Genomic DNA, 72089 nt, shown 5'->3' on the forward strand with positions numbered 1-72089 from the left:
AAAATACAGTAACATAAAACATTGTGTGGTGGGCTTTAAAGCATTTTGGCTAATATTGTCTCTGCAGTGTTTAACATGCAACTTACCACAGCAGTTGCTGTGGATTACCCAGAATTTGTTACTTTTAGTGCCGCGGCGCAATGTGAAAGTGGCGCCAGCAGACGGCGCTGTCCCCATTTATGCAAGAATTTAACAGAACCTATATATAACGCGTTGCATATATTCTAAAGATAGTTAAATGTTGGGATTAATGCTATTCAAAAATGCATGGAATTCTTTCAATTCAATTTTATTTATAGTGTCAAATCATAACGAGTTATCTTGAGACACTTTACAGATAGAGTAGGTCTAGACCACACTCTATAATTTATTAAGTTTCAAGTTTCAACAATTCCAGTAATTCCCCCAAGAGCAAGCATTTAGTGCGACAGTGGTGAAGAAAAACTCCCTTTTAGGGAGAAACCTGGGACAGACCCAGACTCTTGGTAGGCGGTGTCTGACGGGACAGACCCAGACTCTTGGTAGGTGGTGTCTGACGGGACAGACCCAGACTCTTGGTAGGTGGTGTCTGACGGTGCCGGTTGGGGATGTGATGAACAGTGGCAATAATGGTCACAATAAAGATAATGGAACAGTAGCTATGTTAACATCCACACGTTTTTATCCGAATTAAGTGATATCGAATGAAAAATGCCTTATGGAAACAGTAAAAGTCGATTGAATTTCATAAATATCGACTCAAAGGAAATACGTTCGGTCTCATCGGATTTTATCTTGATCGATATACGGCTTATGCGATAAACGCTGATGGAAACGTTATTTGCCGAATAAATATTGAATTGCGATTAAGTTTTAACATTTCATGGTTGCAACGTGCTACAAAACGAAGAAGAAGAAGTTTTAGTTCATTTCCACCCAGTATTTCCACTCTGGCGGGTGTCAACAAAGACAGATGTAAGTGGACGAACGAGGAGACGAGAGACTTTTTGAATTTAATTTACGAGCAAAAATATAACGGCTATTTTAGAAAGCAAAAATCTAAGAAATGCTATAATTTATCAGGAACTCGCGAAGGAAATGGCCAAGCCGTGGGACGTCCTCCGGAGTAAATGGAAGGCACCGCAAACAGCGATACATGTCTCAAAAAAGAGAGTTGTCTCACAACGGTGCCGGAGGGAAATCAGCTGGCACTTAAGCACTATTACAACTTGTGCAATATTGATCATTTGGTGGTAGATGGCACGATCCATTTTGTCTAGCAAAACTTTGTTTGCAAATGTTTGCTTGAATGTTGTGTGATTCAGTGCGAAAATGAATGAAAACACCTTAAAATGTCTCAAATCAATTCGATATACCAATTTGACCGCAAAACAGCATGTGACGTCATTACGCACAGGTTTTTATTCGCTTTATAGCCGTTGGATGGAAACATACTTTCACCAGCTTTATTCGCATGAGTTTTTTTACCGAACTTCAGATAATTCGATTGACAAGTGGATGGAAAGTTAGCTAGTGACTAGAAAATGGTAGTCGTAGTAGTTAATGTCATAGCAGGGCACTGCAGGGTGTTACAGTATGTAGCGTGGCACAGCAGAGCATAGCTGGACATAGCAAGTTCAGCAGGACACAGCAGGGCACTGTATAACGTAGCAGGGTGTAGTGAAGCAGGACCACGGCGATAGCTGCAACCAAGATCTTGGTGCCATCCTAATCCAACAAAATATGCTGGGAAAAAGAAACATAAGGACTCCGGGGAGTAAACTCCCCACAGCTAGGTTAGTAACAAGCATTTCTGGATCTTCTCTCTCCCTAACTATATGCTTCATCAAAGAGGAGGGTTTTCAGTTTATTTTTAAATGTGGTGACAGTGTCTGCCCCCCGAACCCAGACTGGGAGCTGGTTCCACAGGAACCTAAGAACTCTAAGAACCACAAGTAGCTCTGAATTTTGTGAGCGTGGTGCTCTAGTGGGACAATAAGGTACTAAGAGCTCTTCTAGATATGAAGGTGCTTGACCATTTAGAGCTTTGTAGGTCAGGAGAAGTATTTTAAATTCAATCCTGGATTTTACAGGAAGCCAATGCAGAGAAGCTAATACAGGAGAAATATGATCTCTTTTCATAGTTCTTGTCAGAACACGCGCTGCAGCATTCTGGATCAGCTGGAGAGTCTTAAGGGACTTATTTGAGCATCCTGATAGTAAGGAATTACAGTAGTCCAGCCTGGAAGTAACGAATGCATGGACTAGTTTTTCAGCATCATTTTGAAACAGGATGTTCCTAATTTTGGCAATGTTACGAAGATGAAAAAAAGCTGTTCTTGACGATTGTTTTAGATGGGCGTTGAAGGATATATCCTGATCAAAAATAACTCCCAGATTTCTGACAGTAGTGCTGGAAACCAGGGCAATACCATCCAGGGTAGCTATATCTTTAGATAATGAGGCTCAGAGGTGTTTAGGGCCCAGCACAGTAACTTAGTTTAACATCAGAAAATTATAGGTCATCCAGGATTTTATATCTTTAATGCATGCTTGAAGTTTAGGTAACTGACTGGTTTCGTCTGGCTTGATTGACAATTATAACTGGGTGTCATCCGCATAACAGTGAAAGTTAACTGAGTGTTTCCTAATAATATTGCCTAGAGGAAGCATATATAAGGAGAAAAGAATTGGTCCAAGCACTGAGCCTTGTGGAACGCCATGGCTAACTTTAGTGTACTTGGAGGATTTATCGTTAATATTAACAAAATGAGATCGATCAGAGAAATAGGACTTAAACCAGCTTTCACCAGTGCCGTCTCTGTGCTATGATGCTTTCTAAATCCTGACTGAAAGTCCTCACACAAACTATTGCTATGTAGAAAATCACATAACTGATTTGCGACTACTTTCTCAAGGATCTTGGAGAGAAAGGGAAGGTTAGATATAGGTCTATAGTTGGCTAAGACCTCAGGATCGAGGGTGGGTTTTTTCAGAAGAGGTTTTATCACAGCTACTTTAAATGACTGGAGTACATAACCTGTTAATGAAGACATATTGATCATATCTAGTAATGAAGTGTTAACCATGCGTAATGCATCTTTAAGTAGCCTCATTGGGATGGGGTCTAATAGACAGGTAGATGGCTTAACTGAAGAGACCTTTAGCATTAATTGTTGAAGGTCTATAGGAAAAAAGCAATCTAAGTATATGTCAGGTCTTGTCGTTCTTTCTAACACTCCTGCGTTTAATGGTTCAACTCTGCCTTTGACCCAGACTAAAACAAACATCAAACATCAATGTAACGTCCCCACCAGACAATGTATTTAAAGCATTCTTTTTAACTCTTCTTCCCATTTTCCCAGAAACAGACCTGCATATAATGGGCTGTAGCAGGCCCCCATGGCACAACCTTTTATGTGTTTGAAAGTCTTATCCTGTAAAATGAAGATATTATTATTCAATGTGCATTCAGTTAATGACAGTAAGAAATCAGTTGGTGGCATTTCTGACTCGGGTCTCTTACTCAAAAAATGTGTCAGAGCTGCAAGACCCTGTGTATGTTCAATGTTAGTGTACAATGATTCTACATCCATAGTGACTAGATATGTATCAGAGCCAATGATTTCTAGTTGTGTGATCTTATTCAGAACATCTGTGGTGTCTTAGACAAATGCTGGAAGTGAAGGTAAACAAGGTTTCGAGGGTTCTCAACACACTTGTGGATCTTGGGTAGCTTGTAGAAAGATGCCACTCTTGGGTTTTCATTCCACAGAAAACCAAGTTTAGATTAAGAGATCCAGTTGTTGTCTTTGGCCACATGTAGTAGTTGTCTCAGTTCCTCTTTAAAAGACTCAGTAGGGTTAAATGTCAGTGTTGTTTAACTAACGGAAGCCTCTTTAACATATATGTCCTTTCCCTAAATTACTATAGCACCACCTTTATCTGTATTTTAAAATTACTAGATTACTGTCTTCTAGCCTTCTTTTCAGTGTGAGACAGATTACTCTGTCTGGGTGCTCTTTCATGCTTAAATAGATTTTTAATATCATAGTTCACCTGTTTAGCAAATGCATTTAATGCAGTATTCTGAACCAGTGGGCAGAAGGTTGACTTAGGCTTAAAAAACCGCCTACGGGGATAAAAGTCTGTCTGACCTGTGTCTGTGGAGCTTGCAGGTGTGGCCTGTTGCTTGTACCAGGTCTTGAGGTGTAGATTCCTGTAGAAGCGGAAGAGGTCGATCTTTGTGTCGAACTCCTTTGCAGAGTAGATTGGTGCAAAAGACAACCCTTTTAAAAGGACTTGGATGCTCTCCTCCGACAGGGCTTTGCCAAGGATGTTGATCACAACTCGTGTCTATCCATCTGTGTTCCAAGTTTCTTTCTACCTCTCTGCTGTTAGGTGTGAAACTAAAGTTGAACCCAAGTGCAGACAACAACGCAGAGCCAAATGGAAGTTTAACAGGTTTATTGCAAATGTCCAAGATCAAGAATGCAACCAGGAAAAAGCAAAGTCCAAATCCAATGGATTTCAGATCTAGTGATGGGACGTTTGACACCGAGGCACCGAAGCTTGGTGCCTCAATACCATCCAGGGTAGCTATATCTTTAGATAATGAGGTTCGGAGGTGTTTAGGGCCCAGCACAGTAACTTCAGTTTTGTTTGAGTTTAACATCAGAAAATGATAGGTCATCCCTGATTTTATATCTTTAATGCATGCTTGAAGTTTAGCTAACTGACTGGTTTCGTCTGGCTTGATTGACAATTATAACTGGGTGTCATCCGCATAACAGTGAAAGTTAACTGAGCGTTTCCTAATAATATTGCCTAGAGGAAGCATATATAGGGAGAAAAGTGTGCCATATCACTTCCGCAAAGCACACTGGTTTCGAAGCAGTGTTGGAGCTTTGTATCAAATTGAAATAAGCACGTGACTGATGACGTCCAAAGCTTCGAATGTCACTGAAACTCCGGAAGGGTTTGCTGGATTCGAATTTTTGCCGCTGCACCGATACCCCGGGATATAAGAGACGCGCACACCCAGAGAAGTTTTGTTGTGTTTCATCGAGTAGACTTGCCTATTTCAGAGCCCGTTTATTCAAAATACAACATGGACAGTACAAACGTAAGGAAGCGTTCAAGGGTGTGGGAATATTTTGACCTACTATCCCCGAATAAGGTAAATGGCTACGTTTTATGGACTGTTGTATTATTAGGCCTATTTATTATTATTATTATTATAATTATTCCCGTCATTGTCATTCAGACAACATTATCTGCTTAACAAAGTAGCCTAGATGCATTAACTACCTAGTAATTCAGATCAAATTGGCTATTATAACAGGCCAGTCCAGGTTTTTATTTCTAAACAGTCACACTCTTTGCATTATTTGAAGGTTCGGTGCCCACAAGAACTGGCATACAACAATAATACCTCTTCAATTTTGAGGCACCTCCGTGCAAAACACGAAGCAGCAGCAGCTGCAACATCCAATGCTCCATCCAGCGACAACATTCAAGGCAATGTTCATTCCGGTCCTTCTTTTGGTTTGTTTCATTTCATTTTTGTGATCATTATACAACACATAGCCTATTAATCTTGTCTCACCCCACCAGGAAGGAACACGCACCAAACTTGGCGAAAGGATATCACTAGCAGTCCTCACTCCTTGCAGAAATCACCTTGATCGCCACGCTTGATCGCTTTATATCCTTTAAAATGTCACCTAATTCAAACAATGCTCACTTCACTTTTTAGTTGTGGTTTCTTTCTTCAAACATTATGCTAGGCCTACTTCATGGCTACATTGTTTGTCCCAAACACCGGCAGAATGTTTTCCTTTGATAAGGCTCAGAATTCACATTTAAAACATGCAAACACACAAAAAGCAACTGTCAGATATATTTTTATATCCATATACATTTGCTGCATAATAATGAAGTAATGAATAATTAATGAATTCATATTGTCATTTATATGATGCTTCTTGTGTGACAGTGTCCAGGAAACTGGAGCTGGATGAAGCCTTGCTGGAGATGGTGGTGGTGGTGGATGCCCAGCCTCTGAGCATTGTGGAGAATGCAGAGTTCAAGGCCTTTGTTAATCTCCTGGATCCTACATATGTTATCCCTGGGAGGAAGACCTTGAAGGCAATGCTGCAGAGGAAATATGAAGTCACCAAGGAGAAGGCTGTGGCTGAGCTCGGGAAGGCATCCACAGTAAGCTTGACTGCAGACGTGGACCTCTATAAACATGGATGCCTACTTGGCAGTAACATGCCACTATGTCACTGAAGAGGCCAAGCTTTCCACTGTGCTTTTAGGAGTGAGGAAGCTCCCTGACATGCACACAGTAGCTAAAAATCGCTGAAGCAAAGTCAGCCCTAATGACAGACTGGGGAATGACAGGGAAGGTAACAAGCTTGGTGACCGACCATCTCCGCCATGTCCCCTGTTTCGCACGTTTTAAATCTTGTGGTGAGGCGATCCCTTGCTCTAACCCCTGAGCTGGAAGAAATGTGGTCTCGTAGCACGCCGCATTGTACATCTTTTTAAATGCAGCACAACTACCAAAGAAAAACTGTGTGAAATCCAGCTACAGATGGGTAGACCTTTGCTGAAGCCAATCCAAGAGGTGGATACAAGGTGGAATAGCACCTATGCCATGCTGCAGAGGATTCATGACCTGCGAGAGCCTTTGGGAGCAACTTTGACTAATCTGACCAATGACATCACTTCATTTTCATCAGAAGAATGCGCCTCCATCCAGCAGTGTCTGCTGGTTCTGAAGCCATTCAATCAAGCCACTGTTGAACTGTCTGAAGAAAAACGAGTGTCTGGCTCAAAAGCATATATAGGGAGAAAAGTGTGCCATATCACTTCCGCAAAGCACACTGGTTTCGAAGCAGTGTTGGAGCTTGTATCAAATTGAAATAAGCACGTGACTGATGACGTCCAAAGCTTCGAATGTCACTGAAACTCCGGAAGGGTTTGCTGGATTCGAATTTTTGCCGCTGCACTGATACCCCGGGATATAAGAGACGCGCACACCCAGAGAAGTTTTGTTGTGTTTCATCGAGTAGACTTGCCTATTTCAGAGCCCGTTTATTCAAAATACAACATGGACAGTACAAACGTAAGGAAGCGTTCAAGGGTGTGGGAACATTTTGACCTACTATCCCCGAATAAGGTAAATGGCTACGTTTTATGGACTGTTGTATTATTAGGCCTATTTATTATTATTATTATTATTATTATAATTATTCCCGTCATTGTCATTCAGACAACATTATCTGCTTAACAAAGTAGCCTAGATGCATTAACTACCTAGTAATTCAGATCAAATTGGCTATTATAACAGGCCAGTCCAGGTTTTTATTTCTAAACAGTCACACTCTTTGCATTATTTGAAGGTTCGGTGCCCACAAGAACTGGCATACAACAATAATACCTCTTCAATTTTGAGGCACCTCCGTGCAAAACACGAAGCAGCAGCAGCTGCAACATCCAATGCTCCATCCAGCGACAACATTCAAGGCAATGTTCATTCCGGTCCTTCTTTTGGTTTGTTTCATTTCATTTTTGTGATCATTATACAACACATAGCCTATTAATCTTGTCTCACCCCACCAGGAAGGAACACGCACCAAACTGGGCGAAAGGATATCACTAGCAGTCCTCACTCCTTGCAGAAATCACCTTGATCGCCACGCTTGATCGCTTTATATCCTTTAAAATGTCACCTAATTCAAACAATGCTCACTTCACTTTTTAGTTGTGGTTTCTTTCTTCAAACATTATGCTAGGCCTACTTCATGGCTACATTGTTTGTCCCAAACACCGGCAGAATGTTTTCCTTTGATAAGGCTCAGAATTCACATTTAAAACATGCAAACACACAAAAAGCAACTGTCAGATATATTTTTATATCCATATACATTTGCTGCATAATAATGAAGTAATGAATAATTAATGAATTCATATTGTCATTTATATGATGCTTCTTGTGTGACAGTGTCCAGGAAACTGGAGCTGGATGAAGCCTTGCTGGAGATGGTGGTGGTGGTGGATGCCCAGCCTCTGAGCATTGTGGAGAATGCAGAGTTCAAGGCCTTTGTTAATCTCCTGGATCCTACATATGTTATCCCTGGGAGGAAGACCTTGAAGGCAATGCTGCAGAGGAAATATGAAGTCACCAAGGAGAAGGCTGTGGCTGAGCTCGGGAAGGCATCCACAGTAAGCTTGACTGCAGACATGTGGACCTCTATAAACATGGATGCCTACTTGGCAGTAACATGCCACTATGTCACTGAAGAGGCCAAGCTTTCCACTGTGCTTTTAGGAGTGAGGAAGTTCCCTGACATGCACACAGTAGCTAAAAATCGCTGAAGCAAAGTCAGCCCTAATGACAGACTGGGGAATGACAGGGAAGGTAACAAGCTTGGTGACCGACCATCTCCGCCATGTCCCCTGTTTCGCACGTTTTAAATCTTGTGGTGAAGCGATCCCTTGCTCTAACCCCTGAGCTGGAAGAAATGTGGTCTCGTGCACGCCGCATTGTACATCTTTTTAAATGCAGCACAACTACCAAAGAAAAACTGTGTGAAATCCAGCTACAGATGGGTAGACCTTTGCTGAAGCCAATCCAAGAGGTGGATACAAGGTGGAATAGCACCTATGCCATGCTGCAGAGGATTCATGACCTGCGAGAGCCTTTGGGAGCAACTTTGACTAATCTGACCAATGACATCACTTCATTTTCATCAGAAGAATGCGCCTCCATCCAGCAGTGTCTGCTGGTTCTGAAGCCATTCAATCAAGCCACTGTTGAACTGTCTGAAGAAAAACGAGTGTCTGGCTCCAAAGTCATTCCCATGGTGAAGATGTTAAGACATCGTACTGGCAGACTTTCTACAACAATGGCAAACCCATTGGCGCAGAAACTGGCCAGTAATGTGCAAAGCACTCTAAATGATAAGTTTGCCATTGTTAAAAAAAAATACTGCTCTCAGTGTGGAAATTCTTTTGGACCCCCAGGTACAAGGAGATTGGGTTCTGCAGTGCAAACTCGTCTCAGGCTGCAGTGGAGAGACTCACCAGGGAATGTGCGAACATCATTCCACCACCACCACCACCACCATCCTCACAGGAGTCTTCAGAGCATGAGGACAATCTCTGGGCCCTGCTTGACAGCCACATGGCACACAACGTGTTTCTAACACAACAGACAGTGCCATTGCAAAGGTCCAGAGGTAAATTGTTGTGATTGGTGGTTTCCCTAAAGACATGAAAAAAATATATAATGAAATAAATCCTTCTGCTTACAGGTATTTGAAAGACGCACATTTGCCTAGGTCAGAGGACCCTCTTAAATACTGGGAAAGGCACCAACTTGTCTTTCCAAATGTCTCTCAAATAGCCATGCGCTATCTGTGCACTCCAGCATCCTCAGTGCCATGTGTCTTCTCCAAGGCTGGGGAAGTAGTCAGCAGCCGACGAAACTGCCTCAAACCAAGCACCATAGAACACATTTTGTTTCTCAATAAAAATCTGGAAAGAAAAACAAGTATGCAATAAGCATTCCCCAAACTGTCATTCACAATCCCCGTTACTGCACAAGCACCTTCCCCAAACCTCCTTTGTACACAAGCACTTACGCACAAACGACCTCTTGTATTCCACATAGACCTGTAGCACAAGCATTTTCCACAAACCCCTTTATGCTTTCTGTATTGTAGCAACCCTGTATATAGCCTATGCCTCTGCTGCAACTGCATTCTATATTAGGTTACTGCTCAAAACGTGTTGCCCGGGATATTTAAAGCTGAGGTGATTATGGTGAATGAGCTGCAGCTGGAATCCTGACTCCCGCACACCAGACTTCACTCCTGCAATTAAAGACAGACAAAGGGGAGGGGGAGAGCAGAGACAGATAGCTACCTAGCAACAGCCACAGCAGCAACAGGCCTAACATCCGCGTTCTCCTCTTCTTTTGCTTATGCTCCTGTTCCTGCCACGTCCTCGGCCGTGTCCGCGTCCTCGCCCCGATCCCCTCCCTCTTTCGCTGGGGTGGGGTGGGTACTCCAAAAAAGCCTCCCGAGGTGTCTGGACTGTAGCAGGCATTCACTGCTGGAGAAGTTGAACAAGACTGTTCTTGCTGATGGGCCTGTAGACCCTGTCCTCATTGTAGTCTGTGGCATCCCTCTGAAACTTATGTATTTTATCTTCTTTAAAGGAGAACTCTGGGCAATTTTTACATTAATCTTGATCGCTATAAGTATGTGAGTACTGTCGATAGCAAAAAAAACGAGCTGAATCGGTGCTAGCAATATGGAGCTGCTGCAGCTAATGCCGAGAGCTCCCACTTAGCTAAAACAGCAGTTTTGGGGGCATATCATAAAGAGTGCCTTTGTGCCTCTTTAACAGACACAAAATGCAATTAAAATGTCTGTGCAACATGAACAGGGCCCTTACATGACAACAAGATGCGTTTTCAACTCAGACATTGTTTAAATTCACCTACCCTGTTAGCTGCTAGCTGCTGTCTGGGATGAGTGAGTGTGTTCAGCCAGGCTTCGGTAATAATCATCACGCAGCAGTTCTGTGTGTATTTGTAGCATATATATCCATTTTGTGTGCGATCCATCTGCCGTTGGCGAATAGTAGTCTCTGCAGTGGCGAACTGTGTGTTAGTTGCCTTAGCCAGGCTAGCAGGCCAGACCGGCATCCTTAGGGTTAAAGCACTAGACCGATGGGCCACCAAGGCCGTAATTTAGTACATTATTAGTGGGACATTTCAGAGCTGACATTAGCTAACGTTGATGTAAACACAAATGTATCAGAAAATATTTAGGCACATTAGTCTTGACCGGTCTTAGAATAAAATCCTTTGTGAGAGACAGAGACGAGACCAAAACACATCTTGAGTAGTTACAACACCAATCTATTTCTGCCATCTGGAAGTCCTCACATATATTATCCTTATTAGACATTAGCATTACTATTCCACCATCATGGTCACCCCACAGCATCATATTCAAGCCTGTGCTGCACACTGCACTGAATACAGCTTTAAAACATGTCTTAATTAAATATTGATAATGGATCATACACAATGTTAGCAATAACTACCTGGATACAAAGATACTGTACAGACAATGTATTAAACCACTGACAGGTTTTGTCTCAGTGTGTTGTGGGTGCAGAGCAGAATTTATCTTGTGTTTCTATCAGGAAGAATCTGGAAGAAGCTGAACCCAGCAGTGTGTCCATGAAGAGTGACAGGTCTATGGGTCCTCCTTATGACTTCAAAGGTGGACACTACTCTGTTGCTCAAAGGTGAGGATTTCAAACTAAAAATCAGCAGGACTAATAAAGGTTTACCACTACAGGGAGTCCTCTGATTCACTGTTAACATCCAAACATCACTTCATGGACCTTTACCTTGTGTTTGTCTCTGTGTGGACAGACATAATGTGAGCTAATTCTTCCTGTTTCCTCCACAGAGTGGACCAGGAGAGCTCAGAGGTTCCCAGTGGTCAGTCTGCCCAGCAGCATCAAACACACTTGGACTCCATATTTATGGTCTGTACATGTACAACAATTACTTTTACATCTATTCTGTGACAATCATCTCCATGCTGCACTTTTTCGACCAGTGGATTGTCAGTCTGTCCAACATGGATCTGATGTTTGCTTCCATGATTTCAGTTTGATTTGTCATTCATGTAATCTTCTATTCCAGCTGCTGGAGGAGGACATTGTCAGTTTTGTGAAGAACGAGCTGCAGAAGATCCAGAAGCTTCTGAGTCCAGATTACCCAGAATGCTTAGAGAGTAAGAAGGATGAGGAGGTGTTGGACGGTGAGGATGAAGAGCAGAGGAGGAGCATCAGAGAGGCATTTCTGAAGATCACACTGCACTTCCTGAGGAGAATGAAGCAGGAGGAGCTGGCTGACCGTCTGCAGAGCAGTAAGAGGATTTCTCTAAAGATTTAACATGCTGGATAAATGGGATATTTACAAAAGTCTCAAGATATTTACCAAAATATATTCATATACTGATTCTCTGAGGAAATGTTGAAATATGTTATTTGACTTATTGATCTTCTTTGTTGTGTGTTCATTCAGGAAGTCTTGCTGCAGGTGGTAAGCGTAAACTCAAATCTAACCAGCAGATGAAGTTCCAGTGTGTGTTTGAGGGGATTGCTAAAGCAGGAAACCCAACCCTTCTGAATCAGATGTTCACAGAGATCTACATCATAGAGGGAGAGACTGCAGAGGTCAATGATGAACATGAGGTCAGACAGATCGAAACAGCATCCAGGAAACCAGACAGACCAGAAACAACAATCAGACAAGAAGACATCTTTAAACCCTCACCTGGAAGAGAGGAACCAATCAGAAAAGTGATGACAAAGGGAGTGGCTGGCATTGGGAAAACAGTCTTAACACAGAAGTTCACTCTGGACTGGGCTGAAGACAAAGCCAACCAGGACGTCCAGTTCACATTTCCATTCACCTTCAGAGAGCTGAATGTGCTGAAAGAGAAAAAGTACAGCTTGGTGGAACTTGTTGATTACTTCTTTAGTGAAACCAAAGAAGCAGGAATCTGCAGGTTTGAAGAGGTCATGTTCATCTTTGATGGTCTGGATGAGTGTCAACTTCCTCTGGACTTCCACAACACTGAGATCCTGACTGATGTTACAGAGTCCACTTCAGTGGATGTGCTGCTGACAAACCTCATCAGGGGGAAACTGCTTCCCTCTGCTCGCCTCTGGATAACCACACGACCTGCAGCAGCCAATCAGATCCCTACTGAGTGTGTTGACATGGTGACAGAGGTCAGGATTCAGAGATGAGGAGCAGGCCAGCAGAATCATCTCCCACATCAAGACATCACGAAGCCTCCACATCATGTGCCACATCCCAGTCTTCTGCTGGATCACTGCTACAGTTCTGGAGGATGTGTTGAAGACCAGAGAGGGAGGAGAGCTGCCCAAGACCCTGACTGAGATGTACATCCACTTCCTGGTGGTTCAGTCCAAAGTGAAGAACATCAAGTATGATGGAGGAGCTGAAACAGATCCACACTGGAATAAAAAGAGCATGAAGATGATCGAGTCTCTGGGAAAACTGGCTTTTGAACAGCTGCAGAAAGGCAACCTGATCTTCTATGAATCAGACCTGACAGAGTGTGGCATTGATATCAGAGCAGCCTCAGTGTACTCAGGAGTGTTCACACAGATCTTTAAAGAGGAGAGAGGACTGTACCAGGACAAGGTCTTCTGCTTCGTCCATCTGAGTGTTCAGGAGTTTCTGGCTGCTCTTCATGTCCATCTGACATTCATCAACTCTGGAGTCATCCTGCTGGCAGAAGAACCTGCCTGTGGTCTGAAGTGTTCAGAGACAAATCAACACGTTTCTACCAGAGTGCTGTGGACAAGGCCTTACAGAGTCCAAATGGACACCTGGACTTGTTCCTCCGCTTCCTCCTGGGTCTTTCACTACAGTCCAATCAGACTCTCCTACGAGGTCTGCTGACACAGACAGGAAGTAGCTCACAGACCAATCAGAAAACAGTTGAGTACATCAAGAAGAAGATCAGTGAGAATCTGTCTACAGAGAGAAGCATCAATCTGTTTCACTGTCTGAATGAACTGAATGATTGTTCTCTAGTGGAGCAGATCCAACAGTCCCTGAGTTCAGGAAGTCTCTCCACGGATAAACTCTCTCCTGCTCAGTGGTCAGCTCTGGTCTTCATCTTACTGTCATCAGAAGAAGATCTGGATGTGTTTGACCTGAAGAAATACTCTGCTTCAGAAGAGGCTCTTCTGAGGCTGCTGCCAGTGGTCAAAGCCTCCAACAAAGCTCTGTACGTGCACACACAACTATCCACATTAAATGGAGTTTTTCTTTATTCAGAAAATAAATAACTTTTGTTTTCTCATGTATTGCTGATTCCTCTTCAGGCTGAGTGGCTGTAACCTGTCAGAGAGAAGCTGTGAAGCTCTGTCCTCAGTTCTCAGCTCCCCATCATCTAGTCTGAGAGAGCTGGACCTGAGTAACAACGAGCTGCAGGATTCAGGAGTGAAGCAGCTGTCGGCTGGACTGAAGAGTCCACACTGCAGACTGGAAACTCTCAGGTTAGTGCAAATTAAACATAATTATAATGCTGTACCCTTTTAACCCCAAATGCATGTTTTGTTTAAAAGACAGAAAAAATACTTACCCTATAAAGGAGCTTAAAAAATGTTTTTTTCGTCCAAATCTCAAAATTTGTTCGTGAATGCGTGTTGATAGAACCAGCCGACAGTTTTTCCTTTTTTATGTTTTATGCTACAATAACTGTGTTATACTGCTCAATGGCGTAACTCTGGGTTCAACATTGGGGGGGTTGAGATCTCCATCCGTGTGTGTGTGTGTGTGTGTGTGTGTGTGTGTGTGTGTGTGTGTGTAGTCTGTCAGGCTGTCTGGTCTCAGAGGAAGGCTGTAGTTCTCTGGCCTCAGCTCTGAGCTCCAACCCCTCCCATCTGAGAGTGCTGGACCTGAGCTACAATCATCCAGGAGACTCAGGAGTGAAGCTGCTGTCAGCTAGACTTAAGGATCCAAACTGGAACCTCAACACTCTCAGGTATGGACAGATGGACAGACAACAGCAGCTGTCCCACTGTTTCTCTGACACTAACTGATGAACTCTGGTTCATGATTAATGGAAGATCTGAGTCAAGGTGTATGAAGTTGATTTTGACTTTGTTTCTTCCTGCAGGACGGACCATGGTGGACCACAGAGACTGAAACCTGGTGTGAGGAAGTGTGAGTGTGTTTAAAGTTTGATTCATGAGAACTCTAGATTTGTACATTTTCTTAACTGAAGTACGATGTTTCACTTCTCCAGAGTTTCTTTCAGTGTGGCTGGAAAGATGTTAGAATTCAGCTCCCCCATGCTTTTATTTTGAAACCTTTACTTTTACTTCACGTCATCTTACTTGATTTCTTTCTTCAAAAGAAAAAAAAGAAAATTTGAACTTACAAAAAACAGACCAAAAAGACCACCTGATTTCGTTGTTTTAACTCTAAAATTCCAAAACCCACGTGACTTCTGTTTTTGTATTTAAATGATAAAACAAATTGAACACAGACCATTCTTCAAACCAAAAGGAATTGCCAAAAACAAAACAAACCGTTTTTTGTTTCTGACACCAGAAACCGTTTTTTTGTTTTGAAACAAAAAACTAAAACTATGTTTCATTTTTTAATTACAAATGAATGACAGATTATCCAATGATACCCAGACTGTTGTTGCCTTCAGGTGCTGCTCGTAAACTAATACTTCACAAGTTTGACAGATATAAGTTGATGTGTTTCTTCAGTTTTCTTCTCCAGATGTTTTAATAACTTAATGTTTAAAACCTAAACGGTCATAAACACAACACAATATAATTAATGTCACAAAGATGTTGAAAAAGTAGAATAAAGTGAGTTGAGGTAGATTTACCTTCCAGTTCCTCCTTGAATGGAGACCTGGGACCAGACATACGACACAACCGCACAAATACCACAAATACTTTCACACATAAAGTGGTATTTCTATAAACAGAAGGTGTGTATGTCACACTGACTTCAGACCAGCCTACACATGGTTTTAGAGCCAGCTGCAGGTGATCAGGTGGAAATGGAAAACAGGCTGACAGACAGAATATTAAAGCTACGTTGTGTAAGAATTTCTCCCATCTAGTGGTGAAATTGCATATGACAACCAACTGAATATTACTTTCTGTTCCTTCAAAAAAGAGACAGAAACATTGGAAATTAATTTCTAAAAAACATCCATAAAAGAGACAGAAACATTGGAAACAACAATGGAGCTTTAACAATAAAACATAGTTTGTTGTGATTGTGTGATTGTAAATCTGTAAATCACCATCAGATGTATTTATAAACTGAATGAATTGTTAGAACTGGATTGTTGAAGTTAAAGTTTGTTAAACATCATTCACAGCTGAATATGAAATGTTGAAATGATTTTCTTTCAGTAATTGTCAGTAAAGTAGTTAATAAATCATCAGATGATAACCTGCAGCTGTATTGTGTCTTGTTCTCTCCATCAGATGTCTGTGAACTGGAACTGGACACAAACACAGTACACAGAAACCTCAAACTGTCTGACAACAACAGGAAGGTGACATATGTCAGAGAGGATCAGCCATATCCTGGTCATCCAGACAGATTTGACTCCTGGTATCAGCTGCTGTGTAGAAATGGTCTGACTGGCCGCTGTTACTGGGAGGTCGAGAGGAGAGGAGAGGTTATTATATCAGTGAGTTACAGAAGAATCAGAAGGAGAGGACAGTTATGACTGTTGGTTTGGAAGGAATGATCAGTCCTGGAGTCTGAGCTGCTCTGATGATGATTTTACTCCAGCTTGTTTCAGAAACAGAGGGAACTTAACCTCAGAGTCAGTTACTATGGTAATACTTATTTCTCTCTTTCATTTCCTCATTCATTCATTCTCTCAGTCTCCTCCCTCTGACACAGCACTCTTTTATTACCTCATTCAATTGCTGCATGTTGTACCATGTGTTGTGTATTGGGTGTGTGGTGTTCTGCCCCCTGGAGGTCAGGTTGAGCACATCATGCTCTCACCTATACACACCTGCAAGCTAGAATCACGCTGATGTTCCCTTTGTGTCACTACACCCTGAGGAAGGCTCAAGCCGACACGCGTTGGTGTATTTTTTATGTCTTGCCCTATTTAATAAAGGCCTTTTTATCACTTTTTGTAACCAACCTTGAGTGCCTGGACTTGATTTTTTTATGACTTTCTTGGTCATAATTCTTCCTCCTTTTTGTCTCATGTTTAACAGTGTTTACACATGCCTGTAAGTCCAGCAACATTATACTGTTAGATTTATAATGGAGTTTGGTGGGGGGAGATGGAAGGCGAGCTGAAGGAGAGCTGCACCAAGCTAGCCACAGTTAGCCACACTGGCTGGACCGGAAACAGGGAAGTAAAATAAAATAAAATAAAAGAGCAACACCAAGGGTGAGTAAGGTTTCTAAATACTCACCATGGACAGGGCCGTCCAAACCCAGTTTACTATGCAAGAGTTTGGTACAGATACATTTCCATGACATGAATTCATGTATAATTAAATTAATAAATTTGGACTAAATGAGCAAAGAAACAAATTAACCTCATTGATGGTTCTGCTGATTTTTTATGGTGGTAAAAATTACAATAAAACATGTTAAACACAATAACAAATATGTCCATAAACCTGTTTTAAATTCACTGATTAAAATAAATAAGCTAAATAGATGCTGATTCATTGTCTATGCATTAACTAGTTGTTTCAGTTTTGTGATTGTTTGTGTTTTTTTGGCCATCAAAAGAATAGATATTTTATTCTATTTTATGTATATTAAAAACGACTGCCTGCTGAAATAGGACTGCACCCGACATGAAGACACAGCAATACTCATTTTTTTCACCAAATCCACTTAATAAAAACAATTCAGATTCATATTTAACGTATGTAATATGTTACGGGGGGGCAGTCTTATTTCAGCAGTCTCTGCTGACGAGCGATGTGACAGTTACCGAGGCGTCGTATCGCTCTATCGTCGAGAGCCAACTCCTTTTATGCCTTCCCCTCAGTAACCCCCGCGTCTACTATGCCCTCTTCTGCCGTACGGCAGCACCAGTTACCGTCAGCGGAGAGGATGTTTTGGTCTATATTCAAAGGAGTTATTTTAGATACGTCCCTGATTGCTAATTTTTTAGAGAGACACACATGCCCGTACTAAAAGGGCCCTCGCTCGGATCAGGGAACCCGAAGGCGAGGCAAGAGTTCAGCTTTACTTTTTACCCTAGATGTCCCCAACTCACGGGCTCTTGTCCCCCTGTGTATGAAAAGCACTGTCCAAGGGGATCTTTACAACCAATGATTTTTCTTAAGTACTCATGGTCAAGGCTGCTACTCCCAGGGTCACTGGAGGTCCCTTCCTTCTCAAGGACGCCCGTTAGTCTTCTGTGGTCGCCGATCTGAGAGAGGTCAGGTGCTCAGGGACTCTGACCAGCCGAGCGGGTAGGGAAATGCACTCCCACTAGGAGATAACAGGAAGTCTGACTGTCAAAATCGGTCCCCGCCGGGCCGCAACTTGCCACGGGCGGTTAAAGAGGAGTCTGAGCTATCCCCAGTGAGTGTAACCCCCGCCTAACGGCAGGGGTGGAGAAATAAGAGAAAAATACCCAAAAGACTAAATCTTTGCGTCTAAAGCACAAGGTAACCAAGCTCTATTTCCTGCTGGCAAAGCTTCTCTATTTAGGCACAAGTTGGTTCACTCCTCCAGACGCAGCCAGGTTTGTTCACCATAACTTCATGTCCTTATAAGGACACTTACAGGAAATTATACAGGGAATCTCACATGTGAACATGTTCCGTTTACATGCGTCACACAAGATAAGCAGATCTAAGTCAATCGTTTATGGTCGGCCTACCTCCTCTTTTGTCAGTGCTCTACACAAACTGTCAGTAACTTTCCACTAGCTAATATATCAGTCAGATATGAACTTCCTCTTTCAGCAGTACTTCTACTCAAGCCAAATGCAACGGCGAAAAGCAAACAGTCAACAGCATGATATCTATTTTATATAATGCAATATATATCAATACATTTAAAGCAGTAATATAGTTTTAGCTGTTTTTGGGGTTTTCAACTGAACCTCCGTTCAACACTGCCAATGCCAAAATAAGACTGCACCCCCCTAACTCAGGATTGTAAAGTCTTACAATGACCCAATTAGCTTTACTTACATGTCGTGACCTCTACTAAAAGTCCTGAACAGATTCTCATCGTCAGCCTTTGCAATCCTGAGTTTTTCACATTACAGACGTTAAATATATATCTGAATTATTTTTATTGACAAGGATGTTTGCACAGACGAGTGGATATGGTGGAAAGAAATGTATAGCTCTGGCTCTGTGTACCTGCTGGCTGTGTATGTTAGGTTGTAGTACTAAAACATGTTGCAACCTGTGTTGGTGAATAGTAGTTTTATTTAGAATTTTCTGACAGGAAGTGTGTTTTATTGCCAGCGGCTTGACAGTGATGGTGAGAGGAGAGCGGTGGTGACTCTTCACATCGGGGCTTAAATGAAAGAGGATGCATGGAGATCTCAGACAGCTGGCAGGATTATTCATCCCCTTCTTCCACAGAGTGTGCTGTCTGCAGTCAGGAGATTCAAACTGTCCCCTGTCCTGCTGCTGTTTGTTTAAATGTCCTCATGCCGCTCTGCAGTTTCTCATTCAGCCAGCAGCTGTACTGCAGGCGCAGCTTAACCTAAAGTCTAACTTCACTAGCAGCAGGAAGCATCTGTATTGAGGTCCAGAGTGAGGAGTTCCCTCTGGCTGCATGCATTCTTCAAACCACACACAGAGTATTCATTCACTTTCAATCCTTGGAATTTGTTTAATGATGATGATAATGTTTTATTTTGTAATTCAAAGACAGATACAAGACAAACCAGACACAGAAGGAGACCCATGCTTTGAGATTTGATTTTATATTAATACAAGAAGTGATCTTTGATAGAGATAGAGAATGTGTCTCCAGATTGGAGGACGCTGATGCTAATTAGTCTCTATCAACACTGATTCCATCTCAAAGACAGGAGAAACAAAAGCAAATACAAATCAACAAATTATGTACACACCATTGTAATAGTAAAACAGAAGATGGGGAGGCTTTAAAGGACAGAAAAAGTGACAATTCAATAAACAAAATGAAATTAGCAGGCGATAGGGTCAAAAGACAATAAAAAAGACGGCATAACATAAAAGCAAGTCAATAAAAATGTGTCTCTGTCTGATCATTTCCTTTCCTCCATCTCTTATTAATCAATGTCTGTGATGTCTGTCCCACACTACCATCTATGTTCTGGAAGTTGTTCTTCTAAACAAAAGAGCAAATTAACATTCAGAAACTTGATGGGAGAAAGGAGACCACACATCTCTTTTATAAACCTCATAAACCGTAAAAATGAAAGACTTAAATTCTGGATTTCTATCTCTGGGGAAACTCTGAAAAATTTAGTGTGTTTGGCCGAAGCCAAACCAAAACTACTGTCTCCAAACTTAGAGAGTAAAACCTGATTTTATATTCCACTGACATGACTAATAAATGTGACACCATAACCATATTGGCATACCATAATGTTGCATTATTTTCAGCCCATTCTCCCAGGTCCATCCACTATGCAGTTAAAGAAGTGATTTAAACAAGTGGATAATTTTTTAGAATAGTTGATTCCTCCAGTAGATGCTGACTCTCCGTCTGCCTCCTCCTCCTTCAGGGCACTTCCTCCTGAGCCAGCGGCATCATGGGAGGTTCCACCTCCTCCCTCGTTGACGAGGCCGAGGGTGATGATGATTCTAGGGAACTAAAGTAGCATTTCAAAGATAAAATAGGAACATGTAAATAAAGTAGATACTTACATGACAGGTGGATTCTGAAATAAACCTGAAAGAAAAAGGGAACCAGTGAGTAAGAAGTGAAAGAGTATTTTATTTTTATTATTGCATATGATGTGGGGGGTGCACTGGAATATCTGTTGTCATTTTGTGTTGAATGTTTTTCTAAGAATAATCCAAACTCATGAAAACCTTCTAACTAATGATGAGTACATGTTTGTTTCTTACCTTTTCAAACGCTCTGATACCCAGAGAAAGAAATCCTTTGCTTATGTGAGTAACGTTACATCCAAACACACCAAGGCGTCGTAGCTTCAGAGGGACGTCAGCCATGACACTTTGAAGTGTGGAGTCTTTCTAATGACGTATTTTCACAGTCTGATACGTCAACAGTTTTACGAAAACTTAGGGTTTCTTGACTTAAAAATATCATTTAAACTGACAAATATCATATGTGTAATTCATGGCTCAATTCAAACAGGATCAAAATAATTATTGATCTCTCCCCGTTCACTACAGAACATATTTTATCTGAAATGAGGTCCCATGATGGTCCAGAGGAAGGGGAGGAACTTCTCTCTATAGAGCTCAACAGTGAGCCCCCACTTTTTGAATGTCTCCTGTCCTCCCATATCTCCATTGACGTTTCATTAAAGGTGGTTAATTGAAGGGTGGAGCATTGGCCAAGGAAGAGCCCATTACATTTTGGAGCGGACCCAAATAATGGGGCGGATACATACGTTTTTTACTTTCAATAACATTGCGAGATGAGAGAGCGTTTGTGCAGAGGTCTGAGCTCTCTGAGTGTCCTTCTGCTTTAATCATGTGTTAGTGGGCCATCCCAGATGGAAAGAGGGAACTGAGAATAAAAACTCCATTTTGATCACAGAAGGAAACATGACACACATTGAAGCAACGGAGAGATGTCTGTAAACTGTAAGTACTGCTTCTTACCTTTTCTGTTACATTACATTACATGTCATTGTTGTTCTTTAACAAAATGTAATTTATTTGTAGTGGGGCATCATTTCACCAAGCCTTAATAATAATAAAGCTCAGTCATACGGGGGTTAAAGTGGAACAGAACTAACTGCAGACAGCGATCCAGCAACGTTGATGGGTCCTTGAGGGGGGTTCTGGGGGTCCCCAGCAAAAAGGAGAATAATTAATTTTAACTATAACTCTATCCATAAGTAAGACAGTGACCGGATGTATGACTATTATGCTTATGGGTTTCATACACGTTCTGCAATGAAACATCTAAAAGCTAAAATCCTATCAGTCAGTGGTCTAATTGATGTCAGATGTCAGTTTTTCATGTGAAAAAGCTTGGGAACCACAGCATTTGGCAACTGTCTGCGGTTAGTTCACGTGTCTGTAATAACAGCAGGACAGTCAACTGTCTGTGGTTAGTTCACGTGTCAACAGTGGGATTCCAGAAGTGAAAGTCCCATACATTTTCTCTGTAAGGATTCTGATTATCAGCCATAATGTCTAAACCATCCGAGGTAGACTGACTCCGAGCTGTGAGATTGTGATTTGGAGGTTCACGCTCCTGTAGAAGCCACAAGTCTGTATGAAATCAACCTTGTTTTAAGAAAAATAAGTTTTATTCATGATGTCATGGAGAAGTACTACAGTACCCACAATCCTAAGCGTAAAAGTGACGTCTCAGATTGAAGGAGCTTTCTGTTGCTATGGAAATGTTAACGATCCCGCAAATGGTTCAGCCAATAGACTGTTAAAAATAGTGGACATACCTCCAGTGGTCACAGTGAGTAACTACGCCTCCGTAACCCGCCTTGGTTTTATTCTTTTAAATCAGCCACATCAGGATAAAAGATGCCTGCCACACAAAGTGACATTCAGCTCTGATTTCCATGAAGCAGTAAAATCCTCCAAACAGCTCCATGAGGTCATCTAGTGTACTAATAGAAGTAGAGCAGCTGATAGCAGCTTCCTCTGCTCTGATTTGTCCTCACCACTGACCAATGAGAACCAGCAGCCTCTCTACTCATCACTATTGATCCATGTGTTGATCAGTTCTCTGTGTTGAGAGAATGAAATGTGACGAAGTGATGAGAAAAGGCCCTCAGTAGTTCCCAGAGTTCAGTCATGTTTTCTAACTGCTTCTTTAGTCTGAGCAACAGTCCAACAAGTCAAAATGATTCAACTGATACTGATATGAAAACAGAGAGAAGCAGCCAATCAGAGGACGAGCTGCTGATATTTGGGTTTTTTTACCAAGATAAATGATTAGACAGATTATGTGCTGATGAATGATTGGACTGCTGCTCTGTATTTCCTCTCAGATGAAGGTGTGGACTCTGCTATGAGTCAGTGTGAGGACAGAGAGGAGGGAGTCCCTCCCTCTAAAACCACTCTGTGTGGGGAACATGACAGCCAGACCAAAGCTCAGAGGTGAGAGGACCATCTCTAACTGTCCACCACTCAGATCACTCCACCGTCATCATTCACACTCAAATCTCTGTATGTGTTGTGTTTCAGCCCAGAGAAGCAGCACGGACATGGACCTGGACCTGGACCCAGCTGTGTGTCCTTTAAGAGTGACAGGTCGAAGAATGGTTATATTAATTTTAAACGACAAGACAAAAAGTACGTAGTCGTAAATTGTGTTCAGTAACACGTCCCTAATGTCAGTAATTGAATACAGTTGAGTACAGTTTTAAATTAAATATAAAAGTCTTTGATGTGCTTTAATGAATTTCTTTCTGTCAGGATCCATCAGAGACCAGACTGTCCTGAACCTGGACCCAGCTGTGTGTCCATGAAGAGTGACCGGTCTATGCCTCTTATTATAAACTTCAAAGATGGACGCGACTCTGTCGATCAAAGGTGAGGATTTTTAACTGATGATGAAAACAAAATGACTTGTTTTTATTTATTGTGAGATCTCTGGGTTTTAGATGTTTTAAAAAAGGTCTTTTAATGGAAAGTGACGTCATCGGTCAGCTCGCATTAACTCAGCCTCAGTTTCAAAGTTTATAACACATAGTAAAATGTAAAATTACAGTTTATTGACATTGTTTATTTTTGGTGTACACCTCACATTTTAGTAAATATTTCATTATATCTTTTAATGGGACAACACTGAAGAAAGTACACTTTGCTACAATGTAAAGTATCAAGTGTACAGCTTGAATAACAATGTAAATGTGCTGTCCCCTCAAAATAACTCAACACACAGCCATTAATGTCTAAACCGCTGGCATCAAAAGTAAGTACACCCCTATGTTAAATTCCCATAGAGGCAGGCAGACTTTTATTTTTAAAGGCCAGTTATTTCATGGATCCAGGATACTATGCATCCTGATAAGGTTCCCTTGGCCTTTGGAATTAAAATAGCCCCCCCACATCATCACATACCCTTCACCATACCTAGAGATTGGCATGGGGTACTTTCCATAAAATCATCTCTTAATGCAAATCAAAACCAGCTATTAGACTAACTGAAATACAACCATGCTAATCTCTAGGTATGGTGAAGGGTATGTGATAATGTGGGGCTATTTTTTTTTTATTAATATTTTTGACAGACAGTACAACCTATGTCACCATCACAAGTAACAAGACATCCATATCATCCACTGTCCCGTTTTAAAACTACAGAAAGAAGAAAAAAAATAAAAATTAAATAAAACATTATGTGCCTTACATTGCATTACATTATTCTACCAGTCAAACGCTACATTGGATTGGATCAGAACAGGTGCCTTATATTCAGACAGACAACCCCTCTATTGCCATCAGGAAGGAGCCCCAGACTTGATTAAAGATATCCTCTTTCCCCATTACTCTGTAAGTGACTCGCTCATACGTAGCCATTCTTGTCATTTGTTCAGTCCATTCCCTAAAACAGCACAGAGTAGATGACTTCCAGTGCCACAGAATTATTCTACATCCTGTTGTAGTAGCCAGACGTATCCATAGTCTTTGTCTTCCGGTCAGAGTGTTATTGTCTGGCAGCAGACCCAGAATACACAGAGCTGGGGTCTTGGTGAGTTGTAATCCGAATAGATCATTCAAGAAGGTAACCACCCTATCCCACAAATGTGCATTTTTTTCACAAGAATACAACATGTGTATCAGAGTACCCACTTCCTTCTCACACCTCCAACACGTGTTACTGTCCTTAAGTTTTAGTTTGGCCATTTTACTGGGGGTCCAGTGGTTTCTGTTAAGTAATTTGTACTGAATAAGCTGAGATTGTGCTTCACGAGAACAGTTATGCCATGACGCAACCAACTTCATCCATCTATCAGCTGAGATCTGTTCGCCCACATCTTTCTCCCAGCACAGTCTCAACCCTTCCATGTGGGGTGGACGAGCCTACCTGAAAATCTCATAAAATTTAGAGGCTCCACATTTTTTATATTTAGTTACTTGGACTAACTCCTGAATCCTGGTCACGAATATAATATATAATTGTCAGGATTCTTCCCCCGAGTAGCTTTAATACAGTGCCCAATTTGTAGGAATTTCGATGTGGGGCTATTTTAATTCCAAAGGCCAAGGGAACTTCATTAGGATGCATAGTATCCTGGATCCATGAAATAACTGGCCTTTAAAAATAATAATCTGCCTGCCTCTATGGGAATTTAACATAGGGGTGTACTCACTTTTGATGCCAGCGGTTTAGACATTAATGACTGTGTGTTGAGTTATTTTGAGGAGACAGCACATTTACACTGTTATACAAGCTGTACACTTAATACTTTGCATTGTAGCAAAGTGTAATTTCTTGTCCCATTAAAAGATATAATGAAATATTTACTAAAATGTGAGGGGTGTACTCACTTTTGTGAAATACTGTGTATATATATATATATATATATATATATATATATATATATATATATATATATATGTTAACAGTGAATCAGAGGACTATTTTACCTTAACTGCCCTATTTTATGTGTTTGAATTTCTTTTTATACATGTTTGTTTGAGCACAACTGGAGGAAGCCTGAGAACTTTTATTATTTTATTGCAAATGACTGCTTCACTGTCATCATTGTGCATTTGACAATAATGTACTTGAAACCTAAATATAGGAAAAGGACTATCAGTTGAAACTCACTGCTTTGAGACATCTATTCCTCTTTTTATTAGATTAGATTCAACTTTCAACTTTATTGTCATAGCACAGAGTACCGATACTGAGACAACAAAATGTCATTAAGCTTCTAACCAGAAGTGCAAAAATCAGTAAAGTGCAGAGTGAATATGTACAGAATATATACCAGGGAAAGATGCTCATATTTTAAAGCAGTGGACCAACGGGCCACCAAGGCCCTTATTTGGTAAATTTTTTTAATGGAACATTTTGGAGCTGACATTAGCTAATGTTGATGTAAACACAAATGTATCAGAAAATATTTAGGCAATTTAGTCTTGACCAGTCGTAGAATAAATTCCTTTGTGAGAGACCGAGACGAGACCAACACACATCTTGAGTAGTTACAACCAGGGTCCAAAATTAACATTTTGTCCACCAGCCAAATGGCTAATAAATGTTCAAATTGTACCAGCCACTCAATAGATTACCATTGTTTTTTTGGCTGGTGAGAGATGCAAATCTACCAACCACAATTTTACCAGCATTTGGCTAGTAGATGGTGCTATTTTCTAACCCTGGTTACAACACTGATGAGGGATACCAATCTAGTTCTGCCATTTGGAAGTCCTCACATATATTATCCTTATTAGACATTAGCATTACTATTCCACCATCATGGTCACCCCACAGCATCATATTCAAGCCTGTGCTGCACACTGCACTGAATACAGCTTTAAAACATGTCTAAATTAATTATTGATCATGGATCATACACAAGGTGACCAATAACTACCTGGATACAAAGACACTGTACAGACAATGTATTAAACCACTTACAGGGTTTGTCTCAGTGTGTTGTGGGTGCAGAGCAGAATTTTTCTTGTGTTTCTCACAGGAGGAATCCGGAAGAAGCTGAACCCAGCTGTGTGTCCATGAAGAGTGACCAGTCTATGGGTGGTTTTATAAACTTCAATGATGGACGCCACTCTGTTGATCAAAGGTGAGGATTTCAAACTGATAATTAGCAGGACTAATAAAGGTTCTTCTCCGGGAACCATCACCTTATCGTGGTGGAGAGGTTTGTGTGTCCCTATGAACCTGAGGGCTGTGTTGTCTGGAGCTTTGTGCTCCTGGTAGGGTCTCCCAAGGCAAAGTGGTCTCAGGTGAGGGGCCAGACAAAGAATGGTTCAAAAATCCTATGAAAAATCGAAGAAGGGATGAAGTGACCCTGCCCGGAGGAAGCCCGGGGCCCCCATCTGGAGCCAGGCCCAGATGGAGGGCTCGTCAGCGAGCGTCTGGTGGCCGGGTTTGCCACGGAGCCCGGCCGGGCACAGCCCGAAAAAGCTACGTGGCGGACATCTCTCCATCCCATGGGCCCACCACCTGTGGGAGGAACCGCTGGGGTCGGGTGCGCTGCCACATGGGTGGCAGTGAAGGTCAGGGGCCTCGACGGACCAGACCCGGGCAGCAGAGGCTGGCTCTGGAGACGTGGAATGTCACCTCTCTGTGGGGGAAGGAGCCGGAACTTGTGCGGGAGGTGGAGCGCTACCGGTTAGATCTGGTGGGGCTTACCTCTACGCACAGTCTTGGTTCTGGAACCATACTCCTGGATAGGGGTTGGACAGGGGTTCTTCTCCGGAGTTGCCCAGGGTGTGAGGCGCCGGGCGGGTGTGGGGATACTCACAAGCCCCCGGCTGAGCGCCGCTACATTGGAGTTTAACCCGGTGGACGAGAGGGTCGCCTCCCTACGCCTGCGGGTTGTGGGGGGAAAACTCTGACTGTTGTTTGTGCATATGCACCAAACAAGAGTTCGGAGTATTCGGCCTTCTTGGAGACCTTGAGTGGAGTCCTGCATGGGGCTCCAGTCAGGGACTCCATAGTTCTGCTGGGGGACTTCAACGCGCACGTGGGTAATGATGGAGACACATGGAGAGGCGTGATTGGGAGGAACGGCCTCCCTGATCTAAACCAGAGTGGTTGTTTGTTGTTGGACTTCTGTGCTAGTCATGGATTGTCTATAACGAACACCATGTTCGAACATAGGGATGCTCATAAGTGTACTTGGTACCAGAGCACCCTAGGCCAAAGGTCAATGATCGATTTTATAATCGTTTCATCTGATCTGAGGCCGTATGTTTTGGACACTCGGGTGAAGAGAGGGGCGGAGCTGTCAACCGATCACCATCTAGTGGTGAGTTGGGTCAGGGGGTGGGGGAAAACTCTGGACAGACCTGGTAAGCCCAAACGGGTAGTGTGGGTAAATTGGGAACGTCTGGAGGAGGCCCCTGTCCGACAGACTTTCAACTCACACCTCTGGTGGAGCTTTTCGTGCATCCCTGTGGAGGCTGGGGGTATTGAACCCGAGTTGACAATGTTCAAAGTTTCCATTGCTGAAGCTGCGGTGAGGAGCTGTGGTCTTAGGGTCTTAGGTGCCTCAAGGGGCGGTAACCCACAAACACCGTGGTGGACACCGGTGGTCAGGGAAGCCGTCCGACTGAAGAAGGAGTCTTTCCGGGATATGTTATCCCAGACGACTCCGGAGGCAGTTGCAAGGTACCGAAGGGCCCGAAGGGCTGCAGCCTCTGCCGTGAAAGAGGCAAAGCAGCGTGTGTGGGAGAAGTTCGAAGAAGACACGGAGAAGGACTTTCGGTCGGCACCAAGGTACTTCTGGAAAACCGTTCGCCACCTCAGGAGGGGGTAGCGGGGAACCATCCAAGCTGTGTACAGTAAGGACGGGACGCTGTTGACCTCAACTGAGGAGGTAATAGGGCGGTGGAAGGAGCACTTTGAGGAACTCCTAAATCCAACTAATACGCCCTCTATGGTAGAGGCAGAGCTGGAGGATGAGGGGGGATTGGCATCAATTTCCCTGGTGGAGGTTGCTGAGGTAGTTCACAGTGGCAAAGCCCCAGGAATTGATGAGATCCGTCCAGAAATGCTTAAAGCTCTGGGTGTGGAGGGGTTGTCTTGGTGGACACGCCTCTTCAACATTGCGTGGAAGTCTGGGATGGTGCCTAAGGAGTGGCAGACCGGGGTGGTGGTTCCCCTTTTTAAAAAGGGGGACCAGAGGGTGTGTGCCAATTACAGGGGTATGACACTTCTCAGCCTCCCCGGTAAAGTCTACTCCAAGGTGCTGGAAAGGAGGGTTCGGTCGATAGTCGAATCTCAGGTTGAAGAGGAACAATGCGGATTCCGTCCTGGTCGTGGAACAACGGACCAGATCTTTACTCTCGCAAGGATCCTGGAGGGAGCCTGGGAGTATGCCCAACCAGTCTACATGTGTTTTGTGGATCTGGAGAAGGCGTATGACCGGGTGCCCCGGGAGATACTGTGGGAGGTGCTGCGGGAGTACGGGGTGAGGGGGTCCCTTCTCAGGGCCATCCAATCTCTGTACGACCAAAGCGAGAGCTGTGTCCGGGTTCTCGGCAGTAAGTCGGACTCGTTTCAGGTGAGAGTTGGCCTCCGCCAGGGCTACAGCTTTGTCACCAATCCTGTTTGTAGTATTTATGGACAGGATATCGAGGCGTGAGTCGGGGTGGAGAGGGGTTGCAGTTCGGTGGGCTGGGGATCTCATCGCTGCTTTTGCAGATGATGTGGTCCTGATGGCATCATCGGCCTGTGACCTTCAGCACTCACTGGATCGGTTCGCAGCCGAGTGTGAAGCGGCTGGGATGAGGATCAGCACCTCTAAATCGGAGGCCATGGTTCTCAGCAGGAAACCGATGGAGTGCCTTCTCCAGGTAGGGAATGAGTCCTTACCCCAAGTGAAGGAGTTCAAGTACCTTGGGGTCTTGTTTCGCGAGTGAGGGGACAATGGAGCGGGAGATTGGTCGGAGAATCGGCACAGCAGGTGCGGTATTACATTCAATTTATCGCACCGTTGTGACGAAAAAGAGCTGAGCCAGAAGGCAAAGCTCTCAATCTACCGGTCAGTTTTTGTTCCTACCCTCACCTATGGTCATGAAGGCTGGGTCATGACCGAAAGAACAAGATCCAGGGTACAAGCGGCCGAAATGGGTTTCCTCAGGAGGGTAGCTGGCGTCTCCCTTAGAGATAGGGTGAGAAGCTCAGTTATCCGTGAGGAGCTCGGAGTAGAGCCGCTGCTCCTTTGTGTCGAAAGGAGCCAGTTGAGGTGGTTCGGGCATCTGGTAAGGATGCCCCCTGGGCGCCTCCCTAGGGAGGTGTTCCAGGCACGTCCAGCTGGGAGGAGGCCTCGGGGGAGACCCAGGACTAGGTGGAGGGATTATATCTCTAACCTGGCCTGGGAACACCTCGGGATCCCCCAGTCGGAGCTGGTTAATGTGGCCCGGGAAAGGGAAGTTTGGAGTCCCCTGCTGGAGCTGCTACCCCCGCGACCCGACCCCGGATAAGCGGATGAAGATGGATGGATGGATGGATGGATAATAAAGGTTTACCACTACAGGGAGTCCTCTGATTCACTGTTAACTTCGGACCTCATGGACCTTTACCTTGTGTTTGTCTCTGTGTGGACAGACATAATGTGAGATAATTCTTCCTGTTTCCTCCACAGAGTGGACCAGGAGAGCTCAGAGGTTCCCAGTGGTCAGTCTGCCCAGCAGCATCAAACACACCTGGACTCCATATTTATGGTCTGTACATGTACAACAATTACTTGTACATCTATTCTGTTCACAATCATCTCCATGCTGCACTTTTTCGACCAGTGGATTGTCAGTCTGTCCAACATGGATCTGATATTTTCTTCCATGATTTCAGTTTGATTTGTCATTCATATAATCTTCTGTTCCAGCTGCTGGAGGAGGATACCGTCACTTTTGTGAAGAACGAGCTGAAGAAGATCCAGAAGGTTCTGAGTCCAGATTACTCAGAATGCTTAGTGAGTCAGAGGGAGGATGAGGTAGTGTTGGACGGTGAGGATGAAGAGCAGAGAAGGAGCATCAGAGAGGCATTTCTGAAGATCACACTGCACTTCCTGAGGAGAATGAAGCAGGAGGAGCTGGCTGACCGTCTGCAGAGCAGTAAGAGGATTTCTCTAAAGATTTAACATGCTGGATAAATAAGATAATAAGATATTTACCAAAATATATTCATATACTGATTCTCTGAGGAAATGTTGAAATATGTTATTTGACTTAGTGATCTTCTTTGTTGTGTGTTCGTTCAGGAAGTTATTGTGGAGTTTGTAAGCATAAACTCAAATCTAACCAGCAGAAGAAGTTCCAGTGTGTGTTTGAAGGGATTGCTAAAGCAGGAAACCCAACCCTTCTGAATCAGATGTTCACAGAGATCTACATCATAGAGGGAGAGACTGCAGAGGTCAATGATGAACATGAGGTCAGACAGATCGAAACAGCATCCAGGAAACCAGACAGACCAGAAACAACAATCAGACAAGAAGACATCTTTAAACCCTCACCTGGAAGAGATGAACCAATCAGAACAGTGATGACAAAGGGAGTGGCTGGCATCGGGAAAACAGTCTTAACACAGAAGTTCACTCTGGACTGGGCTGAAGGCAAAGCCAACCAGGACATCCAGTTCACATTTCCATTCACCTTCAGAGAGCTGAATGTGCTGAAAGAGAAAAGGTACAGCTTGGTGGAACTTGTTGATTACTTCTTTAGTGAAACCAAAGAAGCCAGAATCTGCAGGTTTGAAGAGGTCATGTTCATCTTTGACGGTCTGGATGAGTGTCGACTTCCTCTGGACTTCCACAACACTGAGATCCTGACTGATGTTACAGAGTCCACCTCAGTGGATGTGCTGCTGACAAACCTCATCAGGGGGAAACTGCTTCCCTCTGCTCGCCTCTGGATAACCACACGACCTGCAGCAGCCAATCAGATCCCTCCTGAGTGTGTTGACATGGTGACAGAGGTCAGAGGGTTCACTGACCCACAGAAGGAGGAGTACTTCAGGAAGAGATTCAGAGACAAGAAGCAGGCCAGCAGAATCATCTCCCACATCAAGACATCACGAAGCCTCCACATCATGTGCCACATCCCAGTCTTCTGCTGGATCACTGCTACAGTTCTGGAGGACATGTTGAAGACCAGAGAGGGAGGAGAGCTGCCCAAGACCCTGACTGAGATGTACATCCACTTCCTGGTGGTTCAGTCCAAAGTGAAGAACATCAAGTATGATGGAGGAGCTGAAACAGATCCACACTGGAATAAAAAGAGCATGAAGATGATCGAGTCTCTGGGAAAACTGGCTTTTGAGCAGCTGCAGAAAGGCAACCTGATCTTCTATGAATCAGACCTGACAGAGTGTGGCATTGATATCAGAGCAGTCTCAGTGTACTCAGGAGTGTTCACACAGATCTTTAAAGAGGAAAGAGGACTGTACAAGGTGTTCTGTTTCGTCCATCTGAGTGTTCAGGAGTTTCTGGCTGCTCTTCATGTCCATCTGACATTCATCAACTCTGGAGTCATCCTGCTGGCAGAAGAACAAACAACCTCCCTGTGGTCTGAAGTGTTCAGAGACAAATCAACACATTTCTACCAGAGTGCTGTGGACAAGGCTTTACAGAGTCCAAATGGACACCTGGACTTGTTCCTGCGCTTCCTCCTGGGTCTTTCACTGCAAACCAATCAGACTCTCCTACAAGGTCTGCTGACACAGACAGGAAGTAGCTCAAAGACCAATCAGAAAACAGTTGAGTACATCAAGAAGAAGATCAGTGAGAATCTGTCTACAGAGAGAAGCATCAATCTGTTTCACTGTCTGAATGAACTGAATGATTGTTCTCTAGTGGAGCAGATCCAACAGTCCCTGAGTTCAGGAAGTCTCTCCACAGGTAAACTCTCTCCTGCTCAGTGGTCAGCTCTGGTCTTCATCTTACTGTCATCAGAAGAAGATCTGGATATGTTTGACCTGAAGAAATACTCTGCTTCAGAAGAGGCTCTTCTGAGGCTGCTGCCAGTGGTCAAAGCCTCCAACAAAGCTCTGTACGTGCACACACAACTATCCAGTTTTATCTTTATTCATAAAAAAATGACAAAATTTGCTTTAATCTTTTTCTCATATTTTGCTTTTTTTCAGGCTGAGTGACTGTAACCTGTCAGAGAGAAGCTGTGAAGCTCTGTCCTCAGTTCTCAGCTCCCCATCATCTAGTCTGAGAGAGCTGGACCTGAGTAACAACGAGCTGCAGGATTCAGGAGTGAAGCAGATGTCGGCTGGACTGAAGAGTCCACACTGCAGACTGGAAACTCTCAGGTTAGTGTTTGTATAACAATGCAAATTAAACATATTTATGATGCTGTACCCTCCGAACCCCAAATGCATGTTTCTTTTAAAAGACCACCAAAGAAAAAACACTTACCCTAGAATGCAGCTGAAAAAAAAGTTTTGTTCGTCGATTTCTTAAAAGTTGTTTGTGAATGCGTCTCGGTAGAACCAGCCTCTTTAATGTTTTATACTACAATAACTGTGTGATACTGCTCAACGGCGTAAATTCTGGGTTCAACATGGGGGCGAGTCGAGATCTCCACCTATGGTTGTAGTCTAATTATATATAAAACCAATTGTAATAAAACCAGGAAGTTGACTCCAACTATCTAGGATGGTCCCGGGACATGAATGCCCAAAGAGCCATAGCAAAACAATATGCTCTACATATCTCATCGCATTCAGTTGAATAGCATAAATCATTCATTTTGTATTATAGCACCACATTTGTAATGTATCAATCTGTTGTTCCAGTATTAGTAAAATGTATATTTATCTTCAGCCATTTGATAGTCATATTGTTATTTAACTGTACTTAATTTCATGCGTTATTGCAGCCTTGGGGAGGCGGGGGTGGGTTGCGTGAAAAAAATGTTTTTCTTTGCTTGCCAATTACATTGAATTTAGAAAGTCAACCACTTAATATCTTTCATTCATCATTATGATAAAATACTTAGGGGTTTGAACTGGCCAGTGATCCACCCCCCTTGTAAAAATTTAGGAGCTTTTCCTGCTTCCGGCCATGGTTGTGCTTGTTAATTTGAGATGCAAGACTTGCAGAGACCGTCAACAAATGTCTTGGTTTTCACAGGGTTTAATGTGGCTGCCAGTGGTCAAAGCAGGGTTCAAGTTACGTGGGAGCCAGTGGGAGCTGAGCTCCCATAGAGAGAGGATGAGCTCCCATGAAAGCAGTAAAATCATACACCTGTGGGGGTCTATTAAAATCATCAGCACCATTATTTAAATCACAAATAAAGCACTTTTCCCAAACACACGGAGCTCTGAAGCAGACCTGTGTGTCGCTTAATGTCCACTCTCGCTGTAAAAACAGAGACTAGCCGTGGTCTGTGCAGCTTCAGGTTTATAAAGGAAGCACTCTGCTGTCGACATGCTGCGGTAGATGTGTCCCGTTTGTGCTCCGTGAATTTCTGCAGTAGTTTTGGGTTTGGTCAGAGACCCAAACGGGGCTCTGAGTCTGTCAGAAGTTCTAAGATCTACCGTATCAGCAGAGCAATCACGTAATGCACAGCAGACTATGATGCAGGTAGATTATTTTCAGAAATATTGTGACTTTATTCTTGTAATAGCCTATTATAACTTTCTTTTTCTCAAAATATCATGACTCCTCCAAATCTCAGAGAGCACAGATGAGTTATATTTTGAATGTGCACAAAGTTTTGAACATGAGCAGAAAGCTCAAACATCTGAAATATTACAGGCCAGGGATTTATTAATTCATTAAAATGAATTCATGTATCATTGAGGTGAATAATTGTCATGTGCACATTTAAGGAGGTTACTTCCCCAACAAAAGACGCAAAAGAGGAGGGAGGAGTAAATGATGCCTCTAGAGGCTACATGTGTGCTGACTCAGATATAATTAGGACAGTCGATCAACAGGAGAATAAATAGCAATACAGAATGCCTGACAGCCTTTTGTAATATATTCCATTATGTTTTTATATTTGGATTGTAATCTATGTTTCCCTTTACATAAAGATATTTCCAGCATACATTGATTAAGAAAAAGGTAAATAGGTGCATACAAATTCACCTAAATGCAGGAAATGAAACATTTAATGCTCACAATTTGCAAAAATTTGCATTTTAAAGAGACCCCCACGAAGATGAAATCATAATTCGAACCCTGGGTCAAAGCTGCCAACAAAGCTTTATACGTGTACACAGCACTATCCAGATTAAATGGAGATTTTCATTATTCAGAAAATAAATAACTGCTTGCTGATTCCTCTTCAGGCTGAGTGGCTGTAACCTGTCAGAGAGAAGCTGTGAAGCTCTGTCCTCAGTTCTCAGCTCCCCATCATCTAGTCTGAGGGAGCTGGACCTGAATAAAAACGAGCTGCAGGATTCAGGAGTGAAGCAGCTGTCGGCTGGACTGAAGAGTCCACACTGCAGACTGGAAACTCTCAGGTTAGTGTTTGTGTAACAATGCAAATTAAACATATTTATGATGCTGTACCATCCTAACCCCAAATGCATTTTTTTTAAAAAGACCGCTAAAGAAAAAATGCTTACCCTAGAATGGAGCTGAAAAAAAAAGTTTTCTTCGTTGGTTTCTTAAAATTTGTTTGTTGTTTGTTAATTTGAGATGCAAGACTTGCAGAGAGCCCACAGTGAGTAATAATGTGACAGGAGTAAAAACGTTAACAAATGGCTTGGTTTTCACAGGGTTAAATGTGGCAGCCATATTGTACTGAATGAGTTAGCATAAGCTTTGTGATAAGCAATAGTTGGAGCACACTTCCCACTCCCCCATCTTCAGAACCTCCAGTATGTCAGACTGAACCTCATCTGCCTGGTGTCTTGCCACAGGGAGCAGGTTTAGGACTTCCTCAAAGTGTTCCTTTCACAGTCTGATAATACCTCCACTTTGTGTGTGTGTGTGTGTGTGTGTGTGTGTGTGTGTGTGTGTGTGTGTGTGTGTGTGTGTAGTCTATCATTGTGTCTGGTCTCAGAAGAAGGCTGTACTTCTCTGGCTTCAGCTCTGAGCTCAAACCCCTCCCACCTGAGAGTGCTGGACCTGAGTTACAATCATCCAGGAGACTCAGGAGTGAAGCAGCTGTCAGACGGACTTAATGATCCAAACTGGAGACTGGACACTCTCAGGTATGGACAGATGGACAGACAACAACAGCTCTCACACTGTTTTTCTGTCATTAACTGATGAACTCTGGTTCATGATTAATGGAAGAGCTGAGTGAAGGTGTATGAAGTTGATTCTGACTTTGTTTCTTCCTGCAGGATGGACCATGGTGGACTGCAGTGGTTGAGACCTGGTGTGAGGAAGTGTGAGTGTGTTTAAAGGGGTGATAGAATGATTATATAGGGTATTTCACACTGTTCCTTAAGGTCTCCTAATAGGGTATGTAACATTGGTTGGGCTGCCCGGGTGCTGTTTTATGGGTCCTAATGCAACCTTGTTCAAAAGCCTGAAAGTGAAACAAGAGCTTTTCTCCAATATATGGTATGCGCATGAATATTTAGATGAGCTGCACACTGATTAGTTGGTTGAAGCACACACACTCTCTTGTAATCCGTGATCTTTCGCAGGCCTCTCCAAACTGATGCAGGGTCACTGGCTGAGAGGCTGTCTTTAAGTTTCTCACTGTAGCTTCTTTTGGCTACCTTGATCTCCTTTGTCAGCTTGTTCCTGGCCTGCTTATATAGGTCCCGGACCCCACTCCTGTAGGCTCCTGTAGAATCTTGATATGCTGTCTGTATTAAGGGAGTTCCTGATTGAGTTTGGCACTGTTAAATTAATGTCACAAAGATGTTGAAAAGTAGAATAAAGTGAGTTGAGGTAGATTTACCTTCCAGTTCCTCCTTGAATGGAGACCTGGGACCAGACATACGACACAACCGCACAAATACCACAAATACTTTCACATATAAAGTGGTATTTCTATAAACAGAAGGTGTGTATGTCACACTGACTTCAGACCAGCCTACACATGGTTTTAGAGCCAGCTGCAGGTGATCAGGTGGAAATGGAAAACAGGCTGACAGACAGAATATTAAAGCTACATTGTGTAAGAATTTCTCCTAGTGGTGAAATTGTATATGACAACCAACTGAATATTACTTTCTAGCCCTCCCATTCCGAGCGCGTTTTAACTCCTACGGTGGCCGTATTATTCCAAGAAGTATGATTTTGTCTGTGAGTGTTCCTTCCAGTGTAATAATAGTTATTTTGGTACCATTTCATTGCTAACATCAGCTACCAGGTTCCCAAACATATGCAAGCTAATGTTAGCAAAGTATCAGTGCTATCGTTATTCTTTGGTAAAAAACTTAATGGGCTGATAGAATGATTATATAGGGTATTTCACACTGTTCCTTAAGGTCTCCTAATAGGGTATATAACATTGGTTGGGCTGAAAATGGCCCGGGTGCTGTTTTATGGGTCCTAATAAAGCCCTGTGAATTGGCCTTAGAATGAACGACATGTTTTCTGCCTTATATGGTATGCTCATGAATATTTAGATGAGCTGCGCGCTGATTGGTTGCACACACACACACAGAATCAGACACACATACACACACAGACACACACACATAAGCGCACATAGACAGCGTTGCGCACGCGCACACACACACACACACACACACACACACACACACACACACACACACACACACACACACACACACACACACACACACACACAGACACACACACACACACACATCCATCCATCAATTTTCGTAAAACGACCCATATTTGAGCTCTACATAGTTGATTTCTCGCATAAAAAAGTCTCAGAAGTGAATTTAGTGATAAAATAGCAGACGAACAATGTATAACATTTCTGAGATCTGCGCGACCTAGATTCACAAGACAAACTGATCCCAGATCAGTGGGCTATGTGAATGTTGGGGCGTAACAAAGACAGAGACAGAGTCGAGTTGACGTCAACTAGGTGGTTCGTTGAGATTTGAAAAAGTGACAGAAACGTTGGAAATTAATTTTAAAAAAATGTCCAAAAAAGAGACAGAAACGTTGAAAATTAATTTTAAAAAATGTCCAAAAAAGAGACAGAAACGTTGGAAATTAATTTTTAAAAAATGTCCAAAAAAGAGACAGAAACGGAAATTAATTAAAAAAAACATCCAAAAGAGAGACAGAAACGTTGGAAACAACAATGGAGCTTTAACAATAAAACATAGTTTGTTGTGATTGTAAATCTGTAAATCACCATCAGATGTATTTATAAACTGAATGAATTGTTAGAACTGGATTGTTGAAGTTAAAGTTTGTTAAACATCATTCACAGCTGAATATGAAATGTTGAAATGATTTTCTTTCAGTAATTGTCAGTAAAGTAGTTAATAAATCATCAGATGATAACCTGCAGCTGTATTGTGTCTTGTTCTCTCCATCAGATGTCTGTGAACTGGAACTGGACACAAACACAGTACACAGAAACCTCAAACTGTCTGACAACAACAGGAAGGTGACATATGTCAGAGAGGATCAGCCATATCCTGGTCATCCAGACAGATTTGACTCCTGGTATCAGCTGCTGTGTAGAAATGGTCTGACTGGCCGCTGTTACTGGGAGGTCGAGAGGAGAGGAGAGGTTATTATATCAGTGAGTTACAGAAGAATCAGAAGGAGTGGAAACAGTTATGACTGTTGGTTTGGATGGAATGATCAGTCCTGGAGTCTGAGCTGCTCTGATGATGATGGTTACTCTGTCTGTCACAATAAGAGAACAACAGTCCTCATTTCCTGCTCTGTCTCTAACAGAGTAGCAGTGTATGTGGACTGTCCTGCTGGCACTCTGTCCTTCTACACAGTCTCCTCTGACTCACTGATCCACCTCTACACCTTCAACACCACATTCACTCAACCTCTCTATCCTGGGTTTGTGGTCTGGTCTGGTTCCTCAGTGTCTCTGTGTCCTCTGCAGGACTGAGAGTCTCTCCTGGGGTCCGTTTCAGAGAGCAGGTTTAGTCAAAACTCTGAGTTAGTTAACCCTGAGATGAGGGAAACAGAAAGGGAGGTTAATCTAACCTGAGAGAGAGGGGGGGGGGGGGTAACCTAACCTCAGAGTCAGTTACTATGTTAACAGAGCCTGTGATCCTGACCTGGTTGGGAGCAGGTTTTGTTCTCTCAGTCTCCTCCCTCTGACACAGCTGCTCTGAAACGTTTTTTAAACGTTTTTGTAATGTTCCCTGGACACAACCCAGTAAAAAGGAGTCCCACAGGATTGCAGGTGAATGATGTAAACCCTTTGAAATAAAAGATTATGAATTATAATTCTGTTAATGATGGTGCTGCAACCTCAGAATGGGATTAGTAGGCCTAGTACTTTTATAGATTATAGGTTCAATACCATTTCACCAGTAATATTACACTTCTGATTAAATATGATATTAATACACTATATTGGAACTTACACATTTACTCTAGCAATAATTTTCTCCCAAGTAAATTCTCTCTTTTGCAGCCGCCACTATGTTGCTTTTTTTAACTAAATACATGTTCAAACTCGCTGTATGTGCAAATATCAATCTACACATTTGTGAATGTTTTTTCTGTGACTTCACATTCAGATTACAGGTATGTGAATTTTCACACACCACCTTTTGCACCATATTTACCTTCATATAAGTGCTGCATGTTGTACCATGTGTTGTGTATTGGGTGTGTGGTGTTCTGCCCCCTGGAGGTCAGGTTGAGCACATCATGCTCTCACCTATACACACCTGCAAGCTAGAATCACGCTGATGTTCCCTTTGTGTCACTACACCCTGAGGAAGGCTCAAGCCGACACTCGTTGGTGTATTTTTAATGTCTTGCCCTATTTAATAAAGGCCTTTTTATCACTTTTTGTAACCAACCTTGATTTTTTATGACTTTCTTGGTCATAATTCTTCCTCCTTTTTGTCTCATGTTTAATAGTGTTTACACATGCCTGTAAGTCCAGCAACATTATACTGTTAGATTTATAATGGAGTTTGGTGGGTGGAGATGGAACTAAACAGACATGTTTCAGTGTTATCTTGCATCATTCAGGACCGTAATGGCAGAAGAAGATATTCATCTTGACCAGACAAGCGGTGGATACGTCCCGGCTGCTGCCCGGTGTCCTGTCCTGGAAATGTCTCTGGAGAAAAAGAACATTGGGCCTCATTCACCAATATCTTCGTAAGTTTTCTCTTAAATATGTTCTTAAGAAAGTCCTTAAGAAAAGTCTACGTCTGAATCATGATTCATGTGTTGTTCCTAATTAGCATAAGAAAACGCCCCACAAATTCCCAAATAAGGACATGACACTTCCTGTGCACCTCCTGGGAAGCGGACAGACCGTGTTCAAGAGATGGTTGACGGAGTCGCAGATGACTTGTACATTGCAGTGGTGGAGGAAGTACTGAATCTCAGTACTTAAGTAAAAGTACAAATAACCAGAGACATATTTACTTTAGTAAAAGTAGAAGTACCACAATGACAACCCTACTTAAGTAAAAGTAAAAAGTACCGGATTTTAAATGTACTTTAAGTATTAAAAGTACTTGCATAACAAGTTATTCTTTTAATCTTATTTGCATATTACCATTTTAAATGGTAATATGTCCACTACCACAAACAAGGCCTGGCTTTTAAAAGAAGTTCCTATCCTAACCAGCATAAAACGGAGATATGTTGTTAGAATAGGAATGCGGTTGGTTTTATTCAGTGTGTATTTTAAGATGGTTTTATTTCCTTTAACCATGGGAGTGTAAGCAAATAAAGTGTGTGTGACGCAGCGGACATGGGGAGGAGATGTGAAGAGGTCCAGCCAAATAAGAAAGATATGAACGCGTCTTACACAGCCTGGTGGAGGAGTAAACGACGCTGTGGAGAGAAATAGATGGCAACTATGATTTAAAAACGGGAATAATAAAAAACAAACATTTTCATTTTCACTTTTACCGGAGGCTTATTACCGTGGGTCAGCAGCGCTGCACCCGGGCTCTGGAGCACCGGAGCCGGCTTGGAAGCCGATGAAGGATCGGCGGTGCCCCATATATACAGTATCTATGGCAACCACACTTCACTGGTGAGACAAACGTGTGACGGTCAGGAAGACGTTTTGGCGGGGGGAAAAACTGATCAGAAAATGTATCGGAACGTTGTAGAAATGTAGTGGAGTAGAAAATCTAGATAATTGCTGCAAAATGTAACAAAGTAAAAGTCAAAAGTATGCACTATTGATTCTACTTAAAGTAAAGTACAGATACGTGAAAAATGTACTTAAGTACAGTAATGAAGTATTTGTACTTTGTTACATTCCACCACTGCATTTTGGCCCTATAAATAGCACGATTAATCACCAAGTAATTTATTTTTTCAACAAATGATCAGAAATACATTACAGTACAATACTATCATTGTAAACGACTGTAGAATTAAATAAAATGCAGTTACCAGCTATATGGAGCACACTGTCATCACTCAAATGTGCGTAAGAGAGCTCTTGAGTGTTCCTAGATTTTGTTCTTAGCTAAGAACAAATCCAAGATCAGAAAACATTAGTGAATGTCAGAATCTTCCTGGTTTAAGAACACATTTCTTCGTAAGAACGGTTGGTGAATGAGGCCCAATAGACTTACGATGCACAGTTGAGTTCACGTTTTCGTGGAGCTGAATCTCTGACGGATCCGTGACCGTCATGTCTCCCGCCAGCTCTCCCGGCAGCTCCAGAGGCTGACCGCGGACCGGGCATGCCCGATGAAGGTGCTTGCTTCGGCATCCCATGTTGAACTCCATCATGTCGCTAGGATGATAATCCTCCAGTGTAAAGTGACAGTTATACACGACCGTGTTTTTCCTAGCAGACGCATGAAGTCCCGTCTCGTCACCTGCACTAAACGCACCCATGCAGGCCCGAAGATAGCACCGCCCTTTCGCTTAATAGGGACCTGGGGACTTGATGTCCTGACTGTAGTTTGTGCAACCTTCTCTTCAACTCTGCAACTCTTTTCTTCAACATTCTCTCCACCTTCATCACTGCGAACACGTGTTGGAACTCCAAACTGTTGGACAGCTCCAAGAAAGGCTGAGAGAACAGTGGAGGCTCTATTGTTGTTTGTTGCAGTTAGGTACATTATTTTTCTGCTGTACCCATCAATTCCTCCATGGTTCACAATTCTCCAACCAGAAGAAATAATTACTTAATTTTCTGTATTATTGAGATGTAACAATTGTCGGATAAAATGTCTTCATGAAAGATACTCACCGAATTAACTTGTGATTTCCATCAATGTGCCAAAGAGCCATAGGACCAGGTACTGAGTACACTCTTCTTGTGATGAGGTTTATGCCAAGCCCACGACAAATTGTGCCCAAAGGATCGACAAGCCGCAACGTTTCCATCACTCCAGATCTTTGAATTCCACATAAGGTCAGAGAAATTACTGTTGTGAATATTTGTACATTGCTGCCCTGCCACTTTAACTTTAGTGCAAGACTAATGCTTCTTCCAACAGTGCTATCGAGCCAGCTGTGGCCTATGTGAGAGCTGGAAAAGAAGTGGTTAGTGTCGGTGCACTTTTTAGCTGCTTTATCTGCAAAATACTGAAATGCTGAGAAGTATGCAACTATACAAATTGCCCCAGTGTGCTTTTGTTGATGAAACAGAAATTTTTCTCATCTACAGTTTGGTCATGCCTGGTAACACTAGAGTCGGTGTGGTAATACCATTTTTTTTTCAAGTCAATAAAAGCATGTTCCCTTTGTCACTTTTGATGTGCAGTCTCACCCTTATCCTGCACAGCTTCAGACAGTGGAGGTTTTGCACAATTTGAAATCCACTATCGGCTGTAAAACATCATACCTAGAGGTTTTAAAATACTTTGATTGGCGAGCGACTATTGTTTTGGGGTAAAAGATGTACTGTTGCTTCAGTTTTACAGTTCTCTTTAGTATGCACACAAAAATATTACATCGCCAATTAACTTATCCCCACCATTTGTATCTTATTGCAGTCAAACAAAGCTGATACTTTCAAAAGATGCACTCCTCAAAATGAAAGACATAGAATTGAACAGCTTAGACTAAAGCAGTAAATATGACATTTCTACTAGGCTAGACATCATAATTTATGAGTTGAATGGCTGCTTACCTCAGTCCAACACTGTTGAGATAGCCGCTAACAGTTTTAATTCCAGAATCAGGAAACTGTTGGATAAAATCGGTGATGACTCTTTTGAGTTCATCATCCGAGATGTCACTGTAGTGCATTCTAACGGACAGGCCATTGTCTGCCATTTTTCTCCTTATTGTGCTATAACTTACACCAAATAACTGTGCAATTTCCCTGACGGTGAAATTGAACTCTAGGAGGTACTGCAGTTGTTCCCCAGAAATGTCCCAACATGGTCGTCCTCTCTCCCCAGTCCTCAAAATGGCGGCATGGAATCCCTGTGTTGGCTGACTTCTTTCCTCTAATAAGCCCAACGCTGCTTGTATACTCTGAAGTACACACTCCATGTCTGTAAAAATTACAGTACCGGTACATGAAATTACTAGCCCAAAAACTTAAAGGGTCCTTGTTTAAAACGTCACGTTTTTAACATTAAAACATTACATTAAAAAACAAAACTAATGCAGTTATTTGATTTTAGTTTTAAAATACAAAATTTGAAATTGAAATACAAGGCATGGTCAAAATGGGCTAAGGGAAATTTAAAATATGCTTTGATTTTCTATTTCATATAACAAAAAATAAAATCACTCATAGTTAACGAAAAAATGCCTGTTTTTTCATATTCAGAGACGGGATGTTGTCATTTCCAAGGCAACGGCGCCAGCTGGGATTAGACCTCCGGTGCTGGGTCTAATATTAGCTGCTGCCATTTTCGTCAAGTAGCAGATAGCCATCAGCCCGTTGTGACTGACTCTGGTCCGTGTGCGAAGTTAGTGTGACCCACACTAGCTACCATTAGCTGGGTATCAGACGAATCTGCCGAGTTCGTGTTTTATTCATGGGTGTATTAAGGTTTTATTTGCTTTGGCAGATAGTGATTGGTTTGGTGCACCTACAGTCAGGTCCATAAATATTGGGACATCGACACAATTCTAATCTTTTTGGCTCTATACACCACCACAATGGAGTTGAAATGAAACGAACAAGATGTGCTTTAACTGCAGACTTTCAGCTTTAATTTGAGGGTATTTACATCCAAATCAGGTGAACGGTGTAGGAATTACAACAGTTTGTATATGTGCCTCCCACTTTTTAAGGGACCAAAAGTAATGGGACAGATTTAACAATCATAAATCAAACTTTCACTTTTTAATACTTCTATTAGTATATTGTATACTTCTAATCCTTTGCATTCAATTCCAGCCTGAAGTCTGGAAGGCAAAGACATCACCAGACGCTGGGTTTCATCCCTGGTGATGCTCTGCCAGGCCTCTACTGCAACTGTCTTCAGTTCCTGCTTGTTCTTGGGGCATTTTCCCTTCAGTTTTGTCTTCAGCAAGTGAAATGCATGCTCAATCGGATTCAGGTCAGGTGAGTGACTTGGCCATTGCATAACATTCTACTTCTTTCCCTTAAAAAGACTCTTTGGTTGCTTTCGCAGTATGCTTCGGGTCATTGTCCATCTGCACTGTGAAGCGCCGTCCAATGAGTTCTGAAGCATTTGGCTGAATATGAGCAGATAATATTGCCCGAAACACTTCAGAATTCATCCTGCTGCTTTTGTCAGCAGTCACATCATCAATAAATACAAGAGAACCAGTTCCATTGGCAGCCATACATGCCCACGCCATGACACTACCACCACCATACTTCACTGATGAGGTGGTATGCTTTGGATCATGAGCAGTTCCTTTCCTTCTCCATACTCTTCTCTTCCCATCACTCTGGTACAAGTTGATCTTTGTCTCATCTGTCCATAGGATGTTGTTCCAGAAATGTGAAGGCTTTTTTAGATGTTGTTTGGCAAACTCTAATCTGGCCTTCCTGTTTTTGAGGCTCACCAATGGTTTCACATCTTGTAGTGAACCCTCTGTATTCACTCTGGTGAAGTCTTCTCTTGATTGTTGACTTTGACACACATACACCTACCTCCTGGAGAGTGTTCTTGATCTGGCCAACTGTTGTGAAGGGTGTTTTCTTCACCAGGGAAAGTATTCTTCGGTCATCCACCACAGTTGTTTTCCCGTGGTCTTCCGGGTCTTTTGGTGTTGCTGAGCTCACCGGTGCGTTCTTTCTTTTTTAAGAATGTTCCAAACAGTTGATTTGGCCACACCTAATGTTTTTGCTATCTCTCTGATGGGTTTGTTTAGATTTTTCAGCCTAATGATGGCTTGCTTCACTGATAGTGACAGCTCTTTGGATCTCATATTGAGAGTTGACAGCAACAGATTCCAAATGCAAATAGCACACTTGAAATGAACTCTGGACCTTTTATCTGCTCCTTGTAAATGGGATAATGAGGGAATAACACACACCTGGCCATGGAACAGCTGAGCAGCCAATTGTCCCATTACTTTTGGTCCCTTAAAAAGTGGGAGGCACATATACAAACTGTTGTAATTCCTACACTGTTCACCTGATTTGCATGTAAATACCCTCAAATTAAAGCTGAAAGTCTGCAGTTAAAGCACATCTTGTTCGTTTCATTTCAACTCCATTGTGGTGGTGTATAGAGCCAAAAAGATTAGAATTGTGTCGATGTCCCAATATTTATGGACCTGACTGTATGCCAGGGAGGCTAGCTGCTTTTAGTCTTTAGTCTAGGCTAGCTAGTTGCTTTTAGTCTTTAGTCTGAGTCTGTAAGATATAACCACATTTAGATTGAACGTGCAAATAGGGAAATGTGTAACGTTACATATAAAACAAAGTCCCCTGAAATAAATAAAAGTAAAACATATGTGTTTAGGCTATTGAACTATATTGACTAATGTATATCATATATATCATGTATATAATGTTATCATATTTATGTAAAGAGGTGCCAAAAAAACGGAGGATCAGTCACTCAGGAAGTTGGAGTAGGTTTCCCTCAACTGCAGAATCAGACGCTGCGAAGCGGAAGCTAACTTCAGCGTGGTGTCAGATGAGTCCATGCAGTTCTATGGTCACATCATGTTGGAGCAATTTTCACCACAAAATCTCTTTACATTTCTTGCAGAAAATCCTCTTGCACCCCCACTTCCTTGTGATATGTGCACAGATTTCTGCACATGACGGGCCGTTTTTTTGCCATGTCTAAAATCACATCAGACTTTGGCAAGACTTTGGATTCCTACTCTGATGATCAGCCTTTTTTTCATTTCAGTTTTTTTTTTGTTATATGAAATAGAAAATAAATCAAAGCATATTTTAAATTTCTGTCATCCCATTTTAACCATGAAAAGAAAAAAACTCCTTGTATTTCAAATTTTGTATTTTAAGACAAATTAAATACCAATTCGTTTTTTAATACTTGTTTATGAAAGGGAAATTGATTGACCAAAAATACACTGACCCTGAATCCAGAGTTATCTGTTCCTGGAATTCGGCTACGTCTCAACTACCTTATTCCGCTGTCGGGACGATCAGAGACGTGGGTGGGTCTTCGCCAACCGCCAAAATAGCAAAGAAGAGAAAAGAGCGGACTTCCGCCATTTCATGTCTTGCCAGCCATATGTAAACGCTGCACATGTGAGTATTGAACTTTGTAGCCTACTAATGAGTTTTAAATATTGAATAAGCCTAATCTGAAACGTGTAGGCCTATTTACGGTCATAGTGTCATTAGGCTATGATGTTCAGTTTAGATTTTTAGGCTTGTTGAGCTGCATTTGAAATATGAAATAATAAAAATAGGGTCCGGTCCGAACTGTAAAATGTAGGCCTATTTGCTGTCTTGAATAATCTACATATAACCTAAAGTTATGGTAGGCCTATTGGATAATTTCACACAAGATTTGCTGTTTTTCTTTTCTTTTTAAACGGAAGCAGCGGTCAGTAAAGCTCCCATGAACTTCGGTAACGTTACATTTTGGTTTTAATTTGTCTGCCTTGTTACTAGAGCACATGCTATGGCTCTCTGAAGTGTAACCAAACTACGACCGCTTGGCTCATAAAGAAATATTGTATTGCAGCGAGGCAGCAACTACAGCGAGCGTTGTTTGCGACTTGTTAAGTTTTAAAAGCTGCAGAAACGACGTCTCTCTGCTACTCCAATTGTAGCGAACTCTAGAAACCCCTTTTTTTTTATTGGACTTAAAATACAGTTCTGCCTTATACTGCAACCTCCACTCCACTCCTGGGGTACCCATTCTGGAATTAGAATAATATACCAATATGTTACAATTTCATGTTTATCATCCCTTTTTCTACTGTCTTAGGAGTGCAGATGATAGTCAACAGTTGCTGCAGCATATGCAGAGAACAACCTCTCTGCTAGCCGACAGGTTGGCGAACGCCTCCTCTGCACCACCTTCTACATCCCTGCCGTCCTTCTCTCTGCCATTGCTCCCGTACCACTCATTGTCCTCTGGCCCGCCCTCTGCATCCGGGCCATCCTCCTCTCTGCCATTGCTTCCATACCATTCACATTCATCGTCCACTGCACCACCTTCAACATCCCAGTCAACCTCTGTGCCATCTCTTCTGCTGCCACACTTACTGATCATATTACCTCATGTCCAATTTGTGATGTCCTTACATTTCTGCCCTCTTTCATTAGAGTTATACCTAAACACCCACTGTTTTTTATACCATACTAGTAATTAAAATAATATCAAGGGCTGGAACCATAGGAGATTAAGATTTTAACATTTACTGTATAAAGGTCTTTGTTATAAAGACATGATTTGACCATTTTTTTTTTTTTTTTTTTGTTTGTTCAAATTGACATTCACTATAAATGTTGATACTTGCATTGGAGAGCTGTTTTTCAGTTTGTCTATGATCACTGTCTGTCCCTATCAAGTAATTGCACCAATGCATTACTACAGAATCCAGTGTGGCTGAGGCATGAACACACATCAGTAGTGACTGTAATAGGACAATAATGTGAAAGTATCATATTGAAACAGTATCATATTGAAATGGTTACATTTAGTAAAGAGATGAAAATGCATGTATATTGGAAGCGTCTTGGAGTTTATCCACATTGATTTTTTTTTTTTCCCCCAGCCTGTTTTTGGAGTTTGTCTTTATTTTTATTCATATTGTGGATCACAATATCTTATTTCACACATGGCTGTTATTGTAATACCTATAATTAAGTACACATTTATTTAAAAGCATTTCCTTGTTGTTTTGTAGGCCTGATTTGATGTCTGTCTTAAAAGACACCACCAGCCGCCTTGACAGTGGAGTGCCTCAACGGTCCAACAATGTGAATGTCATGAGGGAATCTGTACTGGAGAGTGCCTTCAGAGCATTCAGGAGGCCAAGGTTTTCTCCAGATCATCGCCTCAATGTTGTGTTTGTTGACATTGATGGCACCACAGAGGGGGCTGTAGATGACGGTGATGCTGGTCACGGCAATCAAGGACAGCATATACTTTACTGGACCAGAGGACAAGAAAAACATGTCTTTTTTTTTTATATATATAAACATTATGTTTCTTCAATTTATGGCCACAAAAGTGCTGTTTTTGCCACTGATATGATCAGATTAATGTCCCAAGTGTGGAGGTTTATCTTTACATAAAAACCTTCCGAAATTTGCTTTCGCTAAACACACACACATGTAAGTAAAGTACTTTTTGCATCAGAAAATACACTAGATTCAAAGTTGACAGAAACCAAGTTAAACTATGAAAAAGCTGTCTTTCCGCTTTCCCGACAATCATCACTCTGGTTTTGGTTGAAATTAACATACTCTACCGATTGACATGTGAAAATGAGATGGCTCTTTACATGCTAAAAGTACTGTTTATTAATATGGATTCTGGTGGGTTTAGCCATAGCGATATCTGAGATGTTTCTTGTTTAAAAAAAGAGGATTTTACTCTTTAAAGAAAATCCTCTCTGTAGGGATCCTTTCTATAATGTTGTCAAACACTTAGAATAATAATCTAAGCCTGTCCTTTGCTGAATTGCTGCAGCTCTGAGAGCTGGGGTATTCATATGTCTCAGTGTCTGCTTCGCTGCTGCTGCTTGTCCTCTCTGTCAGCATAGCTTACCTTTTTGTGAACTGTTTCCTTTCATTTTAGTATAACTTGCATTTATAAAAAAAAAACATTCAGTGCAATCCATTGAGAGAACATACTGTAGGGCTTTTATTTTGAAACACAAGGGAATGTGTGAGTTAAGAACATGCCTTTACATTTCTCATATGTCCATTTTATATTAACAATAAGGTGTCACATTGCATTTATTGTGCCGTTAAGGACTTGGTGTAACAAAACATTGCTGAATATACCTTTTTTTTGGTCATATAGATAAATGATGCAGAAACACTTAAGGATGCTCGTGAGGCACTCATAGAGGCATCAGGCATTCTTTCTTTGCTTGGGTGCCCTGGCTTCCTTCACACTCTAGACCAAAGACAAGACCTTGTGGAGGAAGCGGCGAGGACCTACATCGAGTGGCGAACCCAAAAGGCTGTGGAACAGTAAGTAACAAATGACCTAAATTTTCCCCTTCCAAACCCAGTATCTTCTCTTTTTTTGTGCAAGCCAATTAAGAACATCTCATGTAAGATTTGGCAAATCAGACTTGCATTAGAATAATAACTAAACACACTGCATTTTAAAGAATATTACAATAAAATAGTACAGTGTATATTTAGTGCCAGTCTATGTACCTGGAATTAGACTAACGAATGCCTTTACTGACATGGTTCCTTGCTTGATAGCTGCACTTGTCCTTGTAATAGTACCCTTCTTAACAAAGTACTGTATAAGCCCATTATGTTTAGTTGTGACAAACGCACCAGGGCTCCACACTAACGTTTTCCACTTGTAGCACTGATCCTCCCTGCTGAAATGTATGAGCACCTGCACAAACTTAACACAACATTCAAAACTACACATTTTAGTGCATCTAAACTGTATTATTGTAGAGTGTTTTTGTATAAGAATTGACATGAAACTATAACAGCCAAAAGTCACAAAGTCAAGTGGGGCTTTAAGATAATGTAAAATGTTGGGTTTAATTATATTTTCACTTGAATTGGCATCTTGTGGCCAGACTGCATTGAGTTGTACAGTAAACTTTGAAGTTACATAAACACTACTTAAGGCAACAATCCTCAAACTGTATTTATTGAGATCTGGTTATGAGAGACAATAAACAAATTTAGAGTTTTGGGGGCTATTGTTTTGTAACATTGTTGACCTATTATTTCAATGTATTCTGTGAAAACAATTTGAATAACAATTACGCTATAGATTCATCATTAATACTGTTATTTTATAGTTAGCCTATACTATAGCCCATTCAAATCAACCCTGATTATGTTTAGCCAACTTTCCTGATATTCTGATTGCTCTTATCAATGTGGCAAGGTGTAATTGCTTTAGATGGGATGATACTGGCAAGCCCTGATGCCACTGTGGCTAGAGAATTTTTAAAGAAATGCATATATCCTGAGCTAATTGGCAAGTATTTTTCTGCTCCAAAATCAGCAGCAATATTTCAAAAATCATGGTCAACAGTGTGCTACTGCCGTGAGCCAGGAGTAGGGAAAATGTTGGTCAAAAAGTTGTATTTAAAGTGTATTTTCACCAAACTTGCCTTCATTAAAATAATTCCTAAACAGCGGATATGTCATAGCTGCACAAAAGTGATCAATTCACAAAAAAGAAAGAATTAGTCGTGAGAGGATTAGAAAAGGAGTTGGCCCACAATCTTTATTTAGAAAAAATAGACAAGTGGGACAAGACTAAACATTGTACATATGGTGACCTGACAGGGAACTGTAACAGCAGAAGAAACAAAATCAAGGGGTGATATAAAAAAGAACAAATGCTATTAAATACTATTGTAAAAAACTATTGTAATACTTATTTGTCTTTAATGCCTAATAGTCATTATCGCCCTAGAACAATGAATCCTCGTTGGTTTAGGCATTTTACATTCCTAACATTACATTCTACTTTCTAGTTTTGTCTTTCACCAACAGTCCACAGTATTACGCTATACGCATACACAGCATGTTACACATCGGCACCAATCTGCAATACATTAGGTCAATACAGTGTTTAAAAAGCTTTGAAACAGTGGTCGAATCAACGCCAAAATAATAAGCCAAAATAATAAGCCAAAAAAAATCAAAAGACAAATTCATTCTCATCTTAATTAAAGCCAGCATGTACTGCTGAAATAATGTTAGGGTGGACTTACATTTGAGATAGGGAGCTACAAAATGAACACTGTCATTAGAAGTGAATATGTTTGTAAACCAGTGAGGATATTAACCTTTGTATCATTGGAGCAGGTCTGTGAGGTAGGAAGGAGCCTGGTTATGGAGGGCTTTGTGGGTGAGGAGGAAGACTTGACAGGTGCTGGTCATATAATTAGAATATCATGAAAAAGTTGACTTATTTCGGTAATTCCATTCAAAAAGTGAAATTTGTATATTATATTCATTCATCACACACAGAGTGATATATTTCAAATGTTCATTTCATTTAATTGTGATGATAACTGACAATGAAAACCCCAAATTCAGTATCTCAGAAAACTAGAATATTACTTAAGACCAATACAAAAAAAGCGTTTTAGAAATGTTGGCCAACTGAAGAGTATGAACATGAAAAATATGAGCATGTACAGCACTCAATACTTGGTTGGGGCTCCTTTTGCCTGAATTACTGCAGCAATGCGGCGTGGCATGGAGTCGATCAGTCTGTGGCACTGCTCAGGTGTTATGAGAGCCCAGGTTGCTCTGATAGTGGCCTTCAGCTCTTCTGCATTGCTGGGTCTGGCGTATCACATCTTCCTCTTCACAATACCCCATAGATTTTCTATGGGGTTAAGGTCGGACGAGTTTGCTGGCCAATTAAGAACAGGGATACCATGGTCCTTAAACCAGGTACTGGTAGCTTTGGCACTGTGTGCAGGTGCCAAGTCCTGTTGGAAAATGAAATCTGCATCTCCATAAAGTTGGTCAGCAGCAGGAAGCATGAAGTGCTCTAAAACTTCCTGGTAGACGGCTGCGTTGACCCTGGACCTCAGAAAACACAGTGGACCAACACCAGCAGATGACACGGCACCCCAAACCATCACTGACTGTGGAAACTTTACACTGGACTTCAAGCAACGTGGATTCTGTGCATCTCCTCTCTTCCTCCAGACTCTGGGACCTTGATTTCCAAAGGAAATGCAAAATGTACTTTCATCAGAGAACATAACTTTGGACCACTCAGCAGCAGTCCAGTCCTTTTTGTCTTTAGCCCAGGCGAGACGCTTCTGACGCTGTGTCTTGTTCAGGAGTGACTTGACACAAGGAATGTGACAGCTGAAACCCATGTCTTGCATATGTCTGTGTGTGGTGGTTCTTGAAGCACTGACTCCAGCTGCAGTCCACTCTTTGTGAATCTCCCCCACATTTCTGAATGAGTTTTGTTTCACAATCCTCTCCATGGTGCGGTTATCCCTATTGCTTGTACACTTTTTTTCTACCACATCTTCTCCTTCCCTTGGCCTCTCTATTAATGTGCTTGGACACAGAGCTCTGTGAACAGCCAGCCTCTTTAGCAATGACCTTTTGTGTCTTGCCCTCCTTGTGCAAGGTGTCAATGGTCGTCTTTTGGACAGCTGTCCAGTCAGCAGTCTTCCCCATGATTGTGTAGCCTACAGAACTAGACTGAGAGACCATTTAAAGGCCTTTGCAGGTGTTTTGAGTTAATTAGCTGATTAGAGTGTGGTACCAGCTGTCTTCAATATTGAACCTTGTCACAATATTCAAATTTTCTGAGATACTGAATTTGGGGTTTTAATTAGTTGTCAGTTCTAATCATCAAAAGTAAAAGAAATAAACACTTGAAATATATCAGTCTGTGTGGAATGAATGTATACATTATACAAGTTTCACTTTTTGAATGGAATTACTGAAATAAATCAACTTTTTCATGATATTCTAATTATATGACCAGCACCTGTAATATATATATACAAATATATATGTATAGGAAATGTTGAAATATGTTCTGTGACTTATTGATCTTCTTTGTTGTGTGTTCATTCAGGAAGTAATTCTGGAGTTTGTAAGCGTAAGCTCAAAAGTTGCAGATGAAGTTCCAGTGTGTGTTTGAAGGGATTGCTAAAGCAGGAAACCCAACCCTTCTGAATCAGATGTTCACAGAGATCTACATCATAGAGGGAGAGACTGCAGAGGTCAATGATGAACATGAGGTCAGACAGATTGAAACAGCATCCAGGAAACCAGACAGACCAGAAACAACAATCAGACAAGAAGACATCTTTAAACCCTCACCTGGAAGAGATGAACCAATCAGAACAGTGATGACAAAGGGAGTGGCTGGCATTGGGAAAACAGTCTTAACACAGAAGTTCACTCTGGACTGGGCTGAAGACAAAGCCAACCAGGACATCCAGTTCACATTTCCATTCACCTTCAGAGAGCTGAATGTGCTGAAAGAGAAAAAGTACAGCTTGGTGGAACTTGTTGATTACTTCTTTAGTGAAACCAAAGAAGCCGGAATCTGCAGGTTTGAAGAGGTCATGTTCATCTTTGATGGTCTGGATGAGTGTCAACTTCCTCTGGACTTCCACAACACTGAGATCCTGACTGATGTTACAGAGTCCACCTCAGTGGATGTGCTGCTGACAAACCTCATCAGGGGGAAACTGCTTCCCTCTGCTCGCCTCTGGATAACCACACGACCTGCAGCAGCCAATCAGATCCCTCCTGAGTGTGTTGACATGGTGACAGAGGTCAGAGGGTTCACTGACCTACAGAAGGAGGAGTACTTCAGGAAGAGATTCAGAGATGAGGAACAGGCCAGCAGAATCATCTCCCACATCAAGACATCACGAAGCCTCCACATCATGTGCCACATCCCAGTCTTCTGCTGGATCACTGCTACAGTTATGGAGGACGTGTTGAAGACCAGAGAGGGAGGAGAGCTGCCCAAGACCCTGACTGAGATGTACATCCACTTCCTGGTGGTTCAGTCAAAAGTGAAGAACATCAAGTATGATGGAGGAGCTGAAACTGATCCACACTGGAATAAAAAGAGCATGAAGATGATCAAGTCTCTGGGAAAACTGGCTTTTGAGCAGCTGCAGAAAGGCAACCTGATCTTCTATGAATCAGACCTGACAGAGTGTGGCATTAATATCAGAGCAGTCTCAGTGTACTCAGGAGTGTTCACACAGATCTTTAAAGAGGACTGTACAAGGTGTTCTGTTTCGTCCATCTGAGTGTTCAGGAGTTTCTGGCTGCTCTTCATGTCCATCTGACATTCATCAACTCTGGGGTCAACCTGCTGTCAGAAGAACAAACATCAACAAAGTTCTACCAGAGTGCTGTGGACAAGGCCTTACAGAGTCCAAATGGACACCTGGACTTGTTCCTCCGCTTCCTCCTGGGTCTTTCACTGCAGTCCAATCAGACTCTTTTACGAGGTCTGCTGACACAGACAAGATGTGTCTCACAGACCAATCAGAAAACAGTTGAGTACATCAAGAAGAAGATCAGTGAGAATCTGTCTACAGAGAGAAGCATCAATCTGTTTCACTGTCTGAATGAACTGAATGATCGTTCTCTAGTGGAGCAGATCCAACAGTCCCTGAGTTCAGGAAGTCTCTCCACAGATAAACTCTCTCCTGCTCAGTGGTCAGCTCTGGTCTTCATCTTACTGTCATCAGAAGAAGATCTGGATGTGTTTGACCTGAAGAAATACTCTGCTTCAGAAGAGGCTCTTCTAAGGCTGCTGCCAGTGGTCAAAGCCTCCAACAAAGCTCTGTACGTGCACACACAACTATCCACATTAAATGTAGTTTTTCTTTATTCAGAAAATATATAACTTTTTGTTTTCTCATGTATTGCTGATTCCTCTTCAGGTTAAGTGGCTGTAACCTGTCAGAGAGAAGCTGTGAAGCTCTGTCCTCAGTTCTCAGCTCCCCATCATCTAGTCTGAGAGAGCTGGACCTGAGTAACAACGAGCTGCAGGATTCAGGAGTGAAGCAGATGTCGGCTGGACTGAAGAGTCCACACTGCAGACTGGAAACTCTCAGGTTAGTGTTTGTGTAACAATTCAAATCAAACATATGTATGATGCTGTACCATCCTAACCCCAGATGCATGTTTTGTTTAAAAAAAGTAAAACCGCCTACCCTAGAAAGGAGCTGAAACATTTTTTTTGCATGGGATTCTCAATTCATTTGTGAATGTGTTTCGGTAGAACCAGCCGACAGTAGGTTTGCTTATGTTTTTCCTTTTTTATGTTTTATGCTATAATAACTGTTATACTGCTCACGGGAGTAACTCTGGGTTCAACATGGGTGGGGGGGGGATGAATAAAATATTGACAAGACTATCAATATTGGACTTATAAGTATGGATTTAATGCACAAGTCTTCATGCTAAATGCACTCATGAGTCACACCGCTGTGCTGTGTGCATAAAAAACTGTCACGATTCATTAGGACAGGAACCCAAAAGCAGACAAGGACAAGGTAAGTAAAATCGGAAAAAAGGTAAGTATTTATTTGGTTTTGGTACGTGGAAGCAGGGGAGTCCAGCTGGTGAGGCAGTGGGTGGAATTGAGTCGGCTGACGGATAAATGCAGACTCAGTAATAATGGTGATGCAGACGGCCAGACGGAGATGGAGAGAATCTTCCAGCTCACAAAACTGCAGACAGAGGAACAGGCATATTAGCAACGGTAAAACGTCACAAAAGAGCAGAACAAACTTCTCAAACTTTCTAACCGATACTCTAGCAAACATACTGGTGAGGATAACGATCCGGCAGGGAATGGATGTCAGTTCACGGCTTAAATGGTGGAGAGGTGATGATCAGGACCAGGTGTGCAGATTGCAGATGAGAGACAGGTGAGTGTGATTGCAAATTCTCCTGCCTTGCTTTGTCGTCAGGCAACCAGACAGGATGCGTTTAGGAACTCCCAGAAAAACAGACTCACAGGTGAAAACAGAAACTGAGGCAGAAAATGAACTGAGGAAGCAGAATTCATGACAAAAACAGGGAGAAGGGTTGCATAGAGTCTCACACAGAGGCAGGGGTAGGGGACGTGGGGGGGTTGTGTGAAAAATATTATTTTCTTTTTTTGCCAATTACATTGAAAGTAAAAGACTTATCATGTTTTATAACAGTTGATATCTTTCATTCTTCATTATTATAAGATACTTATAGGTTATAGATAGTTTTGACTGGTGGTACTATACGTAACGTTAACAAATGGCTTGGTTTTCACAGGGTTAAATGTGGCAGCCATATTGTACTGAATGAGTTAGCATAAGCTTTGTGATAAGCAATAGTTGGAGCACACTTCCCACTACCCCATCTTCAGAACCTCCGGTATGTCAGACTGAACCTCATCTGCCTGGTGTCTTGCCACAGGGAGCAGGTTTAGGACTTCCTCAAAGTGTTCCTTTCACAGTCTGATAATACCTCCACTTTGTGTGTGTGTGTGTGTGTGTGTGTGTGTGTGTATATAGTCTGTCATTCTGTCTGGTCTCTCTGTCCTTCTACACAGTCTCCTCTGACTCACTGATCCACCTCCACACCTTCAACACCACATTCACTCAACCTCTTTATCCTGGGTTTAGGGTCTGGTTTCCTGGTTCCTCAGTGTCTCTGTGTCCTCTGCAGGACTGAGAGTCTCTCCTGTGGACAGAAACACTGACTGAAGATCAGCTTCTGAAATCAAAGTTCAGTCTGTTCACCTCACACACTCTGCACTGTGAAGCAGATCTGTCTCAGACTCAAACAAAAAACATTAATTTGTCTGATTTCATCTCTTTGATGATCAACATTTTAACAGTTTAACTAGAAACACTTTATGATTTCTGACATCAGCTGACTGAGCTGAGTAAATGTAACGTTTGGCCAATTCTAACGTCTGTGATGTATCTGTGACACAGACCAAGAGTTTGTCAGACCGATAGAGCCGGCTCTGTTGTTGGCATTGAGCTGGAGTCGCTCTCAGCAACTGCAGAGAAACGGACCATGAGTAGGATGACCACCACCCACTACACAGCACGTTCATCAAACAGAGGAGCATGTTCAGTGGCAGACCTCTGTCACTGTCATGCTCAACAGACAGGTTGAGGAGGTCCTTTGTCCCCAGGGCCATCCAACTCTTCAATACCACACAAAGGGGGAGGGGAGAAATGGACTTTTCAGCATGAGCCTGTCTCTCTCAGCCCCTACCATTACATCACTTTGTCTGCTGTACAACTGTCTTATAGGCTATATTTGCCCTCCTACACGATCTCATAACTTATTCCCTGTTATATATTGTTCTTATTCAATCAGTCAGTTAATATATTATTATGTTAATATGTCATAGTCATAGTATTTAATAATAATCTACTGCACTGTTCAATCCCTGCACTGTTCACTTTTGCACTATCACCATTGCACACAGTCTACCATAGCACCTTATCATGGACATTGCATTTCTGTGAGTGATTTTTATTTTTTATTCTTATGATATATGTGTGTATATGTGTTTGTTGTGTTATGGTTGTCTAAGCTGCTGGATGCCTAAAATTTCCTTCGGGATGAATAAAGTATCTATATATCTATACAACAACCTTCCAGGATGCTTACAAAAAGGCTCAGGTTACCTCGAGATCTAAGCTCTTTAAAAGATACTTATAAATGTGGCCTTTGTGGAGTAAGGGAGTGCAAGCAGTTCAGTGACGTTAAAACGCACAAAACGCATCAAAACATTTATTACCTGTAACACCATGTATGTTGTGTACTGTTTATCTTTTACACGTGGTTTTACATAGGCCGGACAAAGCCACGCCTGAAAGACGGAGTCAACACAAGTATGCCATTAGAAAAGCTAATTTGGATTACCAATGGCTAAACACTTTTTAAAGTACATAACATCAACCCAGACCGCCGTACAGTTGAAGGCCTTGAAGCCATAAATAAGAACATTCGGGGTAGTTATCAACAAACTACTATTGCAGAGAGCAACCTTCTATATATACTGTATATAATATGCAGGCAACAATTGATCCAGGACTCAATGAAGGGACTGATTACAGTCTTTGTTTTGTAGTTCTCAATTATATGCTATAATGCTTTAGCAAAAAATCCTGTAAATGTATAATTAGTCATATATAGTTTTGTTTTTCCTTTTTTCCTCATTTTATTTTTCTCCTCTATATTTTGTAGAGCCATCTGGTGGGTATACTTTGCATTTGTCACCTTTTGAGATCCCTGGCCATTGCAATAAAGGCTTTTTAATTTTATCAAAAGAAGAGTGCCTTGTAACTTTTCTCTCTTTCAAATGGAAGTTTTTCGTAAATCTGAGTCGAGCTGTACCAAGAGCTTCTCTGAGAACTGATTTGTGTTGTAATGAATTTATATATTCAAGTTGTCCTTAGTTGAATGAGGCCCGTCTAGTTATTCTTTTATTGATCTAAGTAAAGATTGAACTAAAGTATGTTTTCTTTTAAATTCTTTACTAATGTCTAAAGTTAGTTTATGATTCATGTACACATTGTATGTATAAGGTTAATTCTTAAAGTCATTTCTCAAAACAAATTACCCTAAAAATGAATGTCATGTCGAGACCAGCTGAGGATGCTTCCTGTTTCCATATATGGCAGTGATGCTGTCTTCATGTGTCTATGTCAGCAGGCATAAATGTCTCAGTTTGTTCCTCAGACTTTAAACTGGATCGTCCATGTGTTCACATCAGCAGGTCTTCAGGGTGAGTAGACATGAACACATAAATCCTGTGACAGGGTTAGGGTCGTGTGATTCACTCACAGGCATTTCAAGATTATTTTATCAGTAAACATTATTATTCTGGCCTCACTGAATTTAGCATGGCAATGTTTCCATTACTGGACTTTCCAGAATGGGAAACTTCCCCGTTCTAGATGCACACATTGATTTGAGTGCCTAAAATGTGTCGAGAGCCAGACAAGAACAGCCCCACAGCCATTGCAGAGACTCTTGTTATGGACCTGAGAGCTTTAGCCTTATGAGGCCAAAAAGATCAGTCACCAGTTAACAATGCCCAGTGTAGATGTAGAAGCCTTGCTCTCAATCCTGGTCCATGAATCTGTGTTGGGGGCAACGTCCCGGGTTCAGTGTGATCCAGTACCCATTATTGGTGTACATGGAGACACCTATGAGTACCCAACATCCATGGTAAAGATAACAACCACTAAGGGCTCTTTTAATGTTGTAAATCTCTGATAAATTGCATTAATATTCTCCTACACAATATTATATTTATGTTTACAAGACATTGTAATTCTACAGTACCACCTTGTGGTCTGTTCTGCTTTATTTTGAAAAGCTCCATTTTCTTCTTCTGCTGTTTTTGTGATGCTAAACTTCCTGCTACTCTCTCTTCACAATGTAGTGCTCACGCATCATCAGAGGAACGGTAAAAACTTGTAAACACATTAGTTATTTATCATGTTCATCCATTTGAATCCTGTAAAGAAAGAGTTTACATTGTGATTTACTTTATTATTTTTGTATTGTTCGTACCTGTTATTTCTAAGAGCTCCGAACTGTGAGGGTGTGTCGAGCTAGAGAGCATGCTAGCTGATGGCGGAAACTCTTTGATTAGCACCCTTGGAGAGCGGAATGAGATATGAAGGAAACATGTGTGGCGTGTGTATTATTATCAGAAGGGATTTTGTTTACGGAAAAGAGAATGTCATTACTTCATTTGTTAATGGGTTAATTGCACGTCATCAAGATAAAAGCAATATATTCTTTCTGTGAACAATTATAATATATTGTATTTCATTTAAAAGAAGCATGTGATATTTTATTTGTCATAATAGCTTAAAAACATATTTTATTTCATATTTCATATTGGTTATTAGTTAAAATGATTTGTATTGGGTGTAAACATGATTAATATGTGAACATGATTTATGTGCGAATTATTTGTGAAACTACATTTACAAAACTGCATTTTGTATTTCTTCTGTTTTATTCTGTAGTTTTCACGGTGTTCATGGTGCTTATGGTGCATGGTGCTCGTTGAGAGGAAGAAATAAATCGACACCCATTTGAAACTCTCTGCGTCTTGATCAATAAATCCAAGGGGCCACTACAAATGTTGAGGTGGGAGTAATCAAGACTCTTCCAATCCAGTCCCAATCGGTCTGGACTTACCAGCCTTCCCAAAGCTGTGGACCCAATCCCAAGAAAGGCTCAGTCAGGAACCCAACCAGCCACAAAACTATAAAATTGACAAATCCTGGGTTAATAGTGCCAAACTTTTCCTTTTCTCACCAGTGTTAACCAAAGCCTTTGCCAAAGACTCCAGTGGCATGACATCAGCCCTAGGAGACCCAGAGCAACACCCTGGGAACAGTGAAGATTATGCTGTTGGCTCTGGAAAAATACCTCCACTTAAAGGTCAGTATGCAACAGACCCTGTTTCCGCTTTTAGCCGCATCAATTGGTAACAATTTGGACTAATAAATGTAAATGTGCCCCATGCAATATCAGAATTCTTCTTATCTTTCCCTGGGAGAGACGGGTGTTTTTGGGTCAGGACACTTGGAAGGACCAAATGTCGCATTAAAGCCTTCCACTTGTCCCATAGCCTTAGGGAAGGCTCAAATAAAAAATGACAAAATTCTTCCCAAATGTCCTACCCCAACTAGGAATACCAGGGGGGTGGTTGGTATGTATGTATGGGCCCTAGAGTGCTCCTTTCCAGGGTAAGTCCATGTGCACATCTCCCCTGGAAACCAGGGACAATTGGGTCAACACAATATTTGTCATGGGAAGACTTTTGCCATTTGAGCCAGCCTGTATGCCAAATTTCAGTAGAAATTTGGGTTTAGGAGCTTTTAAAATGGACCTAGAGACTTGGAACATTTTCTGGTTAAAAGATGGTATTCTGTTGAATATATGACCCAATTCTGTTGGTCCTGGGTGCATGCGTTCTACTGAAATCCAAGATGAATGTCACTCAATGTAATTTAGAAAAAATAATATCCAAAATTTCCCTTGGACATATTGTTGAGTGTTGATGCCGCCAACACCCTGTGTTGGTCAGATCAAATAAATAAACCCCATCATGAATATACATCTGCCTATTTAGACGATTTTGTGATTCAGAGAAACTGAGCACAGATTTGTTTTGTCGTGATAGCAGCAATATGACATCAAACTGCTACTGTACATCCGTCAGTCCCACTCTTTTGAACACGATATCCCTGGAACGTCTGGAGGGAATTTCTTCAGATTTGGCATAATCGTCCACCATCGGACTCAAGGATGAACTGATTAGATTGTTTATCCAAAAGGTCAAATGTCAAGAATTCGTATGCTAACTATGAAAACATTTTACAAAAATGTCTAATAGGATAAAAACAAAAATTCAAATTTCTCTTTTTGTCTTAACTTTTTCAAAGTGTGGTTCTTTACCTCATGATCACACGTTTTCTGTTATGTTATCCTGAATATTCACCCAGTGTCATCTTTATAAGGTACATCTGTACAGGTTCATTTTACAGGTCCGTTTTCCAAACACATCCTGAGGAAGCTTCCACAGCCAGAGGAGTTACTCAGTCGTCAAACAGTCTACTGAGTAGACCATGACATGAAAAGCTATGGAAACATGGAAGTTGTTCCTTCACTTGATATTTCTTTTGTCAAACTGCTGTTTCAGAAACATTCAGACACGTCTGGTTGAGTTTAGTTGAGTTTTATTCCTTAAAGAAGACAGAAACTTTGTTGGCAGTAAAGTTGTCCCCGACCCAAACTATCACACGATGAAAATCTTTTGACTCATTGATTATGTTTACATGCACACTAATATTCCACAAATTTGATACAGGTCATGTAAACAGCATATTCCGTGTGATATGCCGTCATCATTCAGGTTTTAGAAGCATTCTTTTGGACAGGTATACAGCGCATTCAGAATTTGCATCCCAATTAGGGTTTTTACCGCAGTTTGTGACAGTTTACAGCCTCTCGCTAGTTTACAGCGTACGGTCAGCTCGGTGCATTGCTATGGTTGTTGTACACAAAACAACCAGCCGACCAATTGCAGGGCTGTGGTAGAGATGCATGGCCAAAAGTAAACAAGGAGAAACACAGCTACTTTTTGACCATTATGGTAGCTGTTAGTTTATTGGCCACTGGGTTGGGGTGGGTGTTGCCTACATGTGTCACCGAGCTAATAGGCAGCTGTAAAGCAGACAATGAGAGGCTCATTGTCTGAGGAGTTCAGAGAGAGACTGACTGGCAAACGGAGTCAGTGAAGATGGAATATGTTTCTGATTAGTCATGATATTTCCCCACCAAGTTTGTGTTGCCGTGATGTCCGCATATGAATGTTTACAAATGAACTGTCAACTGAGTGTCTACGCTGTGTGACACTGCAAAGACTGACGAGTGAAAAGGAAGCAAGCTGGCTGCAGATCGGAGGACCAAGGTAGGCCTCTGATCCCTAACTCCTTAGCTTTTTCTAGTTTTCGAATATATATGTGTAACCCTAGACTTAACGTGAGTAATCAAGGTTTCCCCAGGGTGTGGTTATTCTGTGACAAAACGTTATCAAAGACTTGGATACCAACAGGTTTTTGGATATGCACAAACATCACAATGCCGACCTTTTAAACAAGCTAGTTCAAGGAATGAAAGAGGGAGGCTGTGTTCACACGCTCCAACAAGCCACCGGAAAAAATCCTGTTTTGTACAGCTGCATGTAAACAGAAATATAAGTGGAATATTGACTTTCTATAGCCGTGGAAACAGCTTTCTTTTTCAGAATGAGGACAAAAACCGGAATATTATGTGCATGTAAACGTAGTCACTAATCTTTTACAGCCATTATTCAGGCAACCTTCATTCATGTCAAAGTTGTCATATCTAGGGCTGGGTATCGCCACTGATTTCCCAAATCAATTCGATGTAAATGCATCAATGTTTAGAATAAGAATAGACCCCAAATCAGATACCTCAATGTGTGTTTATAGTGTGTTCATATGTTCCTGATATAGTGGAGATTTGGCTCCACCCCCGGGTCAGACGTAAGACGTATGATTGGTCTCAGATGGTCTCCTCGATGACTTTTTTGACGACTGTGGTGCTGCTGCTGATGACGGTGGAGGAGGAGGAGGAAGAGGACAAACCTGTCGAACTGAGAGAGAGAGAGAGAGAGAGAGAGACAGGAAGTTAGATGGATCTAGTGTTTGATATCATGGATAAATGAAACCACAGTTGGATTGAATCTCTGATCTCTTCTAACCCGCCGCCGGCCTCTCCATCCAGCAGCCTCCTGTACTCGGCGATCTCCATCTCCAGTCTGGTCTTGATGTCCAGCAGCATCTGGTACTCCTGTCCCTGTCTCTCCAGGTCAGCCCTCAGCTGCACCAGCTGCTCCTCCATACCGCTCACCATCATCTGGTATCCGTTCAGCTGCATGGCGTAGCGGCCCTGGATGTCGGCCAGTGTGGCTTCAAGAGACGCTTTCTACAGGGAGAGACAGTGAAGCCCTTAACTGTAAAGACGCTATCACTGTGCCACTCTTTTCGATATCATGCGAATTGTTGCGCATAAGTTTTCATATGACATCATACAAACCTGTTTAAAAAAAATGCGTTGACCTGGGAGTCTGTTATCATAAATAATAATGAAAATATACAGCTTATTAAAAAGCGGGCTCGATCGAGAGTCAGTGCATGCTAACAAAGTTAGCATTAGTAACAGCGCTGTGCTCTCACCATGCTGTGTTGTGATTGGAGTTCGATCTCCAGAGCCTGAAGCTGACTCTTCACCTCCTTCACCTCCGAGACCGTCGATTTGATCGTCATCTCTGTGGTCGCCACCTCCTTACTGAGCATCTCCGACTGGGAGGTGGAGGAGGAGAGAGAGGAAGTCATCAAAAGACAGAAAACAAAAACATATTCGTTGGCGTACATCTTCACGATATAATACAACTTCATTATCATTTAACACTGAAATTCATTTTGCATTTCCGAGCAGCTTGGCTCAAAAAAGAAGAGTACACACAAAGTTAGAAAACAATTATACACATAGTTAAAAACGGCCATGACAGAGAATCATGTTTCATGAAATCCTCAGATCCAGATCTTCATTGGGAGCACACTTTGATTTTGGTTTAGCAAGAGGATAGACTGATGTATTAAAGAGTTCTTTAGCCTGTTGTGTCTAAACGAAGGGACTCTAAATCGCCTGTCAGAAGAGATGCGGTTAGCAAGCCTGAGCATGCTCTTCAATACTCAGAGTCAGGGGCAATTCTAGGATCAGAGCTTTAGGGGTGCCTGGCACCCTTTTTAAAGTATCTTTTTTTAAATACTGCTAACTGTGCATTTCAACATAATTTTGATGCTGAAATTTTGTGTATGTATTTTGAGCTGAAACTGCAATGTCCTAGGTGGCTCAACAACTGATCTCGTGGGAGCTTGTCAAACACAGACTTTCTTTTTTCAACAATTATTTTTTAGGGGTGCCGGGATCAAGTTTAGGTGTCCTGAAGCACTCCTAAAAAAGGGCTAAAATCACCCCTGCTCAGACTCTTAGCAGAATCTTATGGCGCTGACACACCAACCCGATAATCGGCCGTCAGACAGTCTGGCGAGGTCGGTGACTCAAGTCTGTTTGGTGTGTTCCGTGCCGTCGTCCGTCGGAGGAGTTGTCGGCTTTAATTTTGGCCGCCCTGACTTGCTGGGTCGGAGGGCGGGCAGTCGGACTCAATGACCAATCTGAACGGTGGAGTGCTAACCTGGAAATGACGAGCGGGATGAGCGTGACCAATCTTTTAAACTGACCTTTGTTGATCTGAAATGAAGACAGATTCAGCAACTGCACGGCCTGTTGCTCTCTTCAAATGTTTTCAGAAACACGTTTCGTTGAACTATCTACGTAAAATATGAGATCGTATTCCGATACTTCGATAACGAAGCTGCCGTTAAGCCTGGTTGAAAAATCCGGGAGCAGCCAGTCCCACGTGACACGTTCGTCCAATCAGCTGCCGGTTTTCATTTTTTGGGCGACAATACAGATTAGCGTATTACGTATTACGTCTCGCGCACGCACCGAACATAATCTCAAATCGGCGTCACTTCGGTGTGTTCTGAGGCACTTTTTGGACCTCAGGGAGCCGACTGATCAGTCCAACTGCCTTTTCTGCCAACGGTCGGCCGTCGGGTTGGTGTGTCAGGGGCTTTAGCCTTCCCACCTTGGACTGGAACCAGGACTCCAGCTCTTTGTTGGTCTTGGCGGCGAGCATCTCGTAGTGTTCCCTCATCTCGTCCATGATCTTGGTGAGGTCGGTTTGCGGACCGGCGTCCACCTCCACGTTCACCTGACCGCTCATCTGAGTGCGCATGGACATCAGGTCCTGCAGGAGGAGGGAGGATGTAACGTTACAATTACGGGGACACACTACAGGCAAAAACAGTTCATGTTCTTTCAGACTTGTGGATAGACTGTCACGATATTGGGTTTCTGTTGTAGTTTTTCCCGTTTTATTTTGTAGTCTCTCTCGCTCTCGCTCTCTCTCTCTCTCTCTCTCTCTCTCTCTCTCTCTCTAACCTGTTATGTCTTGTTTTACTTCCTGCCTTGTGTTTTCCCGCCTTTTTGATTGTATGCCCCGCCCTGATGTGTTTCACCTGTTCCTGAGCCCTCATGTCACCTGTCCCTTGTTTCACCCTGATTACCCTGTGTATTTAGTCTCTGTGCTGTCTTTGTCTTGTGTTGGTTCATTGTCTTCCATTCCTCGTTTTCCCTGCATTGCTCCTTCCTGGTTGGTTTTCCCCTGTCATGTCTTCTGGTTTATCTTTGTTTGTGCCTACCTTCCTCAGGACACCTTATTTTGTAAGTCTTTTGTTTAAGAAATTACCTCAACTCTGCATTTTTGTGTCCAAGCCTCGCATTTCCTAACAGAGACAACCTTTATTTGACTACACTTTGTCTGTAGATTTCTCCTAAATTCACCAAAAGTTAACTTGAGGTAATGCCTCATTTGCACATTTAAACAAAACTTGTAAATACAAAAAATAACTGCTTGAATGTCAGTGATTATCTGAGAAAGTTTCATGTTGACATATTGTATGTTATTTACATTTTAGTCTGGATTAACAGAAGTACATTTTGCAGGATGAAGCTGTATATTCCCATTCTCAAAACTCCGTTCTATTAGCAACCTTCGAGCTAGCGAGCTACACGCTGAAAATATGAGTTCTGAAGAAGATGTGGATGGTGCAACAAGGCAGGTCTGCTTGGTTGTTTCAGGAAATGATTGTAAAGATTTACAGAGAATATGTTTAGGGCATTTCCCCTCTAACTGGGACATTTGGGGACCGATTGCTGTGGACGAAGTACACACGGAGATACACTGGTAAGAGCTAATGAGGTTTAACCATGTATCAGCTCATTTAAACAGCTCATGTTACTGTATTGTGTCAACAGTTAACTTCATTTAATATTGGATGAGGAGTTTTCTTTTGTGGGGTGCAAATGTTCCACCAAAACAAGTTCCTTCCTGAAATTATTTAGCAGAGCCACAGTCGCTGAGAGCGGAGCTTAGCGCCGCTCACGATGACTGGGATAGGTTTAAAGAAATGCAAACAACCCAGAGCGTGTGAGTTGTTTTTTTTTTTTTTCTTCTCTCTCCTATCCCAGAATGCATCTGTGGTGTAGCCAGACCTTAGTGCAGCTGTGGAGATGGGGCTGGCAATGCGAGACTAGTTATGATCAAAAACTTAAATGTGAAATGCTGGTACCTCTTCATGGTTCTTCTTCATGGTCACCAGCTCGTCCTTCAGGCTGTCAATCTGCATGCTCAGGTCAGTCTTGGCGACGCCCAGCTCTCCCAGCACCATCTTCAGCCCGGCGATGTCGGCCTCCACCGACTGACGCATCGACAGCTCGTTCTCAAACCTGCACAGTTTATCGGATCAAATCTAATCCAATCCAGATTAAAATGAACCAATGAAAACTTGTTTCTTGAATGTAGAAAATATTTGTAGTCTGAATTCAATTTGGACAGAAATGATATCAACGCTCAAGTTCTGTTGACAAAGAACAAGCAGGAAATTGTAAAAGAGCTCATAATTTCTTCACATGAAGAATTTTCAAAGTAAAACAAACGGAGCATACAAAAACTTTTTAATTTCAAAGAAAAGGTTTTCTGATTTTTTTTTTTTTTTTTTAAAAGGTCAACACAAGTGGTTATATTAAAGCTGCCAGTTAACCTGAGACACCTGAGTTACAAGTATGAAGTTCAGCCTGGTATGACTTCAATTTAGACATTCTCAAGACGTTTCTTAAACTATGAAATCTTTGCAACTTATACACAAACTTTAAACCTTTTCACAGATTTATCTTTGACTGTTTTTACATGTTTGCATTGGATATTGACAGTTGAATTGTCTGTATTTTGGCAGGAAATCCAGCTGCTGCATTCTGCAAAACAGCCAGCAGAGGGAATGATGCTGATGATAATAACAATAACCACAAACTGCAGACAGTCCTGCTGCTGTCTATCTGCTCTTTCATTTGGCTTGGAAACATTGTGTCAGAATGCTTCATTCACACTTTCCTTTGCATTGATTCTGTGATGGCTGGCTGCCATCACAGAATCACAAAAGTGTGTCAGATCTTGCAGGAGAAAAAGACAAAGATGGGTGTGATGATGAAGAGTTACTGACTTGAGTCTGAAGTCATCCTGAGCCAGTTGGGCGTTGTCGATGCTCAGCGAGACCGTCCCTCTGAGCAGGATGGCATCCTTAATCTGAAAACACAGTGAAGTTGTTTTCATCATCAGACAGGAAAACCTCAATCCTGCATCGGGTAAAGTGTCGGAAAAAAACAACCAAATGTTGTAAAAACAAGGTTTCCATTTAAAATTTGGACCCAGAAAACGGGACGGGAAGACAACACAAGGGTTAACACATTCTTTACCACTTCCTATATGTACATTTACACACCACAAAGAAAAGACATTTCACCTACCCGGTGTGTGTATATATTGACCATAAAAAAATAATGTAAGTAAACGCATAACTAAATCTGTAATAGTCCCTTCCTCCTCCCTGTATTTTGTGAAAACCATATTTTTCTGGGTCATACTGGGACATTTCTTTAAGGATAGGAAATACAAGAAGTCTTAACGTTGTACGAACACAAAGATGTTTCAAAAAGAACTCTACCCTTAAATGATATACCCCATCTCTAATAAATTTTTTTTGGAATATTGCCAGGGAGTATGTTGGCTTTATCCCATAAAGGCAATTGTTGTTGGGGGGTGTGCTGCACACGTGGCTGGAAAAGTGTTTCAGGTCGTCTCTGTGTGTGTAGCAGCTTGAGTGTTTGAGGCATGGCAGCTTCACCTGGATCCCTTCCAAACAGGTGTGGTCGTCCTGTTGTTATCCAGCAACATCCATCCGATCACCGGGGGCTCTGATTCACTTCTCACCGCCTTAAATTACACAGCTGTCTCCCTGATTGTTCCTTTATTTAGTGTGCTAATTCATGAGTTAATGATCAATGTTTTTGCAAAAATACTTCAAGAAAAAGATGTCATTTATTGCATGGATTCACAGGCTGCTTTTTGACTTCCACTGTTATGTCTTTTCCCCTGTATTGCATTTATTTAGATGTCTGTAATACATTTTATTTGTTCACTTTCTTTTCTTTTAATTACTATCGTCATTATTTACGGAAGGTGAGAGCTGCCATGGTTAAGTTCAGTTGGCTAATTTTCTTATCTTGAGAAAAACCTGACCTTTACTTTACAGCAAAGACAAAACAACTTTCTTATACTTGAGTTATTTCTTTTCTTCTGTATTGCTTTAATGTAATGGTTAGGACTTTGTCTACAGACAACCCCATGCACGACCCCATGTTTTGTTGACAAACTCACCAAAATTATGACTTCTCTTGATTGGCTGTATTTCTTTTATGATTTGTGGAATTTGAAAGCTTAAGATCAGTTTTGTTAATTTTCTTTACATTTTTCCAAGGACAATACTTCTGTTAACTTGAGAAGGACAGAGTCCCTGGCCTGGACCTCTAACTACAGCCACCACCCTGACAACCCATTCTCACGCCCATGGCGTCAGAAAGTGATGCTTTTTCAGGTATCTTTGGCGTCATATTTAGACGTGTTTGGTCAGGACACTTGGCATTGCTTTTTGACACTCTGGGTCGGGACGTGATTTGACTGACACGCGGGACAAGAATGGGACACTAACCCCGGTCTCCTACATACTACTCTCTACCGTTGTCGCTCTACATACCACTCTCTACTGTTGTGTCTCTACATACTACTCTCTACTGTTGTCTCTCTTAATACTACGTCATCTTACAGCGCCGCTGTGCTGCTGCTCTGCCCGGTGTGTTCCATACAGACACTGAAGGGAGATTTTTGTGTCTGTATCTGATGCTGAGAGGAACGGACCAAGCGTCAGTATTTTACGAGTTGGGAGTGAGAACGGGTGGACCCTGAAAACCATTTCCCATGTTGCCCCTGTTCCTCACCTTCCCTTGCAGCTCTGCGATGGTGACGTGGAAGGCGCTGTAGTCTCTGGTTGACGGGCCGACCTTGCTCTCCACAAACTGTCTGATCTTCAGCTCCAGCTCGCCGTTGGCCTTCTCCAGCGCTGCCACCTTGGCCAGGTATGTGGCCAGGCGGTCGTTGAGGTTCTGCATGGTGAACTTCTCGTTGCCGATGAGGCTGTCGTCTGCACCCCCCGCCGAAGCCTGCACCACCGCCAAAGCCTGCACCCCCGCCAAAACCACTACCTGCTCCGCCACCGAAGCCGTAGCCGCCGCCACCGGCAGAGAAACTCCTGCTGGCCTGGGAAACCCTAACCTGTGGAAGCAAGACAGATACAGAAGTGAGCATTAAAAATATAACAAATCCAAGGCATTCATTTTTTTTTAAAAAGGCAAAATGTGGCACATTCAGAGAAGAATCGGATTAAAAACATCACTTCAACACCTTTCGGCATCCAGCCTTCTTCAGGAAGTTCAAATTCAGCTTTTGAACTTGCATTCAAGGAGGTAAATTAAGAACAAATAAAACAAAAAAAGCAACAAAAGCTTAAAAAAAGGGACATTAAAAGAAAGCACTAAAAATGTTGAAAAAAAAGCACTGACCCCACTTCCTCCGGCTCCTCCTGCCATGCTGAACGCGCTCATGCCTCCGCCGAAGGATGCTCGGCTGCTGCCGCCGCCGCCAAAGCCGCCGCCGCCGAAGCCACCACCGCCGAAGCCGCCGCCCATGGAGCTTCGGGAGGAGTACACCATTGTCATGATGATGGAGAGATTAAAGAGCAGTGTCTGTTCTCCGGTGCAGGGGGAAGAAGAGGAGTGAGGAGAGACGGAGCAGTTTGTTTCTTTTAAAGACGCTCAGGTGGGCTGATCTGCAGGTGAGGGGCGGGGACGACACACCCTCCAGTTTCTTCTATTTTAGTTAAGTTATTGGAAATGTTACTGCCCTGGAGTCTGGGCGAGTCAGCTGCTCCAGTACTGTCCTTAAGTCCAAATGTTGAGGTATTTGTACATTACTTTTTTTTCCATGCCACTTTCTACTTCTACTCTGCTACATTTCAGAGAGAAATATTGTACTTTTTACTCCACTACATTCATCTGTTCCAGCTTTAGTTACTAGTTACTTTAGTTACTCCACTACATTCATCTGTTCCAGCTTTAGTTACTAGTTACTTTACACATTAAGATTCCTGCTCATTAAACACATGTAGTTTATAAATCTGATGTTTGATTCTAAAGTAAACTAGCCAACAATATAACGGCTACAAGTCAGCTGAGAGGATCAGACCATTACACACACAGCTGGTTGATCCTTTACACTTTCTAAAATGTTTTAATACTTTAACTACATTTTCCTGATGATACTTCAATAAAAGTCTGTAAGTAACATTTACAATGCAGGACTTTTACTTGTAACAGAGTATTTTTACAGTTTGGTATTAGTAACTTTACTGCAGTAATCTGAATACTTCTTTCTCCTCTGCGGATGTTCTGTCTGTGCAACAATGCAGATCTGTTTAAACAGTCGCACATCCCAAAACTGGTTCTGTCATGTGTTCACTGCAGCTCAGAAACATTGCAAAAATTAGATCTACATTCACATCCTCCATTCTTTCTCTTCAGGCTGAATCCATCGTAAACTCCAAACAGTCCGCTCACAAAGCTCCCAGTTCACCTGCAACTTTTATGTGATGAACACATGAACGCATCAATAAATAAAATATACACTATTCTGAAATAAGCCAATCTGCAGAATGAGCACTGTAACTTTTGCTACTTTAATCATATGTTGATGCACTTTTGCACTTTTAAGTAAAATGTAAACTTTTACTTGTAACAGAGTATTTCCACACTGTGGTATTACTACTTTTACTCAACAGAATGATCGGAGTACTTCTACCAGCTCTGAGTAACAAAAGGTTTGGCATCAAAAAGCATTGAAACCCTTTCGGAAGTAGCATTTGCCAACGCATTCTTATCAAAGGGTTCGTATGATACAAAAACATATGCACAACACGTGACAGTTATGTTAAGCGTCTTTAAAGTTAAATATGGCCGAGAAATGGTGAGTGTGAGCCGGGTACGGAGCACCTTGAAGTGACATTACCTTCAGAGGCCGATGCAGATGAGTTTATCCAACAAAAAGTGAGCATTATGCTTTTCTCCTTAACTTCTACTATTTCTTCTCTGGCACATGAGGATCTTCACACTCTTGTCCAGCAGCAGTCAGTGTGCTGCTGACAGTAATGAATACGTGGAATACATACCAATTACAGAGCTTTACTTTCCAGAGCTATATGTATAGATGCTTCATAAGAACAGGCTGAAGTGACATCATAATTTATTAGCTGATGATATTGCATAATATCCTGTAAAGTAACTGATGCTGTCAGATGTATGTGCAGTGAAAAGTACTTTGTAGAACAGAAACACTGGAGTACAGGTAACTTTAATCTACATTCAGTTACAGTACTCGGTGCACTTTGTTTCATTCCACCTCTGTTGTTACTTTAACTTCAGAATATAGTAAAAGCACTTCTTCCTCTCGGTGAACACACTGACACAGTACATCCAGTTTCTGCAGCACACGGTGCTAAAACGCCTCCTGGGAAGCAGGCTCTCACCTGTCGGTCTGACAGCATTCTGCTCCAGGTGCAGGCTGTGGGAAAACGCCGTCGGGTGCCCAGAGAGAGCGAGAGCGTCGGTTTGTTGTGTTGTCATGGTAACCTGCAGCGTATATCATGTGTTATACCCAGAAAGATAAAGTTTCAGCTGTGGTATGTGTTTGTGTTCTCGGTGGGAACCGCTTGAACCCGAGGCTCTTCGTCTCGGCTTTTAAAAGTCACTACTCATGAATACTGTCATTTGATTTGAATGTGCTTTTGTTTCCTCTGTCAAAGCACTTTGCAAGCACTTTTTTTTAAGATGCTATACATAGACGCTTTAAGTCTTTGAGGTTGTTTTTATTCTAGAAA

The 72089-nt window shown here is 42.0% G+C and overlaps 1 protein-coding gene and 3 pseudogenes across 4 annotated transcripts; 3 read left to right on the plus strand and 1 right to left on the minus strand.

Moving 5' to 3' along the window:
• Positions 1 to 8597: 8597 nt before the first annotated feature.
• On the plus strand, positions 8598 to 14667 carry LOC144529902 (protein NLRC3-like; annotated as a pseudogene). The gene is made up of 8 exons (XR_013503063.1): positions 8598 to 8863; positions 9016 to 9230; positions 11184 to 11316; positions 11484 to 11562; positions 11723 to 11948; positions 12107 to 13850; positions 13948 to 14121; positions 14610 to 14667. The product of XR_013503063.1 is annotated as a protein NLRC3-like (transcript).
• A 6601-nt stretch (positions 14668 to 21268) lies between these two features.
• On the plus strand, positions 21269 to 39316 carry LOC144530520 (NACHT, LRR and PYD domains-containing protein 3-like). The gene is made up of 13 exons (XM_078270119.1): positions 21269 to 21387; positions 22764 to 22872; positions 22960 to 23067; positions 23191 to 23307; positions 26427 to 26531; positions 30063 to 30141; positions 30303 to 30531; positions 30678 to 32463; positions 32558 to 32731; positions 34721 to 34894; positions 35417 to 35590; positions 35726 to 35772; positions 37868 to 39316. Exons 1-13 carry the CDS (start codon positions 21375 to 21377, stop codon positions 38401 to 38403), a joined length of 3651 nt encoding a protein of 1216 aa, XP_078126245.1. The 5' UTR covers positions 21269 to 21374; the 3' UTR covers positions 38404 to 39316.
• An 8001-nt stretch (positions 39317 to 47317) lies between these two features.
• On the plus strand, positions 47318 to 55645 carry LOC144530521 (protein NLRC3-like; annotated as a pseudogene). Its single transcript, XR_013503117.1, has 4 exons — positions 47318 to 49038; positions 52619 to 54360; positions 54459 to 54632; positions 55340 to 55645. The product of XR_013503117.1 is annotated as a protein NLRC3-like (transcript).
• A 5646-nt stretch (positions 55646 to 61291) lies between these two features.
• LOC144530222 (keratin, type I cytoskeletal 13-like) lies at positions 61292 to 69940 on the minus strand (annotated as a pseudogene). The gene is made up of 8 exons (XR_013503088.1): positions 69721 to 69940; positions 69100 to 69433; positions 67269 to 67351; positions 66342 to 66498; positions 64796 to 64957; positions 63318 to 63443; positions 62843 to 63066; positions 61292 to 62734 (listed from the first exon to the last, which is right to left on the minus strand). The product of XR_013503088.1 is annotated as a keratin, type I cytoskeletal 13-like (transcript).
• Between the last annotated feature and the right edge of the window lie 2149 nt (positions 69941 to 72089).

Source organism: Sander vitreus, chromosome 15, assembly GCF_031162955.1.
Source record: "Sander vitreus isolate 19-12246 chromosome 15, sanVit1, whole genome shotgun sequence".
NCBI lineage: Eukaryota > Metazoa > Chordata > Actinopteri > Perciformes > Percidae > Sander > Sander vitreus.

Bases quoted from the DNA above. Each gene is read 5' to 3' on its own strand.
- LOC144530520 (XM_078270119.1), top strand. The intron at 32,464-32,557 runs GTACGTGCACAC...GCTTTTTTTCAG, and splicing joins AAAGCCTCCAACAAAGCTCT to GCTGAGTGACTGTAACCTGT. The intron at 34,895-35,416 runs GTTAGTGTTTGT...GTGTGTGTGTAG, and splicing joins TGCAGACTGGAAACTCTCAG to TCTATCATTGTGTCTGGTCT.